Consider the following 72,089-nt stretch of genomic DNA (forward strand, 5'->3'; position numbering starts at 1 on the left):
CTTTTGATAGATACCCATTTTGATGTCTTTTTAAGGCTTACTGGGAAGGATGACATACTACATAATGTTAAAGCCAGTCATGTTGGTGATAAGGCATTAATATTTGTAAATAGTTACTTATGAATAATATAGGTAGGTGATCTGCACCAGCAATGTTATAAATTGATTATAATGAGTTAATTTTAATAACATTCTCCACTTTTGCTGAAGTAAGGAGTAAATAAATTTGCTATTGTAAAAATAAATACAAATGATTTACAAAAAGTTCTTTTGTTGCATTATTTCGTTTAGATAAGTTGTTTTTGTGCTTCTCATGTCTATAAAGCATTATTTGTGACTCACTTCAGAGACAGTGAGTATGTCAGGATAAAACATGCAATATAGTGCATTATTCCACTCCTAATCTTGGAAAACCCTATCATTTCTTAGTAAAAAACATAATCATTGAATATTGTTTACAACCCGAAGAAGACTCAACTGGCTCAGAAGAGTTTTACATTGCTTCGCCCTCGGAGGAATCATACACATTGCAAAGATCTGTGTGTGAGAAATTTGTCACCCATCGAAAAGCAAGTCAAGGACTACTATTCAAAAATAAAATTTCTTTGAAATTACATAATATTTCTTGGTACTGTTACATTGTGTTGAAGGGGTTTTATGGCTTTTTCGTCACTATTAGTATAGATAATTTCCGCACCAGCAAAAAGGAAGATGGTGGGAAATTTGAAAGATTATAAGTCTCCTCTTACAAGCACACAAGAAAAAGTAAGATTATGGGGACTGGTTCCCACAATGGACAGAAGTAGATGCTGTAAGCATTATGAGTCGGGCTTGAATCACATAAGTCCCATATACATACTGGTATAAGAACCCACCAGGACCCGTACATTCTGATAGTTACATGAAGCATATTAATTTCATGTAGACGCAGGGTCTGAATAAAATTAAATGGTCTCATTCTAGAACATGAAAAAAAGCCACAATGTGGAAAGAACAAATGTGACTTAATTCTCTCAATCTTGTGTTATGTCATTATGAACCAGATGCTGAAACCTGACACTTGAGTTTTCTTGAAAATTAAAAAGAAACATTTATTCTCTCAATTACAGCATTTTGATTTAACTCATAGACATATATATCAAATTCTGAGTTTGAGTTCAATTTCATCAAACCTACGCCAACATAAAACCAAATTGAGACTATGGGCCACAAATTATATAGGGGAAAGCAGACACATAGAGCAGAGTTGACTGAACATCAGTCTGATATAGCACCCCCATCCCATCATTTCCCCCGTCTTAAGGGATATTCCACTATGAGTTTAGTCATGTCCTAACAGAAGAATTTGATGGCTTAATTATTGTTTGGACCACAATCACAATGCAAGGTATAGTTTTTTTCACCTAATGACATCGGAAAAAATATGGTGGACAATTGCAGAACTTATGAGAATGAGAATCTTTATTATCCCTCAACATTTTCTCAGTGCCTAAAGCATAACCCAAAATATGTTTAAACTAATCTAAAATAAATATGAATTTTGATAAGGCACAATCTGATGATTTCTCCAGTCTCCGTGTGATCACAAGATCATTAACTCCCAATTTGTTCGCTTTGGACAGGAATGGGGATTCCTGTTATCATTAAAAGCTTGATGGATTAGCTATGGAATGCCTAGTGACAACAATGCCGCAAGAAAGGGCGTAATATATGATATATATGAGAACATCAACAGTAATTCCCAATCAGACTGAGTCAGGTGATTTATTTAAAGAAGTATGAGTCACTTCTTAACTTGAGTGTCCTATTTGTACTAGCACTCTTACTCTTATAAGATTCATCACTGTCTGAAGCAACGTCTTCATCAATAACCAAGTCATATTAGATACTCAGTTGTAAACACAGTATATGAAGACCGCAATGATATATATCTTTTAAATGAAAGAAGACTAACAAAATATTTAATTCAACCATTATTTTTCACTTTAATTCTCCAGTACTAATTAATTAGCGAGACAATCGATAGTCAAAATATGTGAGATTATTTGTTAATGAGAAAGAGAGAAAGAGAGAGAGAGAGAGAGAGAGAGAGAGAGAGAGAGAGAGAGAGAGAGAGAGAGAGAGAGAGAGAGAGAGAATTATTCACACATAGAAAGAAGGCAACATGTTAGACAAAAATATATGTTATCTATTAATACTCCATTATTTTATTGATAGAATACATCACAGTGGTGCATGGTTTCCTCAAACAATTGAAACCTGCATTAGATATTCCAGATATTGATGAATTCATCTTTCTGTATGGAAGAATCCAGGGATATAGAATTGGTCATCAGGAAATCATTGGGAGATCTCCATGATTATGAGTGTTATATGTTTAACCAAATATTAAAATCATAATAAATTATTTATAGTTTTCCTTTACAACATTTAAATTAGATGACTTTTCTGAACATATTTTTTTCAACAGAAAAAAAAAAAATTAAAAGACTCGCTATTGATTATTCATCTGTGTTACACAAACTGTTTAAAATAGACAATGGAAAAAAACTGCAAGAATAATTTTTAAGCAAATGAAGGGAATAACATGAATAAATACAAATTGGTATTAAAGACATCAGCAGTCAGCTCAGAATCCAATTGTTTCAATCAATGCTTATTACCAAAACTTTTAAAAAGACAGCTTTCACACAGATTTACATCATAATTCATAAATACATAAATTGTATAGATCAGACGCTCCAAGTTTGACAACCAAGCTCTCTTCTCATCAACTTTATTAAACTTCATACACTTCAATTTCTTGGGGGAGAGGGGTATTTTGTTTTGTTTTGTTTTTTGGGGTTTTTTAGGGTTTTTTTATTTTGTTTGTTTTTATATTTTTTAAATATATATGTCTTAGAAAAATTGTCAAAAAAAAAAAAAATTCAGCTGATTCTTTTCTTCTTTTTTTTTTTTTTCTTTTAAAGAGTTAACATTCGTTTCTATCGCAATATGGTCACAGAAAAAGTATGTATTGATGTTTTCTTCTGACGGGGAATATAATAGTTGCACAGTCTTAGAACGTCGATTGAGGATATTGCCATAACAATGGGGGAAATTCTAGAATTCTCCATTTTATATCTATTTTCAAGATAAAAGCTTAGAATGAATTATCTGTCTAGAAAAAAATAGAAAAAAAAAATCTGTCTTTGACAGAATGTATTTTTTTAGTTGTGTCAAACACGGATTTCATTAATCAGTTGCAAAATTATAGAATATGTCACATAATAATATAATTTTCCTTACACGTACAAAATATGTTTATGAAATGTAAACACAATTTAGACATTGACCAACAGTAAATAAATAGACAAGCTTCAGTCAAAATGAAAATCTCACTTCTACAAAAAACAAATATAGTGTACACAAAGAGAGAAAGTTATATGTGTAAAATCATTTCAAACAACTGCAATGAAAACAATCTACGATGAACAAAAAATCTGAAGAAACATTGGAGATTGCACTGTTCATGGGACAACGTCCTGAATCAATGACATCTTGCGGTAGGATGACAAGTTCCATTCCATGACCTTTCCAGCTACCCATTAACTGCTGGGGAAGCACATCCTAATACCATTCTCCGAGTAAGGTATTGAGTGTAATGCCTCCAATTCAATTTTTCAGCCACTAGCAGATTGATTAATTCAAGAAATTTGCTTCACAATCAGATAAATGAGGGTATATACAAGTTCTTTCACAAATGCACAAACCCACACACACATATACACATCAAGAGAAATACAAACACAAAACATATGGATTCTGCCACATCATGCACACCCTAAAACGCACAAACATGCATTTTCTCCCAAAATTACACGACTAAAACAATACCAAAAAAAGGGTATAATTATAATTTTATTTTCAAACAGAAAAAAAGCACCAATCACTACTAACCTAAGTAATCATGGCTCAATGTTTCATCACCATATAAAAAAGAAATCACTGGTTCATTTACAACAAAAGTAAAGTATTTTATTGAATAAATCCATATTTCACCCAATGCCCTGTAACGAAAGTTCCACTTCTTCTTTGGTCACCACAACAGCTGCTGAAATGGTAAATTGCATCCTTATTTGTCTGTAAACTCATTCACTGCAGCGGAGAAAAAGGTGTTGGGATCAATATCCTTGACTTCATGTGTCGAATCAGTGGCACTGATTTAAAAATAAAAAATATATAGAGATAAAGTCCAATTCAAATAAGAGGATGATTATATACAACTCCTATGAGGAAGATATGATACAAACTCATGCAATAAATCTGTTTTTATTTGTTTATTGATTTAGTTCTCAATCCAAGAAGTTGTTAGAGGCGGGACTAAGGAGACACACTATTATTGAAAACACTTTTATTTTTGAGAGGAGGATGGCCTTGTGCATAGAGTGTCCATTTTACAACCAGTCAGATCCCAAGTTCGATTCTCATTACCACAAATGATTTTATTCTCTACAGACATGCCTACCCTGACACACTGCTATGAGAAATCAAAAACATGAAAATGAGGAATTGGTCCAAAAATGAGGAATCAACATTACGATGTGATTGTTTGCTCCTGCTGCTACAACTTTTTTTTTTTCATATCAATAGCATTCACTTTCCTAAAATTCAAACCATGGGTGAAAATTCACAGCAATCAATTTGTAGACACAGACCATTGAAGTCAGTTTGCTTGAAAAAGATGCTATTTTAAATCAAGTCGCCACCGCCTTCAACTTAATGGCCTAACAAAGGGTAACATAGGACAATCAATATTTTGGAGGGATATTTTCAACAAACCCCAAAATTAAAGCAATTAAAGTCAAAATCTACTAGACACATTGACAGTCATCAATAAGTTTAATTCTTCAAAATGCAAATGCCACACAAACTAACTTCCCTAAAATGTACATTGTAAACTAACATCCTCTCATTTCCACCGGTATTATAATTCAATTCTGACATTCCAAGTATAAATATTATAACTGGAAAAATGCATCGTTAAGTACACAAAGATGTAACTGTATGACAAAGACAACACTAATATTCACCACGACCTTGTGTTACGAACTAAAACACATGATTATTCGAGACTTGAAAATCTGTAACATACTATGACACATTTTTCGAAAACAAATAGAATAAATTCACTAAAGCAGGTCAAATCCAAGTACATAATTTTGATTTGATATTTTAATCCAAGCTAAATTTTTATTTAATTTCTTTTTATGATATTTTTTTTTACTACGTTATTTAGGTGTGTAGATGATTTTAATGCTATCAAAAAGTTCGAGTCATTCTCATTTTATTGACTCTCTTTATACTTAGATTAACCTTAAAATTGAGAATCAATGTCCGACTGACAAAGCTTTGGATCTAAAAAATAATATTCCATATACTGAAAAACAATCTCTAAGACTGAAACCCAATGAGAAAAATTTAACATGAACATTCTTCCATCATAAAATATGCTCACATTTCACATGCAAAATGGTATGCAAAAAATACTAAATTATCTCGTAATAAACTTCAAAAGTGTCCATTTAAAAACCATCTGAAGGTAAATTTATCAACACAATAATAAAATGGTAGGTGGGATGAAACTTCAGAACATTGGACAAAAGATAATACTTTTAAGGTTCTTCACATACACACACACACACACACACACACACACACACACACATAAAAAAGAATGAACTAGAAATAAGTACTAAATTAGCAAAAGGCTCGTTCCCGTGTTCTCACATTAAAACACATAAGTATAACACGAAATGAAATAAAAATAATATCCCCTATGCTCCTCACCACAACTAGTAGCAGAAATGTGGAAAATTGTATTGCGTTTGCAGGATTCCAGGAACGAGCGCTGTGTTGCAAGATGATTCCCCAAAATGCGGTGTGATAGGCATGCCCGCCTCTATTGTCTTCAGGGACTACTCTACTCTTTTCATTTCTCATTGTCATTGATAATAAATTCCTTGGCACTGTGCAACATTTGACTCAGACATGAAATGAATTGCTCATTGCTATTACTACAAAAGAAATAAAGAATAAAAATTAGAAAACATTACCTGTATAATGCACACACTCATCCCATCCAGGTCTGCTCCAAGCAGCCTCTCTGATCTCCTTGCGGGTTTGAAGGTCTTTATAACCTGCAAATAAACTCTCAGAATTAAAGCTGCAAGAGTAATAATGATAAAATCAAAATTAAATAATTATGTATATCTTAAGCTTGTATGTAATAATAATTAAATGGTTGAATAACAATAATAATAATAATAATAAATATAATAACCATAATAATAATAATAATAATAATAATAATAATAATAATAATAATAATAATAATAATAATAATAATAATAATAATAATAATAATAATAATAATAATAATAATAATACAGTACAACCCCTGGATAACGACATCGCCTGGGGCTGGAAAATTATGTCGTTATCCTGGGGTGTCGTTATTCCAGGGTTTTCAAGATAGCAGAATAGCGTGTGGTGAGACTTGTTAATCATAAAAGTGCGATGTGCTGACCAATGCCTGAGAGATGATACGTATCAACGACGTTAGAATGTGTACAAGTACCAGTTATGCTTTCACTCTTTAATATGTATATTGTTATTGTTTTGTTGGTAAACAGTGCTTAAACGCCATTTAACAAAACTTAAAATAAATTTTTAAATATCAAGTGCCAATATAATAAAACCACACAAGATTGTTGGGTATCAAGCATCTGTATCAACTTCCCATTATTGTTATAACGATGTCGCTAACCAGGGGTTTTACTCAAATGTCTGTCGCTATTTTTGATTTTTTGCTACTAATAACATAAATATCGCAAGGATTGTCGTTATTCAGGGGTGTCGTTATCCAGAGGTTGCACTGTAATAATAATAATAATAATAATAATAATAATAATAATAATAATAATAATAATAATAATAATAATAATAATAATAATAATAATAATAATAATAATAATAATAATAAAAATGATGATATAATAATAATAAAATAAAAATCATCATCATCATATCATAATAATAATAATAATAATAATAATAATAATAATAATAATAATAATAATAATAATTAATAAAGTACTCTTTTATGACGCAAATGCTGAAATCTCAAAGTCCTTTTCAATATCTCTTGACAAACCACAAACATACTCGCATCATGCAGCAATTGCACACATTAAATATACATTTTTAACAAAATAGAATAAAGGGTGGTTTTCGAGAACCTAAAACTAAAACTAAAACAAATCAAGCAAAACACCATCTATAATTTAAAAATTCTGGTAAAGATAAGTTTGAAAGAACACTTGTTCAGTAACTATCCTAAATCGAAATTTGATAATGTCATCAATCTAAATTAATATGATAAAAGTTTATGCCACATAGATTTTTGCTGTCAAATCTGAAGTATGGTCTACATTGTAAGGGGTAAAGAAAATTGAAACAAATGAGAACTTCAGAGGATATTTTACCTAGGAACAATGAGTGGATAAGGAAATGCACTTCCACCCATAGTACCCCAATTCCAACTCCACTACCAGCATTTCATTTTTATTTTTTTTTTAATATTTAGCAATAAATATAACTCCCATTGCAGTACTGCACTGGGACAGACAAGAGTGTAATTTAATCTTCTGTTGTATTACACCCTACAGAAAATTTTCCCACAAAGATGAATAAAATAAAGAGATTTTTCTTTTAAATATGATTTTCATCCTTTTGGATTGAATTTGTTCTTGTCATCAGAGAGAATAATTGAATTAATTAAGCAGCAGTAAAGTAAATTCTTTTGCCTAGTTTTGAAGACTTTGTTGATTCAAGAGTACTTGAACAATTGTTGTAAAGCGCTTTGAGCATGTTTAGTGGATATTGCACTCTATAAATACTCTAGTTATATCAATTTTATACAAGAGCTTGCATAATTATAAGGATTGAAAGAATAGTGGACTCATATTAAAACCACATGAGAGAGAACATTTCAGGCCATAGCCTAAAGCAAAAAACCTATAAATGGTGAGAATGTTTTCCTCTCAAATTATACTTTCTCCCATTAATTATCTGGGTATAACTGCAGACCCAAATGTTTTCATCAAGGGAGTAGTCAAAGTGATGCGACTTGGACTTCAATTTAGCCTCAATCGTAACATGGAGAGACGAAAGCAGGAGTGATATGGCTTCTTCTAATCTAAGGTGGAACTAAAACAAAATTTCTTTAAACACTGGTATAATGTTTCAAATGACTAGATTCATTTTTTTTAAAGATTTGTGAAAATATTCATCCTAGATTAGGAAATAAAGTTTTTCTACATAAATCAATGAATATTTCATAGGATCTATTTACAACAGCAAAAAATCGTATGTTTGTTGGGTTTTTGTAGGCTCCAAATAGTTTTCTTAGTATAATTTACAGCTACAGCAAATGCAGCCCTCAATGATGTAAAAAAATGTTGATATTTTCTATGACTATCGCTCATTGCTACTGCCCTTACAATGGGCAATTTTTTAAAAACAGATTTTAAAACACACCAATTTCTAATTATTGTTTTCAATGTCTGGAAATATTTGTAAATGTTTGTTTCTTGATATTCAAGAAAGCCCAATGAATTTTAGGAGTAGTATTAAAACTGATTTTAAAGAAATGTTTCTATTAATAAGCTTCAAGCTCCATAGCCACTTCGTTTCATAACTGATAGATTTGTATCACATATGACTGCTATTTCATTTTAAGCATTCTATAAACCAGTTCCAAAGTACGTGTGGTGAATTCTCCAAATAGTTAGTATATATGCTTTGTAATAAAGTATATAAGACAAACTCATCGACCAAAACCATGCAAAAGGGGAAAAGGTTGAATATCGACAATTCTTAATTTAAAATAATCAATAGAACAATTAAGCACAAACAGTTAATTCATAATCTCAACAACAACAAAAATATATTAACAAAGATCTTCCACAGTTTTCATGCCAAAGTTGTCTCACAAAATACAAGCATTTTAATTAAGGGAGGAAATTGAACAATGCGTCAACATTTAATTCTGTTAGCAAAGAATTCTGTGGGACACAACAAAAATGAATCATTCTTCCAATTGACAACTACTCAGTTATGTAAATTAGCTTAAATGTCTGTTTCTTTATATATAATTATCAGTACAATAAAGAAATATCAAAATAACCGACCTTGAAAGTTGTAAATTCACAAATCTCACAAAATATTTTTTTAAAAACTATTTGGCATCATTACAAAAGAATTATGGTGGAATTTTCGCTATTAATTCTGCAAATGTAGAGAAATCTTTTGCAAACTTGTCAAAATTTATTGAAATTTTCTTTCCATATAATGCCATGTGCTTTAATGAGTAGATAAATACATTTAATTAGTTTCTTTTACAGTAGTAGAAAAATGGATTACATTAATTTCATAAAGACAAAGAGTTTGTTTTGTTTTATATAGTTTTCCTTCCTTTTTTTGTTTGTTTGTGTGTTTGTTGTTTTGTTGTGTTTTTTTTTTTTGCTTTGTTTTTATTTTATTCTATTTTTTTTTTTTTTTTTGGGGGGGGGGGGGGGGGGGGGGGAAGGAAATCAAAAATGTTAAAATGCTTTAAATGGTTTGGAAAGACAAATAAGGTTATTTTATTACCAATTTGATTTTCAATCACCTTAAATATATTTAAAAAGGGCTTTTAATGTATCTTTATTTATTTTGGACCCAGGGTTCGTGAAATTTCTGAATCTTACAGACATTCTTGACTTTTTTCCCAGTCAATAATACAAAGCCATTGATTTAGTCAATCATCGAAATAATTCAGGAGAGACATGAACAAAGAAAAAGGGCTTGTTGTGGTATGAAATGGATGAGCATAATTCAACATGTAAAGATAAAAAGTAACTTTCACTCAGCTTCATTACACAGTACCCTAAGATCAACAAAGACACTCTCCAAAAATTATGACATAATCAAATTACGTCAGATTCACCCTTTTCATATCCTACCCTCCCTTCCCAACCCCAATGCCCCCCCCCCCCCCCCATTTGAAAATAAATGAATGGGGAAAAATTGAGTAACGAACATAGGGAAAAATCTTGTTTTAAAGAACAAAAACCAGAAAGCAGGGAAGATCCTTGGGTAAATCTATAAACTTATTTGCTTTGCTTACAGTGCTTCCTCCCTCCTCAACAAACCCTTGCCCCATCCCACTTTCTAATTAATATATTAGAGATTCCTGGGTTTTTTTTTTGTTGGTTTGTTTAAATTAATAATAATAATAATAATAATAATAATAATAATAAATAAATAATAATAACAATAATAATAATAATAATAATAATAATAATAATAATAATAATAATAATAATAATAATAATAATAATAATAATAATAATAATAATTTAGATCTTTATTGTCCATAATTTTATTTTTTATTTATTTTTTTTTTTTCCTTAATTAAAAATTTCTAAAAAACAAGCTTTTTCACAAAACTGTATCCTAATTCAAACATAAAGAAAGTCTGGTCTCATTCAAAGGACTACCTCCAACATGAAACATTAACGACAGGAAACAGAGTATTGCTACTTAAAAGAGAATAAAGACAATGACAGGAAACAGAGTATTGCTACTTAGAATGAAAAAAAAAAAAAAAGGATATAGCTGATTTTTAAAGAATTCTTCTACTTGTATAATTGATTGGCACAAAAAGACTTAATTGTCAATGGTTATCTTTTTGTTTAAAGATGGATTTCACCTCTTTTTAACTTTTCAAAACTCCACCTCCTCTGAGACCTAATTTCTAGCATTATTTTTTTATTGGTACCATACCCTGAGTACCAAGAACCAAATTTTTATTTCAGGACTGTTCTTTTTGTAGGCGACAACGATCACCATCCATGATCTACAAATAATGTAAAATATACTGTCCCATCAATGAAAAATAAAGGGCCATAATTGATGGGATAAACTGATGGTTGGAACATGTTTAAAAATTGCAACAGCTTTCTATTCATATTTTCACAACCATATCAGAGATCTAATCAGCAATGCATTTGAGCTGAATAGCTGTGCTTTGATCTTGATGTGAAAATACATACCCCATAAATGTTCCACTAAGTTTTGCTCGCCTATCTGACTGAAGAGACCTGCCACAGGCTCATTGCTGGGTTTTCTAAAGTGAATGCCTTTTGCCCTTTAAAATAAGAGAAGAGGTATTGATAAATAACAGTGGTGCAATAATGCACAAGAGCCAAAGTTCAACCACACGGCAAAACAAATTGCAGTATGCCAGCTCCTCCCTCAGTTAAAACCTTGGAACTAAATAAAACAGGCAAAGCAATTAGCAAAAAACAAAGATGTATTATAAAAAAAGGCGACAAAATATACAAAAAAGGCTCATCAAATTCCCAAAATGCATGATCAGACAAAAATACAATTACAAAATAGAAAATCCAATGCTGTTTGAAATTTTCCCTTTCATGTATTTACACAGCATTTTTGGGTTTAAAAGGGTGCCTTCATCACGTTAACTGCAATTTATATATTTTTTAAAACTATATTCAAAATACAACATGGATGAACCCTTTCATTGCAAAACTGAATATCTTTGATGTCATAAATTATTATATCATTTATCTGATTAAACTTGGAGACCTAACTGTTTTTACCAAGAGAGTATTCAATTTATATTATTAATTATTATTATTATTATTGCTATTATTATTATTATTATTATTATTATTATTATTATATATTATATTTATTATTATTATTATTATTATTATTATTATTATTATTATTTATTATTATTATCATCATTAAACGTATACCATTTTATCAGCAGAATAATACACAAAATATACTGGACCTCCGGTTAAATGATCTAAGATCCAACTTGGAAAATGAAGATTTATATTTCATTTTAATTAAAAATAAATGTGCAATGACATCCTCCACTAAATAAAATTTATATTGACAGAATTATATTAAAGTCATCAGAACTTTTTAAAATGCGAAAGAGTGAGGATTGTTATGGGGGGAAAAAAAATCAGCAATTGCTAAAAAAATTTCCCAGTATCGATAATCCGGGATTATCAGTTCAATTCCAGGATGCCAGGATTTTGGCTTGAATCCAGTACAACCCCGGAAAATCCAGGATGTCTGTCAGGTCTGCGTCATGTAATGAAAAACTTGATATAGCCTAGAAAAATTAGATTCAGAATATATGGGTTTACCTATATTACACCAAACATGCAGATTGAAGGAACATAAAAATAGCTTCTTTCAGAGAGCCGTCTGAAAACGAATAAAATTTACAAAGAAATATCAGCAATCTATGCATGGGATACATCCACTGTATCAAATCTGATGTATCAATGACGAAAGAGAGATGTATTTCTGGTTTAGAAAACAGCATTTCATCCTTTAAAATCAAAGATGTTCATTTCACTCTTTAAATATCCGATTTATAATTTGTATGCTATAAGCCCAAATCATTTTAGCAAAATAGATAAAAGGTAAAATTAACAGGCATTGGATTTCCTAACCTTGGCATGGTTTCAAACTCATAAAAATCTATTAAATAAACAAGAATGTCATTCTTTTGTCCAAATTAAGCTCAATTCAAACAGTATTATTTTGTTTGAAGTGGAATGTTTTCTTTAGGCCTTCTCTGGAGAATGAAAATGCATTATGATTGAACATGTAAGTTATTGCATTGTAAGAACTATAAAGAATATAAGATTTCTACTACTGTGATATTTGATTAAACGCTTGAGACATGCAATTTGGTTACAGTTACAGGAAGTATTACACCCCCACTTGTTAGATTCCTGTGAATATATTTGGTTTGTTACAGCATGCTAAAGATTATGGAACATTTTAAGATTGTGGAAAACAAAAAATCAATAAATTATTAGTGTCATTGTTATTGTGCAGATGGGTATAGGAAGAAAAAAAAAACATGTATATAAAAAATTGTTAGATCACAATGATATCGCTGAATTACAAAGAAAACTATCTGCAGATGTAACCACTGTACTAAAAGCACTAAATTTGACAAATCAATTGGTAGATAAAGCAAACATTTCAATTAAACGAAAATTTTTTTAAAAAAATAATTGGCCTTTATAGTTTTCTTAAATACAGTCAACTCTGCTTAATCACACACCCTCGGGAGCTCAGGTTAATATGTTGATTATACGGAGTGTGCGATTAAGCGGACAGGCTAAAAATAGCATCTAAGCATCAGCTTTCATGTGAAATTCATGTAGGACCTTCTGCTCTGAGTTTTATACTGGTATGGGACCGTCGTGCTCAAGACATTTCCTCATTAGAAGTTTTTGTTTTGTTTTGTTTCTTTCCTTTATTTTGTTTGTTTCTGGTTGTTTTTTGTTGTTGTTGTTTTTTGGTTTTATTTTTCTTCTTTCATTTTTTTCTTTTCTTTTTTAGTTTAATCGACAACATGTGATATTGTTTGTAAGAATAGTAATCACGAAGAGTTGATTGCTTTCTATTCTCTGCATTCGGTTTACAAACCCTTGTCTTCAATCTCGCCAATCTTGGTAGATCATCTGTTAATTCTTCTTCTTGGATGAAGAGGCCTAGTTTGTCCACTATGTCAAGTTTTTCAGTGTTTGTCAGGGGTGATGTGTCACATTCTGATGACTCATCATCATCTTCATTTTCCAGGCGTTGTCTTTTGTATGGCTGAACGGAGTTCAATAGCTCCTAAGATGTCAATTTATCGCTGATGGGTATATTGTTGTCCAATTAAGATGGAACCAAGGTGGAGTGTATAAGCAGGGTGTGCGATTAACTGATGTGCGATTAAGCGGATGAACTGTATTTATTTAATTGTAATGACTTTCAACTACTTTTAATTTGAACAAAAAATTCAGAATGTTACAAATTAATAAACTTTTAAAAAGTTTTTTCAGAAATGAAGAAATATGTTGTCTTTGATGTAAGGTACACTGAATTTGATTTTATAGATTACATCACAGAATAAAACATGCCAACAGTCACACGTGAAATACAAAACATAAAAAATAATTCCGCTTTTAATATACACATTTATAAACAGGATGAAAAGATATCAAACATCACCTTTGGTGTCTGTTCATTTTAAAAGTTATCATTTTCTTGTATCACAAATAAAAAAACAAAACAAAAACCAACAAAAAAACAAAAAAAATTCAGGGTGTATCAAAAATCTAATGCTTAAAAGGCAAAAATAAAAACACAACTGTAAAATTTAACCTGTGCTTGTCTTCCATCTATAGATAAGAGGAGTTCTGTTTTATGGCATGAAAGACATGGCAAGTGGTGAGCGGGAATAGAAACGTCACTCTCCTCCTAAGAACTTACCCCATAAATGCTTCACATTGTAGACATTACCGATTTGGGCAAAAAAACCAGCCACAGCCTCATCGCTAGTATCACGATTTCTTATACCCTTGGCCCTGTATTTGAAAGCAGACTTTAAAAAATTAGTTTAAGGAGTCAACAAATAAAACAAATACGTAATAAAATCACCTCTTGGGCAAAAAATAAAAACAGGGTTGTAAAAGACCCCACAATAGGATTCAATAGTCGTAACGTCACTTCCTTCCTAATGACGCAAGGTAACTTAGCAACACTGGCTCTAAACTATCGGAACAATGGCGGATGCTGTATGAAATATTTCTCTGGCGAGCATAAAAGCGTATCCAGAGGAAAAAAAAAAACCATAAATTTGATCATGTTTTGACTTTTACACATTCTGATCACAAGGCATATGAAAAGTTCTTACCAGCATGAAGAATAAAAAGTAATGATTTTCTTTGTTAGAACCAATATGGCCGCCGTTTCCGGGCGGCGTGACATCAGACTACTGAATCCAATTAAACAAGAGTAGAGAGATCTGACAGTTGGGAATGACAATGAGAGATTTTTAAAAATAAGCTTTTCCTTCTGCATTTTCCTCCAAAATACAATATTAAAATCAAGAGAGATAAGGCTATTGTAGCACAACAGGGATTGTGTTTAACACTCAGTGAACATAACAAATGTAACAACAACTCTTCAGAATGTAGAAAACCATTGTTATTGTATATCTTGAGTATCGCTTCTCCTCAAATGAGAGAATTGAGTATAACGGCATTCCCTCAAGAAAAAATAATAACTAATATTTTTATCCCATATAATAAAAGAAAGTAACCTACCAGCAATTTCCCCATTCGTACATAGTCCCAGGCTGAAAGGAAAAACAAAGGAATATAATATATCATAACCAAAAATAAAAAAAGCAAAAACGTTTATATAAAAAATAACAATTTAAAAATTTTGGTTTTTATACAGTGTGGTATCTATTAAATGTGCTCAAAGTGCTTCAAAAGAGGTTCCAAGCCAACTTAACATTCCACATGTTCGATAAGACATAACATCTCACACTATTTATTTTCAACAGAGATAATGCTGTTACCAGCTAAGAATTGATTTTACACCAAACTACTGTGAGAGAATGGGAGTAAAGAGCTGGTTACAAGGAATCAACTTTACAAATAAACAGGCAAAATGATTTTTTTTTTTCAAAAAGGAGAGAGTTAACAAGTTATAAAATTAATGAGAAAACCCGGCACTTAGGTTGAACATTCATTCAGATGTGGTCATTCTATTCAAGACTATTGTATTTAGAAAAGGACAAGGAAAAACAAAAATGTTATATTAAACAACTTGGAATTTCACTTTACACATTTAGGCCATATCAGCCCCAGTAAAAAGAAGAAAATGGAATATTCAAAATATTCAAGATTTACAATCAAAGCACCCCAAAAAAAAAGTAAGACAAAGGTGAATTGGTTCAAATAGGGAACAGACGTAGATTATTTCAAGAGCATACCACCAAGGTACTTAGTTTGAGATCACCCTGAAGTCTCATCTGGACACCAGCACATGATCCTACTAAGAGGAACACACTCAAATGTTTCCAGAATGCATAAATAACAATACACATAAATATCATCTCTCAAAACTATAACTATACATTTGACTGTGTCCCTCCCAGTCAAGGACTGTGACAAAACTAAGTAATTATTCCATTCCAAGACAAAGACAGAAAGCAACTCTAAAAACAGAGATAAGGGTATAGAAGACACAGCGAAACCTCCTGCCCACCATGGGAGGTCAAAGGACAACGCCCAGAGATTGCTTCATTATTCCATTTTTTAAAAATAATTCAGCTATAATTTTGTAATGAATTATTTGTTCCCATTGAATATTGGGCATCAAAATGTTATATTGATAGAGCAAATTTCTAAAAATATACATATATCTTTAATAAAACGGAGAAATATTGTTACCTTCAGAGTGTAGCTCCTCAATTCATATATGTGATGCCCTTCTCTTGGCACAATTTTAGGCCAGAAACTGAAAGCTAATAGGATTTGGTTCCTTCTGGACCTCAACATTTGATTCCTATGTTTGCGAAATTCTTTAAAGTCCTGGATTGTGACAGAGAACAAAGTACAGGGTAAATTACACTCACTGAATGAATTCATAATAATAATGTTGAGAGATTTATTGCATTACAGAGAATTTATTTCCCTAAAGGAAAAATAAAATAAAATACAATTTTTAGTCCATATAAAAGTACATTATTTTTTTCAAGTCACACACTAGGAAGAATTTGTATGTATATTTTTACCTTCCTTTAAAATCTGAGATCGATTTACTCACAGAAGTCTATATTTTATTAGCAAAAACAAAAAACAAAAACAGGTTGGATTCTTTAATCAATACTTTTCGAAAATTATTTCCGTCCAAATATATAATCTTGGAATGTATGATTTTTTTTTTATGTCTATAGATTTGTAGATGAATGAATGTATGACCAGAAGTGATTTGCCTTGTTATTACAAACCGTTGTGATTTTAAATTATAATTGCCATAAAGAATCAACAAAGTATATCTCATTTTATCTATCATATTAAAATACAAAATGATATCATTAGTTGATTTTGTAATCTGTTGAAAATCAGAACTATTGACAATTGAACTAAACTTGCTGATCATCATTTTGCCACTTATATGGCATTTACTATAATTATTTTATGCATGCAAACTCACAGCATCTGTTCTGTACAAAATATTGGATTCGTTCAAATTTGGATATCCTCCCTTGTATTGCCAGATGTGAACTGTAATGGGGGGAAAAATCATATGATGATGAATATCCGTTTAGAGTTGCTAACCACCCCCCCCCCCCACCCCCCCGCAAAAAAAAACATCATAAATAAAGTTAAATTAATAACTAGATGAATTAAATTAAAATACAATAAAATAAAATAGACAATCAGGAACCCCATCATATTCAAGACATTCTTCTTCCTTATAGACCACATAATCATATTTATCATTATTATGAGGGTGAGTCAAAAAGTAATGGGACAAATCTCCTACTGAGTTCATTTCTTTTTCATGTGATGTCATATTTGGCTCAAGTATTCTTTAAACCAAAAGTTAAAAATTTTAATTCTGTCAAATTTTGACAGTTATGACAGTTCAAAATGGCTGCCCCCATGTCCGTCAGCAACCGAAAGCTGTCATTGAATTTCTTGTTTTCTAAAAAAAAAATCTTGAGCAACATTTTTAAATGCATTGGTAAAGTCTGTAAAACTTAGGCATTTTGTAGAGGAGTGTTTTAGGTGGATTGAATTAGAGTCCATTAAGAGGTGTAATCCGTGTTGATTTCCTACCACAGGGAGCCACTGTCAACTCTGAATGGTACAAATAGGCCTTGAACTTGAAGCAACAACAATTCGTCGAGTTAAGACCGCTTTGGGGATGGATGGAGTACTGTTTCTTCATGAAAATGCCCTTCCACACACAAGTGCCAGGAAAAGGGAGGTAATCGCAAAATTTGATGGACAATGCTGTCTCACCCTCCTTATTAATTCACCAGAATTGACACATTGAACTTTTTGGTCCACTCAAGAAGGCAATGAGGGGATATCGCTTTGAAGATGATGATGAAGCCAAGGCAGTTGTGAAAAATTGGCTCAAAGTTCAGTCAACTCAGTTTTACGAGGACAGGATACATGACCAGAGATGGTGTTGAGAAGTAGCATTCTACTCAGCTAATGCCAAGCTTTAATTTGAGCTACAATGCATGGTATTGATTCACTTTGTTTTAAAGTAATAAGTAGAGTCCCAATACTTTTTAACTCGCCTTCATATGATGATGATGATGATGATAATGATTATTATTATTATTATTATTATTAATTATTATTATTATTATTATTATTATTATTATTATTATTATTATTATTATTATTATTATTATATTATTATTATTATTATTATATTATTATTATTATCATTATTATTGTTAATGTTATACATTTTAAGCCATCAAACTTTTGACAGTCGGTTTTAAAATATTCAAATTGATACTTCTCCTTTTTTATTTGTCATGATTTACAAGAGAACCAACAGGAAAGAAAGACTCAGAAAATAAGAAGTAATTACTCTTCTAATAGAAAGGATGAAAGTTTTCAGATTTTCAAAAAGGGATTCATTAAAATATACCTTCCCATAAGAATTTGACAAAAAAGAGCTGCACAGATATTAAACATACCAGCTTCATCTTGATCCCCAATTTCCACTGTGAAACTTCCAACTAACTCTGCCCCACTTCCTTTCTCTTTCAGAAGAGTTTGAAATGTAGAGCTGCAGATAAAAATGTTAGAAATAGAAAGAAAAAAGAAATTGTGGTACCATCTTTGACAAACACTAATAACAATCTTTTAATAGGCAGAACATGATAAAGTGGGAACTTTCCACGGATAATCAATGCACGTGAGGGCACCCAATACAGACGAAGGAACACATTCTCTTGGAATGTAACTTAGGACCGACGTGCACTGACACTGTCTTAAGAACCTGCAGCTCAGAGGCTATGAAATGGATCCAGCACTGGTGTGAAATCATATGGTATGATGAATAGGATTTAAAATCAATTGTCTCATATGAAAGGAAGAATTAAACAAGCCAAAGCTTACTGATAAATAAAATGCTAACTTTGAGTTGAGCGCCAAAATATTTTATTTAATATTCCAAGTACTTAAAAGTAGCCTACAATACAGAGCAACTGATATTTTTTTAATCTTAAAAAAAATAAGAGGAATTGAATTTTGACTGATAAAGTGATAAGATGTTTTAAGATGATGGTATCAATTGACTTAATATTCAAAAAGAGTGAAGACAAGCATTATAATTATAAAATGTGACTGAATAGAACAACAAAATTATATAAAAGATGCTATCCAGTGGTCTCATCCTAAGAGCAATGTTCGCAGATGAAAAGAAAAGTGCTTTATTATTTTTATGGGGAGATGGGTCACAAATTGATAAAACGAAAGTCAGCAAGACAATGTGCAAAAGGAGGTCAGCATTCCCATAATCTTTGAAGTATATATAAAGAATCACTTCATATGTCAGCCTGTGGTTTTATATTGACCACTCTATATCTGTTAGTTGTGTGAACAATGGCATTGCTATAGATAAACCTTTTCCTGTCCCTGTTCATGTCATGATCAGTATCTAAAAACAACGTCATGTAATACTGCAGACTTTGAGAAACAACCAAAAAAAAAGAATTTGTGAGTTGGGGGTTGAGAATCTTTTAAATCATTGTACTTGACAAAATGGAAACATGCCCTACAGTGATGTGAAGCAAGAGAGATTGAACTCTGAGAGGCTAGATGTATACACACTACCATATAATCCCAATTAAGCACAATGTGAGCTTAGAAAATAGAGTTTTTAAAAAAAGTAGTCCTTCAGAGCCATTAAGCCCATGATGCCAGAGTTTATCCCAGGTTCTACCCTTCAGTTGGGAAGCAAGTCTATCGCAAAGTATTTTCTTCTATATCTATCAGATCCAACTAAGCAATCAAGATCCCCAATTGAGTTAAAAGTGGGCGCTTATCTGTTACAGATACATTGAAGAAAGTATAAATTTGAGCTGAAGCTAGCCTATGACTCTGACCCTGTCAATAACCCATATTGTAAATTTAAAAATTTGTTAACTACAGGTTCAACATGGGGTTAAAGAAAAAGACTTGACAAATAACACTAATATTATGTCACCAAGAGTGTAGTGGTAAGTATTTTAATACAATCGTTAATCACTACTGGCATGCAGATCCATACGACACATGATAAGTAATTGTCAGTTTGATCGGGAAGGTTGAGGAAGTGCATGACATTTTAATTTGCATATGAAATAAAGTATGTGACGTTTATAGGATTAAGGTCTTGGAAAGGGTGGGGGGGGGGGGGGGGGGGGGGGGGGGGAGGAGAGAGAGAGAGAGGGGGGGAGTTCCCTTAAAAAGGTGAACTTAATAAGGATTATACAGTAAATGTTTCATTACAACAATTCAATACCATGCTCTTATGATGACTGTAGAGACAAGTGGACAACAAGCATGCAATTATAGCTTGCACACTAGTTTCAAATTTGAATACTTACAATTGGTTTAAATACTCTTCCATGCATTCAGGTTTGACAGCATGAACTGAAATAGAGAATTTCACATTCGCATTAAATTAAAATGTTTACATTTCATACCTGGTTAAAAACAAGGAAATGACTATTCGGACCCGAGTCTGAATTGCTTCCTGTGGCAATTCGGACCCCGAGTCTGAATTGCTTCCCGTGGCAATTCGGACCCGAGTCTGAATTGCTTCCCGTGGCAACTCGGACTCGAGTCTAAACTAAATAGAACTCCGTGGCTAACCAGGGACAAGTCTGAATAGTCTCCGACGGCTCTTCGATTCGGAATGCAATGCGCCCGAATGATGAACTTATCATTAGTGAAACTCTCAGTTAGCATTCTGTTTGCAGTTATAGAAACTGTATAGGTCCTCCTAAACACACACACACACTCATGAGTATCTCTAAGTCATTAAAAACAGAATAATCACATACACACACACACACACACACACTCACTCCCACAACCCAAGAGCCGGCGGCTTTTTCTCTTTGATCTCGTATCACCATGTTCTCCCTGCGTCCAGCCCCCCCTCCCAATCCCACTACCAGTTGATCATTTTCTCTCCGTATTCAACCAGTGCTTATTTTATTAGGCACTTAGTCCAGTATTATCTAATAATATTAGTATTAGACAGTACTCTGCCCCTACCCCAGTGGCAGGGCTCTATTACATGGTTTGCTGCCAAGAATCGCCTCTATTTTTATCTTTAGAAATAAAACAGCATATATTTTTAATTAAAAAAGAATTAAGATACTGCCTTTTGTCAAAGCTGCCTTTTAAATACAACGCTCAATGCCCAAAGTCATACTATTCTCCTTTCCCCGCACTTTTTCGTGGCCACAAATGGCAAAATATATAATGTAGATATGTCATGCATGTATCTTTTGCAACACGCTCATGGCAAATCAAATCCAATCATTACACAAAGACACTCTTTTATCAATGCGAGGGCAAATTGATTGTTAACGTTAACAATAGCAACTACAATTGTAATCTCCCAAAGACCACGAATATTTAGATCTATGTTTTGTTTGTTTGTTTTTGTTTTTTTTAAGGCGCTTGCAACAATTTAGGTCATATCAGCGCCAGTAAAAAAAGGAGAAATTGGATAGTAAAAAGTTCTAGAATAGAATTACAATTAAAAAGTACCCAAGAAAAAGTAAGACAAAGGGGAATAATAGATCACCGCTTTTGAAGGTATCATCTTTGGGAGTTCTAAAACGTGACTTGCTCGCTCACTCGCCCTCCTACCGACTGACAGCTGACAACTGTGAACGAGCAACTTCCCTCCCTTTCGACCCAGCTTCCACTTCCAACACTTCCTGTGATTGAGCAGGCGCATGATGGCAGGAGTCCGAATTGCCATGGGAAGCAATTCAGACTCGGGTCCGAATTGCCACTTCGTAAAAACAAATCATATAGGATGACATGAGATTTTGGTATACACACAACCCTTGTGTCAAGGGTCATGATCATGATACAAAGTTGAATATATTTTTAAAAGATTTTAACAATCCTAGTCCATGCCATTGCCATTAAGCACTTAAAGTTTTAAATCTCGTAAAATGTTAGCAATGAATATTAAGTTTTAACATGTTGAAATTGCAACTTACACTGTATTTCATATACTGTCTCTTTGCTGGCAAGCGCCATGGAGTGGGAAACATCTGTAGGTTGTGCCATCTTTCTAAGTCTGCCAAACCAACTTTTTCCATCCTCAGAATCTCCCAACTGAATTGGTGTTGTGCTTAGAAAACGGGACCTGGTGAGGGGTACCAATGTACTGACAAATATCAACAACAAAAAATACGGATAACAACTTCACTTCCACCCAAAAAAAAATTTTTTCTTCTAAATTCTAAAACTTCGAAAAGTGATTTTTCCCTTTCACGGTTTTATGTTTATGTAGACTAGATAGAATAGATAGCCTAGATATCTAAATTTATATATATATATAATATATTTAATATACGCAACAATTTTGAAAATTACTCTTTATAAGTTTAAGTGAAATGCAACAATAATAATTGAATTGGGTATCTTAGAGTAGGTACTTTGGTAAACGTCCATTTGGCCCTCCAGCAGGGAGCCGATAAATGGGCTAGTGGCTGTGACCCGATTTTTTGGACTTTTGAGTGATGGGTCTCAGAAAAAGTTCCATAGATTTTTTGTTTATGGATGGATTTTAATGATTGATGTCTTATTTTCTTCAGGAGAAATTACTCTATCGTTTGGTGTAGTTTATTTTAAAATCAATGACAATTTAGTATAACTTTTGATTATGGATAAAATAGGGTATAATTTAGCTTTGGATAATTAAAAGATTAGAACTTGGTAAATCAAAATTTCATGCTGGCTCGTTTATTTAACATCTTAACATTTAACTTTTATATAAAATTAAACTCAGGGAAAGTTGTATACCGCATCCATGAAATTCGTTCCAGCAAAATCCTTACTCAAATATTAGCGGCCATTTTAGACCAGTTTTGAAATCCAAATGGTGGTTACTACCGGAAATGCAACACTTTTCAGGTCACAAAGTCCGTCAGTAAATAACAAAGGCAAATAGAAGACCATTTTTCAGCCTTTAAACTAACATAACTTTTCTTCTGCTTATCTGATTTTCACAATTTTGGTATCATTAGAATCGTGTTGAAAAGCACTTTAAAATGATATAGGTTTCATTGAGCTCAATCCAATTTGAATTTTTTACCAAAGTACCTACTTAGAGTTTAGGTCTAGTGTAGGGAGTTTGTTTTGTTTTTGTTTTGTTTTTTGTTGGGGTTTTTTTGTTGTTTGGTTGTTGGTTTGTTTTTGTTTGTCTTTGTTTTTTTGCTAGTTTTTTTATGCTTTTAGTTTCTTTTAACGAAATAATACTTCAGTTAGTGTGGGGGACAGTTCATAATGAATACAAGTACAAGTATTATTTATTGTCGTCGACGAATGCATTTAGTTAGCAAGGTCAAGGTAGGGTCAAACATCGTAAACAATACAGTAGATTTCTGCAGGTTTAGAGAGCTTTTAGATCTTTGAGAGAAAAATGCAAGAGTGGTGATAACATGATTAAATAAAAAAGCAAAAGTTCACCTCAATAACACATGATTCTGTGATGGTTTGGTGAAAGTAAATAATGTCGGTTTTGCAAACCGACGACAAACAGACTTAGCGACGGCAGACATCTTTTCCTGAGCTCTTTTTGATTTGGCGATTTGGTGATGGTGGTATTGCCAAACATTTTTTTGCAAAAGATGCCAAACTAGTCAGAGCACTGAAGTTATAAAAGAAAAACGTTAATTTTTTTTTTTTATTCAATACCTTATTCTCTATCTACATTAGTTGAAACGCCTCTTAAAATCCAAATCAACTATATCTATTTTCTCAAACTGCCTTAAGTCAAGCCAAAATAAATGTCAATTCTACGGAAATATTTCCAACGGTAGAACTCGGTAATCACTTGTTATAAATACATTTCTACTATATTAACTCATCGTTTCTTGATGAAGCTTAAATAGGACTAAACACAATTTAAAATTTGAGGACTATATGAAAAAGCGCAAAACTCACCAGTCTTCAGATCCCATTCTCCTACAGAACCCAAAGAGACGTTGTGTAAGTTACGGGCTTCATTTTTCCATCAAGATTCAACACTACAATTCATATTTTTTAAATATTAATTTTGACATCGTTTCATGGTAATATTTTGTATTTTGACAGAAGGAAACCTGAAATTCCATTTTCATCTGCGCAGAGAGAAAAAATCGTCTTTGTTTTTGGTGTTTAAAATGCTAAACTGACAGCTCTATAACCTCTGACCCCACGTCACTTTGTAAAGGAACTGTGTATTCCCTATATCAGTGTACTTAGTACACTGTAATTTTCCCGACGCCATCTCTTGGTCAATCTAACCTAATTTAAAGATGATAAATTTTCTTTAATTAAAAAACATATATATTACTTTAGTTCTTGATTATCATAGTTATTGAAATAAATCCTCTAAATTATTGAGACAACATTTATTGCACTCGTAGTACATATCAGTATGGGTTTCGGAGAAGAAGGGAAAAAAATCCGAACAACTTTATAGTTATAGGGTCTTAAATGGGTCTTGAATTATTTTCGGTGAGCCTTAAAGAGAGAGAGAGATAGAGATAGAGAGAGGGAGAGAGAGAGAGAGAGAGAGAGAGAGAGAGAGAGAGAGAGAGAGAGAGAGAGAGAGAGAGAGAGAGAGAGAGAGAGAGAGAGAGGACATAAAGTGCAGAATTGCTTTGAATTAAAAGAAAAAAATTGGGGTCCTTTACTTTTTATAATCATACACTTTTTATATTAGGCAATATCGGCGTCAGCAAAAATGTGAAGGATAGAATCTACATTATTTATATTGTATTTAAAGGTTTTATGGCGCTTGTAACACATTTAGGCCATGTCAGAGCCAGTTGAAAGGAAGAAAATTGGATACCAGTAAAAAATGTTTCATTTTACAAATATCAGCACACAATAAAAAAAATAAAGCAAAGGGGAATGGTTCAAAAAGGGAACAGATATATACTCCATTAGCGCACTATGAGTGTCGAATATACTCAAATGCTTATAAACCATAATGTAATCAAAACAAACAAAAAATCCAACACTACGCAACAGAGAGGTGAATTACAAAGAAAAAAATATAATTTCCAAAAACTATAACTATATATTTGACTGCTTCCTTATCAGGCAAGGACTCCGGCCAAGGCCAGGGGAAAAACAAGTAAGCTCATTCCAAGACAAAGAGCAACTTGGAAAACAGATAAAGGGGGGATAGTACACAAAACAAGTGATCTCCGAGTTCACGATGGGAGGCCAATTAACTCCACCCAGCATGGGATCTAAGACTAAGAAACCAAAAAAAAATTATTTTTTTTTGTTTGTTTGTTTTTAAGGGGGAAAATTTTGCTGGTGAAAAGGTTTACGTAGATCCAGGAGTGATATATTCTTTTGTTTGGTCTGGAAAAATTTGACTGACATTTGATACACTCAAATGGTTGCAAATGCATATTACAATATATTAAAGCCTAACAGTGATATGGAGAGAATTATAGATTCATTGTTCCCTTCAAGATCTCTCTCTCTCTCTCTCTCTCTCTTCTCTCTCTCTCTCTCTCTCTCTCTCTCTCTCTCTCTCTCTCTCTCTCTCTCTTCTCTCTCTCTCTCTGTCTCTCTCTTATTCAAGATCGGGTTTGTTTGGGGTTTTTTTTCTTTCTTCGGAACCCATATTGTTACGTACTACGAACGCATAAAGCAATAAATTTTGATTCAATAGTTTATTTAGACTTAGAGGATTAATTTCAATAACTATCATAACCAGGTGCTAAATTATTTTTTTTAATTTTAACATAAAGAACATTTTCATCTTTAAATTTTATCAAATTTAACATGAACAATTTCACCAAGGACAACGTCGACCTTGTCTAAACCTCGCCTGAACTTGGCATTATCAAAGAAACATGTCAGAGATTAAAATTCATGTGGTGTGTGTTGCATGCATAGGTGATGATTGGAATAATCGAGCAGGAGGGAAAGCGCAAATCAGTGAGGGAGAGCGGTCGAGCAAATCACACAGTTGTTGACGAAAAACATTAAGTGCTAAATAATTTTTTATTTTAAAAAAACTTTTAAAGGAAGTTTTATTCGCGGGATGTCAAATTCTTTGAAAAGTATATGGCGTTACAAAGCAAATTGGCTATGGAGAGCGACCGCCAGTGGGAGAGAGACTCTTATATCCAAAGTCTTCAGTATGTCCTAAAATTAATAATAAAGGTACAAGTAAGCAAATAAAAATTGTAAAAAAAGTGAATCAAATTTCTCTAGGAATGTTGTCAAAATGTGGATTTTGAGAATTAATAATTTTGACTAAGGAAGTACACACACACAAACACACACACACAAGCACACACACACACACACACACACACACATGAAAATTTCTCTAAACACCCGGCAACCTCGCCTTCTCGGTCAAGCCGTTTAGCTTTATATCTAATCTCTTCCGGTGTAGAGAAGACACATGTTTGTATCTTCCGGTGTAGGGAAAACATAGATGTGTATTCGGTATACTGGAGTAGGGAATACACAGTTCCTCTGTAAAAAACGGAGCGCATCTTGAAACAGTCTATTATGAACGGGAAAACAATATATAAATAAATAGGAATCCAAATAAATAAATTATGTGCATCTTTATAAGACTAGTAGTATGACTCTGCCCTCGGACCAGCAATCCCTGTTTCCAGCCATGCTTTGGGCAATGCACAGCATAAGAGAAGACTCTTTACTTCCATTCTCTCACCGCACTCAGACCTAGTCAGAACCATCTTACGTCATGTCTCGTACTTATTTAGTTCTACCTTTGGCTTGGAACCCCCTAAAAGTGCTATGAGCACAATCGTTGGTTACTACGTGACGTGAATATAATGATTATAATGATGAGATGATGATGATGATAATATCATCATCATCATCATCATCATCATCATCATCATCATCATCATCATCATCCCACAAGGCTCTGTTGTTGGTTTTTGTTGTTATTTATTTATTTTTGTAATTTAAAGTCATCTATAGAAGGAATAATGATTTTCAATTTGGAAGATGCATTCTGAAACAGTGCTGTAAATATAAAATAAATAGAAATCAATGTGAACTCAAACTTAATAATCGCAGTCACCCTCGCAGTTGTTACCCATTCCTTTAATTCTTGTTTCATTCATGTGAGCTACTCGTTCGGAAAGTATCAAAGTCAGGCAATAATGCATATTATTGTCAGTGACAGGGTGGGTTGTATTATAAACAAGGTTTATTCCTTGTGTAAAATACACACACGCGCGCGCGCGCACACACGCACAGACACACACACACACACACCTATATATATATATATATATATATATATATATATATATATATATATTCAACCTTGACACAAGTGTGAATGAGTTTACTCGACAGACACTATAAGAGCACTCATACAAATGCACTCATACAAAATACACAATACAATAAAGCACTGAAAAGGCAACTTGTACTGTATTAAATTGAAATGTGGGTCTATATGTCCTTATGGGCACAAATTATTATACATGTATTCTGTAGAGCATTGCTCATGGTTAAAACATGGACACGCTCTAATATAATTAATTATTCACCTATTTCATTTTCTCCGGTTGTTTCTACGAGATCAAGGAATTCGTTTAATTCTATGTACGAGATACAATTCGATAAAAGTATTTACTTCTCTTTTTTATTATTTTTTTTTTGGAGGGGGGGGGGGGTGCAGAAATGGCCTTTTCAACGAAAATTCCCGTCAGATATTAAATTAACATAAGGGATCGACGTGCATATATTTGCAGGTCTGATAACCGGGCGGAGAGGATTGTATTTAAATTTGGATTATCAGACCTGCAAATAAGAACACGTCGGGTGAGATGACTAACCACGGGAAGAACAACAAGATATGAAGTGAGTAGAAAAGTGCCAGAAGACAATAGAGAATAAAAATTTTTCGCGGCGGTGGTGGGGTTTGAACCTGCGACCTTATTGGTACGACAACTCCGCCTGGCAGGTGAGAGCGTGGCTCTACCGTGTGAGCTATCCACGAACACAAAAATATTCGTTTCAAACCCAAGTCATTTCTAGACCCCTCTCTCACCCACTTCTGGGACCGCCGATTCGTTCGCCCACCACCATCGCGAAGTATTTTGACCAGCAGTTAAGCTTAATAGCCAATATTCTCAACACAAACATATAACATAGAAACGATTGAGACATTGAGTATGCTCCGGTGTATGGGGTGAATTTTTAATTCAGAAAAGTGAGTGGAGCAGGCACTTATGTTGGTAACAACAAGATATGAAGTGAGTAGAAAAGTGCCAGAAGACAATAGAGAATAAAAATTTTTCGCGGCGGTGGTGGGGTTTGAACCTGCGACCTTATTGGAAGCACCACGGGAAGTTCCACGGGAAGCAACAATACACAGAGGACCAGTCAAAAAGAATTCTATTAATTACTTCCCTTGTTAGCCTTGAACAAAGTTCTCTTATCATGACCTCTTTTTAAAGGCATCTCATTGGACAAAAATGTGTGATGAGCATGCGCTCATGTCGTGATCATTTATTTTTAGAGGAAGTTATGAGAGTTGTCCTATTTATCAACAAAATCGTCATGGCTGACAAGGCGATTGATTCGCCCTCGATATTGACTTTTTTGAGTGTGAAATCGAGATAGCCCTATGTTGATGGATTCATTTTGTCATGGCAGTTGACACTATTAATAACAAGGATTCTAATGTTACAAACATGGCTGTTAAAGTAGAAATGCCGTTCAAAGATGATGATAAATCGGGCACTATTCACAGTGGTCATTTTATGGTTAGCAGAGTGCATGATGATGTAAACAATGACGACGACGACGAAGATGTTTTACCTTTCGTAAATACTGACCAGAAAGGTTTTAACTTCACAAATGCAAACCGAGAAACTCAAAAGACGTACAATTTTGGAAATGCAGGAATAGACTCATCTTTGACTAAATTGTTCGAGTGTATGACCCTTGCCTACAGGTAAGAATAAAACGAGTCGACCAATTTCAAGGCCAGATGACATTCCTAATCTGTGCCAATGTCAATGAATGTGATAGTAATGTAACAGAAGCAGTGCACTTACAAAGCCTTATGCCGTAATGTTTTTTTAATCGAGTCTTTTTAATTTGCCGATATAATTGGACTTTAACTGAGGAGATATAACAATTTGATTATGATTCTGACCTCAAGCACTCGTCAGTTCAGTAATTAAAAAAAAATAATAATAAAACTCAAGACTAGGACTAGGACTATGATTGCACTGCTGTACTTGGGATCATCAGGTCAACCAGTTTGGAGTGAAAGTTTGGCCAGATAAAGCTATTGAACCTGGTCCGTGGGGAAAAAAAGGAAATGTGATAAGATGAGACAAAACAGATGTTGCAACACAAAATGCACACTTGTAGTGGCAGTGGAGCAATAAATCCACTAATTCACTAATGGACAAGTTTCACCCAAATCTAATCAAATCATACCCTTTACTTTAAGCACAGATAAGCCTTTGTAATGGCCTTATCAGCAACTGTCCAAAGACGTCCTCTTGCAGAAGATGTCACTTCAAAGTCCCACCTGAAGACATACTTGGGACTCCACTTCTGCAATGTCCTCAACTGCAGGCCACTTGTTAGTCGAGGCACGAACAAAACAGTCGATGAGGAACCTCACATAGCCCGTCGATCACTGATATTGGTGACAACTTGACCAACATAGAACTTTTGGTCATAAAAAACAGCTACCCATTAACCTTGACTCGTGAATCTAAACTCATCATATACGTCATCATCATCCACATAAGAATCAGAATGATCACACACATTTTCCTTACTATCATTTATTTTCCTTTTCTTTGAATATGGTTAGAAGTTGACGTATCCAACTGAAAATCTAACTCAGATGAAAGAAACTTTTTCAGTTGGCACTCCAGCTCACCAACCCCTCATCCAAGCTTTATGAAACAAAGCTTTCCAATTCAATAACCTGCTTTAAGTAACTGAGTTAGAATATAGTCAGGGTTCCCATGCAACCTGAAAAACTGGATTTTGCTTTTCAAGGCCTTGTCTGTTATGTGCGCGGAGAGCTGTATTGTATGGGATTATAAAATAATTTGTATTATTACTATTATTATTAACCCTTCCCATCATTGTCTAAGCGTCATATCTGGTTCAAGCCCCACCCACCTGTCCTTAGCACTGCTTGCTGCCTTTCAAAGAGTCTGTCAATATTGTCAAGTGTTATCAATGTAGAATGTTTATTTGTCATATAAAGAAAGTGCTAAAATTAGAATAGGAAAATTTGAGTAACAGATCTTCAGAGAATTTTTCTTGTTTTCAGTAAATAGTACAATTCTGAAATGACAGTTTTCTCTATTCATTTAATTTATAGGAATATTTTAAAAAAACAACAAATGTTCTGCTTTTTATGAATCGCATCTATTCTTTTCAATTTCCTTTAAAGAAAAAATTATTCTGCTGTGCTTTCCAGTGGGACTATATCATCTCCAAGATGGAAGCAGTTCCGTGGTCTTCATGTCACACAGAAAGAAAGGATACGTTTGAACAATCTCATATGGAGAGAATGGCACATGCAATGTAAGGAATATGAGTCTGTGTCAGAAGCTAGATCTCAAAAGCTAGTCTCTTTTTTTATACTTAAGAGTACTGCCCTAGATTCTTCTGTATCTTTGTATCTGGTTCGGTCCCACAGCTGTGCTTTCATCAGTTGTGATATCGTGGTCCAAGCCATTATATAAATTGAATTCAAAATGTTCAACAATACTTATATTCTATGCTTCTCTTCCTCCCTACTTAAGACAAACACTACTACTTCAATAAAATGTCAATTTAAAATATTTTTTTTAAAGTCAATGAAACGGATGGTATAGTATATTAAGTATATGGTCTAGGCTATAAATAAGACCTGGAAAAAAAATTTACATCAGTTCATCTACACATTTTAACTGCTATTTAAATCAGGGTGTCCAGCAAGGTCGTACGAAAGTCATGAATTTGACCTCTTGGTCTCAAATGGTCATAAATTTGCATCTATGGTCATAAAAAAATTGGGCAAGTCCATTGTCACTGACGTGGCATTCACAGACATTAAAAGGACCAGTGATGCCAACCTTACTTAAAAATGTTTTTACACTTTTTCATTCATTGTACACATTTTGCTGAGGATTGTACGCATAATCAAATTTCTATTATTTAAGCATTTTTAGCATTCATACACTTTTACTACTACTACTACTACTACTACTACTACTAACTACTACTACTACTACTACTACTACTACTACTACTACTACTACTACTACTACTACTACTACTACTACTACTACTACTACTACTACTACTACAATTACTACCACTAATACCACCTATCAGGTCTACTACTGCTACTACTTCAACTACTACTACTACTACTAGTTATTACAACTACTACTACTACTACTACTACTACTACTACTTCTACTTCTACAGCTTTATTAACACAACTAAAACTACCAATACTTCTTTTACTATTACTTTTTCATGTTGCATCTGGCATATCATTTGAATAGACGTTTTCTAAATATATTTAATCCCTCCCTCCACTCTCTGTCTCATAATCACACACTCACTCACACACACACACACACACAACACACACGAGCACATAATAACACATAAAAAATTATATTAAAGTTATTGGAAATGGGTTTTTATAGAAAGATGATGCTTAGCTAAATGTGTAAATATGAGCATAAACCATTGATTTCGGAACAAAATATTTTAATTTCCAAGGTCGTAAATTGTGTTTCAAGGTCATAAATTTTACTCTAAAGTTTTGCTGGACACCCTAAAAGATCTTTGAATAATGCTGCCAGATGTCCGCTAATTAGCAGATTTTAGCTATTATGATAGTGCCAGAAGTTTGTCATGAAGAGGAGTTATGAGTAAGTTGGTTTTTGTTTTTGTTTTTTTTAATTCTTTGTTTTACTTTCCATTGCTGTGTTGGTTGTTATGACTACTTACACACATTATTACAACTTTGGAGGCAGTTATGTCATATCTTTTAATACTAAAAATATCTTCGTTTTTCACAATTTTCGGGAAGTCTTCCTCCTTTTTTTGAAATTTCCCACGAAGGCTATGCTGGATTGTCGTTAATGAAAAGAAAGTGACCAAAAGTGCATAAGGTCAGCAGCACAAGCTTAAAATAACTTGTTAAAGAATCAACACCCATTTGCATTATTTTTTTTCTCTCTAATTTGTAATCAATTTATTGAGCCAAGCCTGTGATATTCAAAATTTTCAATCATCCTTCGAATATAAAAGAACATTAAACTATGATGGCTCTCCATTAAGGAATTTATTCAAAATAATGAGGAAAAAATATGGAGGGTCCTATTTGCTATAGCCACAATACATTATTATTAGCAGAGGAGAAGGCTGTCATTTGATTTGAAGATCATGTTGATTCTGCCATGTTATTTACATGTCCTGTCCTTTTCTGTACTCATTTTAGGGATCTCAAATAAAATAATAAATATAAAAATTTTGAATTTTATGGTTAGCTGTTAGATAATAATCCCCCCCCCCCCCCCCCAAAAAAAAAAAAGAATTGATTTTAAGCACACAGGGTGTTTCGTTTGTTTGTTTTTTTGTTTGCTTTTATTTATAATTTTAGTTTTAGAAAATATTTGTTGGCAATCGCCTCAAAATTGTATTAAGTCCCCTTGAATTAGATGTAAATTTTCGTCAAAAATATGAAAATTGGTTAATTTTATATGGTTTTTTTTTTTTTTTTTTTTTTTTTGTAGGCATTTCAAAAAGCCAGACAAAGCTTTTGATCTTTTTAATTTAAAAACTTCTCTTTTGGGTTTTTGTTTGACCCTGACATAATAGCAAATTAAGATGGTGGATCACATTTTTCATTGTTTCAGATATCTATCACTGGCCCCCAATGGTTTGTCAGTTTGCCACACCCCTGTCAGATGACATTCATTCAAAGCCTGAGGTAGGACCGAAAAATTGTTTTTTATTGTGCATCTTACAAGTTTTTAAATCAGTTAGCCCTTCCTTTGCAATAATAATGATGATTAGTAATGATAATAATATTAATATTAATTGTTATTATTAATAATATTAAATTCTGATAAGAAGAAGAAGATTATTCCTTCGGAATGTTAATAATAATGATTGGGTACACAAAAATGCACACATTTTTTTCACATTTCTAAAGACATCAAATTAACCAGAGGCAAATTTAAATGTGTGGGTCTTCAAGTTCATTTTAAGACTCTCATAGATGCTAAATCTCTGAGGTTAGGTGGCCAACAGTTCCATATTATGAATTGTGAAAAAATCTGTTCTGCCTTGCTTTTAGCTTGAGTTTTAGGACCTTTTATTTACAGAAGTTCTTTAAAGTTCTCAATTATCCAGCAGGCTTAATAGACAGATACAAGATTTTGAAGGTATTGTGTTGTTTTCATTTTAAAACTTTTATATTTCTCAACCAATGTGATTTTACAAATTTTGACATGGATATCAAATACAATCCCTTTCAATTACCTTTGTTCAAAGAGAAGAGGTGGCAATTCTTGTTGAGTATAAACCATTATGAAGTATCAAAATTCTGCCTTTCAGGCTGTTGTTTTGGAAGGAAAATACTGGAAAAGGCGTTTAGACACTGTGACGTCAGAATATAAAAAATGTCGGAGATATTTCAAAGAGCGCATCAGCCAGCAACGACAGTTGGGACAATGGAGATCATTGCCAGAGCATGAGTTGCTGGAAAAGGTGAAGGAAGTGACTTTTCTACCCAATAGGTAAGGGGATGGTGACTCATTTTACTTTGCAAGTATCTAAGCAGTATGTGGTTATTTCCTTGTAAAACTGGAGTTTGCTAGAACAACTCCACATAACTAGAAATGGGCTAAACTTTTTTACTATGAGACAGTACAATTGTGTTAGGGAATTTATTAATCAATTTTCAAAATGATATTATTGCTCCCATGCTTAAAATCTGAATTTTATTGCTTGTTTTAGTTTTTTATCCAGGGTTTCATAACCTAACAATTAGGCCATAATCCATGTAACAATGTGTCTTGTTTGTTAAGTTGCCACAATATCACCATTTATAAAATGGAATGGAGTATAAAAGAAATAGATTAAAATTCTTCTAGTTTACCATGTCTGACTTTCCTTATATTCATTTCAGTTCAATCAACCAGCAGTCCAGTACAGATTTAAACCTGATGCAAGGCGGCGATATGACAGAGGATATGGACTTCAACAGTGAATTGTTTGCTACTCTTAATCAACCATTTGCTTTTCCAAATCCACGAGAGCTAAGTATGTTAATATTCCTGAATTTTGTACTCTTCAATGTTGGGAGCAATTATAGAATAGATTGGTACATTGTGACTCAAGTTTCATTGGTCCTTTTTTCTTTCTTAGTTGTTTGTTAGGATTGTGATTTATCAAATGCATCTTTTTCAAAATATCAGAATTTTTACACTTAAAATGACTTTGCAAAGAAAATTAATCCAAAATACCTGGTGATTGCGTTCATTTTATGTTGTTTTTTTTAAACCCTCTACGAATATAAATTTTTGTTTTACATGATTTCAAAGTTAAAGACTGATTGTACCAATTGAAACAGATCTGCCGAATGTCTTAATGGATTGTTTTGCTTTTCTGTATGTTTTTAAAAAATTCTCGATGTGTAGAACAAAACAGGAAAATAGGGATAAAAATTGAAAGATAGGTGTCACAAATCAGCTTATGGTTTCTCTGGTACTGTCTAAAATGGACATTGTAACATACTTCTCTTTGGCCTGCCGGAAGAGAGTCTCAGAAAGCTACAGTCTGTGCAAAATTCAGCTGCGAGAATTGTATTGATGAGAAGAAAAACTGACCACGCTACTCCCCTTTTGGCAACTTTGTACTGGCTTTCTGTCAAAATATGGACTGAATATAAAATTTCGACCACTATTTTTAAATGCTTAAATGGCCTTGCCCCCCTCCATCTTTCAGTAAAAAGTCAAATGCTCGTCTCTTCAGGAGCTCCAGCAACACTACATTGTTAATTTTACCTAAGAAAAATTCCAAAACTTTCAGTGATCACTCTTTCGAATTTTTTGGCCCAAAAGTCTGGAATGCTCTGCACAGGCATATCAGAGAAAAGCAAACAATGGAAACATTCTTAAATCATTCTTATTCGAAAAATACTTTTACTGTTATGTCACGCTAATTATGCTGTGTTTTATAATTTTATTATTATTATTCAATGAATTGTATTTTTATTGTAAAGCGCTTTGAGATTCAATTGCATAGAAAGTGCTATACTAAATATACATCATCATCATTATCATTATATTGATGGTGAAACAATTGAGAAAGTGTCACCTTTTAAATGGCCATGACTTATTTCGGAGGAAACAGTAAGTTGAGATCAAATAAAGAGTTTGTGTAGAGGGAGAATTGGAGAGGAAAGTAATGTACAAGCAGAGGATTAGAAGGAAAGGAATTACAGGCAAAGGGATTTTGCTCCCAAAAAAAAAAGAAAAAAGTATTTTTAAAATTTTGATTTAATTAGATTACATCAACTAATTTTATGGTGAAAGAAAAAAAACAATTCCAATGTTTTGTTAATCTGTCTAAATTACTATTTCTCCTCTAGACCAGTTGGGATACTCTGAATGGATCCAGCCAGGCCTTGTACAGTTACAACCAAATCTGGAGGAGTTTATGGATATTGACACAATGCAAGGTAACTAAGCTTTTAAAAAATCTTTCCAGGGCTAGGTCTTAACAAATAAAACATGTGACTAATATTGAATCTTATCTCACTTCATCTTACCCTCCTATTCAATCATCTCTCCTCTCATACAATTATCACTGGTTCACTATGTCAGTCTTGTCATATGTTATGCATTTTGAAATAGAGATTGGAAATTAAAGTTAAGGGGTGTTATAAATTGTAATTGAAGTAAAGAGTCTAAATCATGAAATTTGAATTAGTTTTATTTTGAAGATATGAAAGGAATCTTGTAATTTGCTTATGGTAGATTTATAATTGAAAAGTTGGTTGAGCCCATTTTAAAAAAAAAGAAGAATTGTATCAAATTTTTGTTTTTGGAAACAGATTTGTATCTTGAAAATACAAGGCATTAGTTCGTTTATATTTGTTGTGTTAATTTATTTTTTTGTGTGTTTTTTATGTCTCAATTATTTAAAAAACAAAACAAAAAAACTTGAGGTTTTATATAGCGCAATATCCACTAAGCGTTTTCAAAGCGCTTTACAAAGGGTCTCTGACCAACAGCCACACGTAACATGTAGAATGACACATGATGCCTGTTAGGCGATAATACAATTTGCACTTTTGTTCATACATTATTTTTCTTTCTTACAGAACTACTGACAAGTACCAAAATTCCGTCTTCCAGTGTCTTTACTGATCCATCTCATCTTGAAATGCAGGTAAATGATTTATTGCTTCAGGGGAGGGGGAAGATTGTGATGGCCTAAATTTGTCCATGTTGTTTTACTATTCTTACTCATGTCTGCTGTCCCATCCATTTGTCTTTTTGTCCAAGTTTTTGAGTGAGAAGTAATGAAAATTTGGCAGAACTTATTCTGGTAATGATTATTCAACAATTGTGTTTAGATAATAATAATGATGATGGTGGTGTGGTGGTGGTGAAGATCCGATGATGATTATTATTTTAGTAAAATTTACGGAGACAAATCCCTGTTTTCCCATCATTTTTTATGGTTTTGCAGAATTTCAAAAAATGATATTTTCTTTTGATGTTATGATGGTTGCCATTGTTTTAAGACTTCATGTCTTTATGCTCTGTCAAACGTGATTACAAAGCCTCAAGTTTTTGAAGTGCCATGATTTTAAAGAAAAATGAATGAGGTACGTCTATGACTCCCAGAGTTCAATAATTATAAGCACGGTCATTGATTGGAAAGCGTATGATTCTAAAATAATTATATGGAAAGGTTTGTTAGTAGATTGTTTGACTTGGGGAGGGGGGGGGACAACAAAATGAAACAAAACAAACCAATGAAGTAATAAAGAAAAGTAAAATACCCAAAATACAAGAAACAGCCGCTGTATACTAAAACATAGCTGCCAATTGTCCTGAAATAATCGAGACTGACCCAATTTGGCAATCTGGAGAAAACATTGGACTTATTATATATGGAAATTACCCTTGCATGCCCTAGGATTATGCTTTTTTGACTAGCAAATTACAACAAGGAACAGAAAAAAAGCTCAAATTCTAGATTATATTCCAAACATACTGCTGTTTTGGATCATGATGGTTTTTGCACATGGATGTCTCAATTAAGCTCTTTGAAAAGTTGGTCGCTATGCTAACATGTTTTAAAGAAAATATGAGCGTGTGTGATTCTCTTCGCTAGAAAATATTTTATGTTAAAATAAAATGGTAAACCATTTTCACTCATCTATTGTGTTGGAAGGTCTGAATTGAAATAGGCCATTACCTCAAAATTTAGAAAAGTATATGTCTTTTAATTTAAAACAGTAGTCTCAATTTTGTCTCGACTTGGCTGACTCTTTCAAGATATAGGAATATATCAATTTTATAGATTCACTAGCGAATACTCGACCTGTTAAACAGATTTTAGTTTCTCGTCACTAGTATCTTTGCTGCATCACAACGACACCCGGCACTGGCTTTGTTTGTTAAATATGCAATATAAAATTCACTCCCTGTGTTTACGAACATCAGGTATTCCTTTTTTCTCTGGACAAATATACATCCTAGTTTCCTCTGTCGCGTGTTCAATGTCTGCTACGATCAGCTAGACACGATAATATGCAAATTACAAAAGGCCTCATATGATGATTTTTGTTGAACTTGTGTATGTTTTATGTATAAAAGAGTCCATTCTAAACAGATTTTAAAGTCCATAAACTCAAAAATGTTAACGATCAGGTTACTGTGTTGAAATTAGCCTTTGCAATTGCATTATATCAAAGATACAAAAAAATAAATGGGACAAATCTTCAGAGAATTTTAGTATGATAGATAATCATCTCACCATCATCAGCATTCTCATTTTTGTTTTTTCTTTTCACTGCTGAAATAATATAGGTTTGTGGTCAGATTGATTATTCAAATTAATTTGATTTAATTTCAAAATTCATTTTTGTTTCAGACTGCTACCAGCTCTGATCTGACCTTAGTGGACTATTTGACAAACAACGAGAATATCAGTAGTGTTATCAGTGGAACCAGAAATAACACTAATACCAGTTCAATAGTTGAAACTGCTAGTATGATGGAAGCTGCAGACACAGTAATCCCGAGCCCTGAACTAATGACAAAGGACTCTTCACTCATAATTCAACAACAGCAGCAACAGCAACAGCAGCAAACCCAGCAGATTATTTTGGATGCCTCGTTATTACAGCAGCAGCAACTTATCAACTCTCCACCCAGTAACATTGCCCTTCAACCTTCAAATGTTAATAATTGTAGAGACCCTGTTTCAATTTTGCTAAATAACTCTGGACAGCTAAGTGGAAATGTGACAATTCTTCCTCAGGGTTTGACCATATCATCTTCCCAACCACAGCAGCAACAGTTTCTGTTAACAACGCAAACTTTTACCCCATCTCAAAATGTTACTATGTCAAATATCTCAGATTTGTACAATGGAAATGTTGTGTCTGTTTCAACTGGCAGTATTATGGACACAGTGGATTTGACCTCATCATTACCGCAACAATCATCATCATCATCCATATCATCATTGCCAATGTTTCACAACAATAGTAATGTAAATAACAATAAAGTCTGTCTCCCAGTAAAAAGCCCAACTGTACTGCAGCAGACAAACCGCCCACAGCAACATTTGCAGCCCCTTCAACCTAAACTAGGGGTTTCTTCACAACAACCTCAAAATGCTTCCTGTCTCACAACCCTTCTACAGTTTCAACCAAAACCATCAAATTCTAATCAGAATTCTCCTCTTGCTCAAGCCCTTGCTAACAATAGTAATTTGTTGAGTCTACAGAATCAGCAAATTTCGTCTCCTGTTGTGGGTCGATCCACAGCTCCCCGGAAATCCAAAGGAAGGCAAAGTAGTAATAATAGTAAGCAAGGAGCCAACAACTGTTTTGTGCTTTCCAATGCCAGTGGAATGATCACAGACTTAGCTGCTCTTGCACAGTCCAATAGTAATACCATGAGTACAGTAAATAGCAAAAAGAAAGATGGTTCATTTGCTGTCCCGAGTGTAGTGAGTATCACACTTTTTCTTCTTCTGTCTTATTTTTTAAAGATTTAATGATTCAGAAAAGTCATATCTAATCAAATGCGAACAGTTTGACCGTGTAATTAAAAATTAAAAAAAAAAAAATTCACATCTTTTTAATTCCATAAGATGAATTCTGGTTAAAAGATATGTAGTTGATCGATAAAAACATAATGGTTTGATTTACACAAATGTATAATATTGTAATCTCTTGATTAGACTTTTAAATGATTCATGAAAATCAACATAGAAACGATGACTAGTCACTCAGGGCGCTGACTCATGATACCTTTTTGTATTGCTATATACTTTATTTTGTTTTTTATTATTTGGGAGGGGGGGGGGTGTTCTCTTATAAATTATTTTTATGCTTTGCCATTGGGAATCATTCATGTTTGATTGTCAAAAGATAATTAACCATTGCCAGGACTATTTTCAGATGTTAGACCATTATTTACATTGTGAGAACTCTTTCCCATCACTATCATACACATTTTTTTCATGTTTCACTTTACTTATTTTAATTTGGTTCGGATCATATCGTTCTCTTAGATACTGAACATATTTTTAAAAATGTCCTTTTTAATTGTAATTATGGATAGTAGTTGAAAGGATGCTCATAATATATGGTAGGTTTAATTTTCCTGGCTATAGGCAGTGTTGCAGGTGACGGGTACTGTATGAATTGGAAACTGTTGGGGGAATAAATGAGCACATTGAGCATTGTAAATCCATTGCAATGCGCTTTATTTATATTCATATTTATTTTTAAAAACTTAATGATCTACTCAGTTGCCAAGAAAGCCTCGTACCATTGCCCCAGCTCCAGTTACCCCAACTTCTCCACCGACACCACCACCACAACAACAGTCGACATCTGAGTCATACCTTGCCCAGTTACTGAAAAAAGGTGTGTGAGGCAAACTGGTTAAAATCCAGATTGTTTGATTTGACAATAGTTAATTAATGGGATTTTGCTAAAAGTTATCTTTAGATATTGCAGACCTCCCAACTGCCATATTTAATAAGCTTAAGATCAATAAGCGTTTTCAAGTCAGAAAATAATGTCTCTTTTTTCCCTCTTTCATTTAATGTTGTTATTGTTGACAAAGAAGACTTTTCAGCTTTCTCCTTATCTATCTTATTAATATTGTTAAAATATCGAGTATGATTTTATAAGTTGAAAAGAATGCAGGCAAAATTTTGTTTTATAAGGTTATTTCTAATTATAAGGAAATCTTGATACAACAAATTTATCCTTTTTCTATAATTGATTATTTTTGAAAACGAAAATATGGTTTTATTGTTTGCAGTTTGCAAGTCTCTTAGAAAAGAAATAGTGTCTCTCTCTCTTTCTCTCTCTCTCTCTCTCTCTCTCTCTCTCTCTCTCTCTCTCTCTCTCTCTCTCTCTCTCTCTCTCTCTCTCTCTCCCCCCCCTCTCCCCCCCCTCTCTCTCTCTCTCTCTCTCTCTCTCTCTCTCTCTCTCTCTCTCTCTCTCTCTCTCTCTCTCTCTCTTTCTCACACACACACATACACATTTTTTGGTTGTTTCCAAACCTTCTCTGGTGGACGAGCTGCAAAGGGAAAGGGAAAAAAAATTTGATCAAGAGAAAATCTATGTAAAAAGTTGGCCTGGTATTGTGTCAGATTTAAACTGTTGCCAAATTGTCAAGTTGTAAGGTTTTTAAAAAATTGAAGTTCTGTTCTTTTATGTTTTATTTTATTTTATTTTATTTTCATTAAATTGTACTGAATTGGTTTTCCTTACATATGAACTCATTCTACTTTGTTCTTTTTTCTTTTTGTAAATTCAAGTTTTATATTTAAACTACCCCGACAATTCCATTTAGAGGTACTGTGTCATGTTTTATCCAATTTTCATCTCTTGTAATTCTTCTCATCCTGCATGTTAATGTTATCGTAGTAATTTAAGAAAAGAGCTGTATTTATTATTGTCAGTTTATGAAGGGCCCTCTTTTTATCCAGGTACATACCCAGGTGCCCTTATCAATGTAAAGAAGGAGCCGCAGATCATCTCAGAGACTCCTGCCTCCCCTGCGTCTGCTGGAAAACACACCGTTCCAGCAGCTGCCCAACCTGTCTCTGCCCTGTCCAGCCAGCTTCCACTTTTAACACAACAACTCCAGACATCAGTTCCGGTCATAAATCTTCAGTCCTCCACTCGTGGCCAAATTCAAAGTACTGCCATTCCCACTGCAACTGTCCCTGTCACCAATATTAGCGGAGTCCATCAAAATGTTATTGATATCAGCAATGTAAGTTTGGTTGGATGTGCTGATATCAGAAATCAAGTAAATTGGGTTGCGCTGAATAAGTAATAGGCTCATTGGTACTTTTGATTCAATTTCTTTATGTAAATTGGGGCTCTATTTAGATTTCAAGATAAACATTCGTTTCTTTTTATTTTATTGATAACTTTGTTTGGAAGAGATTTTGGCTCATAATTTATTAGATGTTGAAATTGTAAAATTCACATGAATGTTTATAATATCATTTGTGCGTTTCTTAAAGTTATTATTATTTTAGTTGTTGTTGTTGTTTTAGTGGTTCTGTATGGGTTTGTTTTTTGTTTGTTTTTAGTTATATTTTATTTACATTTACATTAATGTAGAATTGTTTTGATAAATGTTCCTTGCAGAATGATAATATTAATTACCGGACTTTATTCATAGGTGCTTCATCCAAAATGGCTGATTAATTTTTTAATCAAACTTTTTACAAGCAAATAAGTTGATATGTTTTATGATGAAGAATGTTCTTCTGTGAGTTGTATTTTATCCAATATTATTATTAGACCTTTGCTTCTTAATGTGAATAGACATTTTTTCCCCCCCTTTTTTTAGATGTCCCATAAAGAATTAACAAGCATTTTGAATGCCATCAGCCCTCAACAGATTAAAACACAATCCAGTCCTACTCCACCATCAACTCCTATTAATTCAGATGTTAAGCGTAAGTGTGCTTTTACCTATCTTTTTTATTTCTCTTTCTTTAAAAAAAAATTATATCCTTTAATTCTTATTAATAAAATATGGAATGATAATAATAAAATGATGATGATAATGAATACAATAAAACAAGTTTGCCAATTTCCAGTATATTTACGGAATTCAGTAGGTTATAGATTCTCTGTATATTTTCCAATCACCTGCTAAATGGGGGAAAAAATTGATCTTTTATATAGCACAATATCTACTAAACATGCTCAAAGCACTTTACAAAGGGTTTCTGACCAACATCAAGCAACATAAAAAACAAGACACAACGCCTGTTGGCGACAATACAATTTTTTCAGACAGAGACAACGCTGTTAAAGACCAGGAACCTGTTTTACACCTGAGTACTGTGAGAGAATGTGAGTAAAGAGTCTTTTCCAAGGACTCAACTATGCGCTGAGCGAGGCTAGAACCCAGGACCTTCCCATCCGAAAGCGAGTGTCATACTACAAGACCACATAGCCGCACATAGCATGGAAAACAAAAAGTAAGCACATAATGTCATTTCACTGGAGATCAACACTCAGAAATGGATCGGTCAATGTACGTAAAAGTTCAGTAAATTTTTTGCCCCTCGAAGTGGCAACCTTGATAAAACAATTATGATAGTAATGATGATGATAATAATAATAATGATAATAATAATAATAATAATAGTAATAATAATAATAATAATTTGATAATGATAAGGAACACTTTGTTCATTTTAAAGCCATATCGCATATATAATTTTTTTTTTTTTTGGTTTGATTTATATATTAAGATCAAAAAGTTCACACATTGTTTGTCACTCTCCAAAAAAAATTTGCAAATTAAGAGGGATCTCTATGTTTTGAAATATGTACATAATGATATTTTCTCCTCATCAGTTGTATCACCCATCAGTGTGTTGGCATCCCCACCATCATCATCCTTGCCCACCAGTCCCCCTATCTCAATAAAACGCTCACCATCTCCTGCCATGGACACTGGTCTAATGTCTGAACCTTCGTCCCCTTACCCCAACATACCTATGTCCCCATGCTCAGTAAGTACATGAGATAGCTGTCATAAATAGAAATGTAAAATGAATAAATTAAAAATGAATATAGATATATTTATATGATAACCCAAATAAATAAATCATGTGCCTTGGTGGTTCAGCAGTATAACATGTCATCTTGTCACAAAAGTCAAGCAATATTGAGTGTGGTCAGTTTCCCAATTCTGGGTGGGGATCCTGACCTCCCATAGCGGGCAGGGAGGTACATACTGTGTCTTCTATCCCCTTATATCTGTTTTCCAACATGCTTTCTGTCTTTGTCTTGGAATGAGATTACTTGGATTTATCCTGGCTCTGGCCCGAGTCCTATCTGGGAGGGAAACAGTCAAATGCATAGTTATTGTTTTGGGAGATGATATTTTTTTCCTTGTAAATCATCTCTCTGTTATGTATTAATATTTTTATTTTGAATGTATAATGTAAGCATTTGAGTGTATTCCTCTTTGTTGGATTTTGTGCTTGTATCTGGATGAGACTTGTAGGTGATTTCAAACTAAGTACATTGGTGGTATGCTCTTGGAATCTACATCTGATCCCTATTTGTTCTCAGTTCCCCTTTGTCTTACTTTTTCTTGGGTGCTTTAATTGTAATTCTAGAACTTTTTACTATCCCATTTTCTTCCTTTTTACTGGCGCTGATATAACCTAAATGTGTTGCAAGCGCCGTAAAACCCTTAAAAACAAAACAAAACAAAGTTTCCCAATTGGGTGTCCCATCGTTGTGTCTTTGGACAAGGCTCTTTACACACATTACTCAAGTTGATTCCAGTGTGAAAGAGTACCAAGGTTAAGGCTGTGTAAGAGTGTTAGTATAAAAAGGATGCCTATCTGGCAACTTGTACTGAACATTATGGAAATATTGTTCCGTATGTCCTGCTCGGGGAATAAATTAAACATTGTGAAGTGCCTTCAGCATGGCAAATTAATGGAAATTAAAAAAAAATATTATGTCCTTCTGTCATGACATCATAAGATATCGTCGCCTGGGCATTCCATGAAGGAATATAGATAATTCATCAAACAAGATGTCTGATGTTAAAAATAATCACCCTTGTTTTCCAAGTAAGCAAATAGGGGGTTAATAGGAAAAATGGGAAAAAAATAGAAAATGCCTGAAGTGGGGCTCGAACCGGGACCTTCTGGGTCACAGTGCAATGCCTTAACCACTGGGCCACTTCAGCCCCCTATTAATGGAAATGCACTGAATAAATGTTCATATTTCTATAAATATAAATAGTAGTAGTCCTTTAGAGCTATGAGACATGTGCAGTTGTAATTAATCCTGTTTTGAGTCTTTCGTTAAATTCAAAATTGAATCAACATCTTTGACAAGTGGCCATTCAATCAGACACTTAAATGCTTGACTATTTCCCTTTATAAATCTGGGAAATTATAGTAGGCACTTGGAAGAAGTAGCTCTCGCGAGTTGAAAACAGGCCAGGATTTCTGTTTCCGTTTTTGAGGGGAAAAAATTTAGGAGTGATTTTTAAATGCTCATTCTTCTTTCTCAGTGGAATGAAATGGCATGTATTATATATCATTGGAAAGGGCATAAAATTCTGCATACAATGATGCTAATATTATTATCTTCCTATATCATGATTTTGAGAAATCTTTGCGTAAAGACAGTATATGTGTTTAAACGCTTATAACTTTTAAACCAGAGATGGTCCTTCTTAATAAAAAAAAAGTCCGTCTGAGATACATATTAAAGTAGCTTCTCTAAAAATTTCAGAGCAAAATATGTTTGCACTCAAAAGTTAGAGCTCCCCAAAAAACAGTAATTGGCCTCGATTGTTTACAGAAGCTGCCATTTTCTTATACTGATTCACTTCCTGTCGTCTGCTGGGTTTGAGAGATAACTTCGTCAATCCACATCAAAACTTTACATCTTTATATCTTACAAAATATTCCATTTATGGAAGTTATTTTTGTTTTAAATTATTCAATTAATTGGCGTTTTCATGTCTATGCATTCATTTTATAATTTACAATTCTCTTCCTTTTTTTTTCCGATTGATTTTTCACTGTTGATTTTGACGTTTTTCATCCTTTGACGTACGTCTGTCCAATTCAGGAGAACGGGGGAGCGGAAGTTTTTAAAATCACCTATTTTCGACCATTTTAAACACTAATACACCACCTCAAACATTTATCAGTCCATATCTCTGCTTTTATGAGGTCTGTTTTCATTTTGAAAAGTTCAAAGTGAACAACTAAATGACGCCGATTCAGTGGTGTATTTGGTCTATCTACATGTGAATAAATAATTAATTGTCGAATTTTCCAAAATTCCAATAGGTCATTCATTTGCATGTCGTGATCTATTTTTCCTTGATTTCAGCTGTTTCAGCTCTAAACTATATCTTTATCTCTCAATAAATAATTATTTTTCTGTTTGCAATGTATTACAGAGATGTTGAATTACCACATGTAAAAATTTCAAAGTTGTATCTGAAGCCGTTTCTGAATTATACTTGATTATCCATTGGGTTGCTGTGTTTTGGTCACATATTTTCCTATTAAGCTTCTATAGAGATTTTTCACCACATAAAAGGTCATAACTTTTTAACTAGTTGAGATAGAGCGATAATTTTTTCACTTTTGTAAATGTTTCACTCCCCTTTATTTTTCTACGCTAAATTAATACCGATATCACTATTTTGAAAAATTCTTGCAAGTGCCTAAATATAGACTCAATCTTTTTTTTCTTTTTTTTTCAACCAAGATTTTGTAATCATTGGTACAAAAGAAAAGAGGTACACGAATGTTTGGTGTCCGTTTAAAAAAAATAATATATATTTATGTGATAATGTGAATCTTGTGATAAGGTAAGACATCTCAGAAATTTCAGTAGTGTGGCTTAATGGTAAAGGTAAGACACCAGACATTTCAGTAATGTGGGCCTATTGGTCAATGTAAGACAAATTATAAATTTTATTATTGTGGGCTTGGAGCAGTGTAATTTTATACACCAGAAGTTGCAGATAAAAGGACAATCTGTGTATTTAATCTTTTGGAAGTGTTTTTTATTTCTGATTTTACGAGGGGTGAGTCTATGGGAGGGGGGGGGGGGGGAAACGATTTTAGTGATTATTGGATTTGTTTCTAAAGAACAACACACCACATCTGATGTAAACGTTTTAAAGTTTTGATTTACGTAAACAGGAAAAAAAAAAATTACAGGAGATTTTATTTTTTAAGATTGATTTACTATTATTTAAAAAATTTCTTCTTCTCATTTTTATACTTTGCAGGCAGATGACAATTCACAACCTGGTGATTCACCGTTTCTAAGGGAGAACAAAAAAGCAGCCCATTTGTCAGCAGAGCAGAAAAGAAGATTCAACTTGAAGGTATCAACAATTCATTATTTTTTATTTATGTTGGTCCATCAACTTCACTTTCATTGTCATCATTTTAACAAAAGCAATGATATTTTAATGATTTAATAATCCCAATAGTCTTTGATTGAAATTGGTAATAGATCTGACCTAGCCTTGTAAAGCGCTTTGAGCACGTTTAGTGTATATTGCTCTATATAAATGCTCATTTTTTTATTAATTTATGGATTTGTTGTTTTTGTGGGGCTTTTTTTTCTAATGGAATTATTTGTCTGAGTGCATTATTCAAACCCATTTATTACAAAAGTTTTATTGACAAAGTCAAGTTAATCTTATTGTCTTATTTATTCTGAACACAATGTGGAGAGTTGTGCATTGTTATTTCAGGAAACAATGTTGGTATTTTGTTGTTTTATATTCTTTTAAATATTTCTGTGTTTAGTCCCTTTCAGTATTTTCATTATCTTTCATTAATATGGGCTTTTAAAAATAAAATGCATGTGTATTTATTTCGATTTAGGAGTTCTCTCACAATTTGTCTTATCAATCATATCTTACATAGTTATTTAGATATGTTATACAGTCCACTCCAGATAATCGCAACACCTTGGGATCAGCGAAAATGTTGCAATCAACCAAAGTTGCAATTAACTGAAGTTGAGTTTCCTGTCCACTATTGCAACATTTTACACATATATGGTAAACCATTGTTCTTAGTCTGTCACAGACTGAGCAATTTGATTGAAACAAAAACCACATGTCAGTCCTGTATAGATTTTGACAAGCAAAAGCATATTTGATGCAAGCCGACATCTTATTCAGATTGGATTAACTTTCACTCTTTTGTTCTTGACATTTGTAAGAGTCAAAGAGATTAGCTGTGATGAGAGACAATAAGCTCTTACCCATCTCATCAAACCCATTGGTCATAATTCGCAATTTGTCAATCCCAAAATAAAGGATATCGCTCAGTATCTCCTTACAACTGTCATTGTTATTGTTACCTGTTGTCTATACTATGCCCAACCACCTCGCCTCCTATCTAATGGTCACAAATGACATCACAAAGCCCAGCCCTCTTTTGTCTCTGTAGGGTGGAAACGCACTACTTTAGCATTAAACCCTGCCCTGTCTCGATTCTTCAACATGTCATGATTTCACCCATGATGAAATTTGATCATGAGATTTTGTTTGATTGCTTTCTTGAATTGTCCACTTTTTGAGGTCGAAATTTGTTGCGATTAACCGAAGTTTGTTGCAATTACCAGTGACTTTTATATAGAATTAATTCTATTTCTTGGGATATGTTGTGATTAACTGAGTTGCAATTATCCGGAATGGACTGTAGGTAAATATCAATACATTGATATAAAATGATCTCAACCCATCTTCCCCACCCCTAGTTATTTCAGTGGTGAATAGGTGAATCATGTACTGAGCAATATACATCAACATTTAATTTGAACAAGTTTTTTTATCATTTGTTGATCCTATTGAGATTGTATTCATACTTGTGACTAAATAGTTCACTTCTTTCACCCAACAGATGGGCTTTGACCTCTTACAACAACTTGTGCCTACTTTGTCCCAAAATCCTAAAGTCAGTAAGGCTACTATGCTGCAAAAAAGTAAGATAAGCTCTCTTATAGTTTTATGTCTGCATTTTTTATGTTTTGTTTTTTTAAAGTAACAATTTGCTTATTTATTCATTTATGTTTTTTTGTTTGGTTTGTTTTGTTTAAGTTAAGTTGTAATTTGTTTTATAGATATTATAATATTTTAATGCCAAAACAAATACAGTGTATCATGGAAATCTCAAGCAAATTGGGAATCGGGCCTATTTGTTCGAGATTTACATATTTTCGAGATTTCTGTGTTGCGTATTTTACAAAGATTATATATATATATGTCTTTATATATATGAATCTGGTACCTCATCGCGATCACTCATCACCCTCATGCCTATCCTCTCACAGGGCTGCCAAGTGTCCTGCATCATCATGCGGGACAGTCCCGCATTTGGGACTGCTGTCCTGCATCACCGCCTCATGTTCTGCATTTCAGCTCAGTTGTTGATGGTTATTAGTATTAGGAGAATATGACTGTTATATCATACTCTATGGTCAATCAATACAAAGTTGTGTGTCTGATTAGTCACTTCAAATGTAGTTGATCTCAGATAATGCTATATTTTAGGGAGGTCAAGGACTGAGGTATTATTATATGATGCCTCCAATACTAGGGTCAATGACCAAGATTTTATAAACTATATCCAGTTGGTAGTATTATTGTGTACTGTCGGCTGCTGTCCCTATTTAATTTTGGCAGTGTATATTTGTCTGTGTGTGCCTATTCTTCCGTCCCTCATTTGTCCCTCATTCTACCCCAAAATTTTGACTTTTTGAACTTGGCAGCCCTACTCTCACACCATCTTCCCCACCCCTAATCACATTTTTAAAAATTTATATATATAACAGTTACAGCCTCAGGCCATCACTGCCTCGCTTGTCTCCACTGGCACTGTTACACATTGGTATTAGTCTCAAAATGGTTTACACATCCCCCGCCACACACACACACACACACACACACACACACACACACAACACAGATTTTCGTGTTGCCAATTCTATGAAAATAGAGGGATTAAAAAGGGGAATTGAGACGTGTATGAAATTTCATTGTTTTTGAGATTTTCATGCTGCACTGCATATTCAAAAAAAAAAGATATAAGATGAGTAAATCCTATTCTTTACTCTATAATATATAGATTAGGTCTTAATGGTTTATGTCAAATGTTGAATAAAAATATGTAAAAATTATTGTCTTTTATTTTTAAGGATTAAGTTATTAATTGGTTTAATGTTCTTGGATGATTACTAACATAATTAAAACAAATTTAAATTGTTATTTTTTATCTACATAGCTGCTGAATACTGCAAGAAATTGAAGCTGGAAAGATCAGAGATGCGTAAGGAGGCAACTGTTTTGAAACAGGAGATTGAGTCTTTAAATTGTGCCATAAGCAATGTCCAGTCGCAGCTTCCTGAGACTGGAGTTCCGGTGACTCGGCAAAGAAGGGATCAAATGAAAGAAATGTTTGATGAGTATGTTCGTACCAGAACTATCGATAACTGGAAGTTTTGGATTGTATCCTTTATCTATTCAACATTAAAGAGTTATTATTCTTAGGATTTGAACAACTCTATTTAAAATTTACTTAGTTTCTCTCTCTCCCCCCCCCCCCCCCCCCCCCCCCCCTTCCTCTTTATTCCTATCTGGCAAATTTTCTTTTGTTGTTTTTTTTTTTAAATGCACGAAAATGCCATCTCACCTTTGTTAAGATTGATGCAGTAATCGAATCGTTGGAAATGAAGACCTTTACAAGGGATAGGGTAAGGGCTTGATGGGTTTTATTACTGCTAGGATCTTCAACTACATGTTTTCTTTAACCAGTGTTTTCAGTTTTCAGTGATAATGTCTTGTCTTTATGAGTCCTACTGTAACACAGTCTCTACTGCCAGTCTCGAGGAAATGTGTCGTACATCTCTCACATGGGTAGACCAGTCCTGCTCTTTGGTCAGCCTCAGACCCAGTAAGTCCAGAAAATCATTTTAGTTCTTTTTCATAAAAACGAAAATTCTCTATCTTTTATTTTTTTTTAATTGAGAAGTTTCTCTCTGTCTTAATGGTATTTTGGCCTAATTGCTGCTTTTCACCACCCTTATCTTAACTTATATGTCACTTTTTTATGGACACATTGTGTCTTAGTTATATTTGTATTTTGTTATATATTTTAAATCTGAAAATAAAAACATTTTTTTCGGTGACGAAATACATTTGTCTAAATCTTTTTATTATTGTGACTTTGTATTTGGATGTTTTTGAAACCATTAGATTTTCGAGGAATTAAAATTATTGTAATTATTGTAAATATTTGGTTTACCAAGCATTTGTGAAAGAGAAAAAGTCAATGAAAAGTAGGCTAGATCTTCAATTCAATTCTTTGGGTTTTCCTGTAACAAAACAGATGATGAATGACTAAATAAAATAGTGGGATGTGAGGATGACTTGTGACAGACCTGATTCTTTTATGTATTTTTCAGACGTCCTCAACGCTTTACGGAAACTGAGCACTACAACCAGCATCTTGACAGAGCCAGACAAAGTCAAAGAAGAAGCCATACAAACTGTGTCCAAACCTGCCAGTCCCAGGGGCCATTTAGGATTCTTGTCATAGTACTTTGTCCTCGGCTGCTCATTTTAAAGCAGTCTCCACTTCAGGATGGGAGAAATGAAAGAGGAGAGTTCTTGTAAATGTGTAATAAGTTTTGCTTGTGTGCGTAGGAGAAAAGTTGAAGAACATTGCTAAATGAATTGCTTCAATTAGAAATGTTATGTTATCAGTGGTTATTGATGATCCCATTTGACATGCATTGCAAGAAGATCACAACTGGTATTTGATTTTAAATGGCATCTTAATATCATAATTCACTTAGTTTATGAGATATGATTGTCCGGTTTTTTTTCATCCAAGCCCGTCATTGGCTTTGGATGATTAAATGAGAGAACTTGATGGAGCAAAGAATTATGAGAACTTTTTTGAAATCTTAATCAAACATATGCAGTCGTCTGCCACTTGTCCTCTGCTAACTTATCCATTTCTCCCCCTTTAGTTAAATTAATATGATGGATAGAGCGACTGGATCGGGTTTTAATTTTGAATTCTCAATGTTCAATAACCTGGGCCTGTAACGAATCTTCATTAAATTTCATTGTTACATTCAAGAAATAAATAACAATGTAGAATTGATTGGAAGCTAGAATCTAATAAAGTTCACCGATAATGTGGATTTTTCGGATTTCCCCTTCATCAGCAAAGCATGATGAATTAATAACTATAGCTGAATGTGATATCTCATTCGTCTGTAGTGCTTCATTCATTGTGTTTTGTTGATGAAGGGGAAACCTGAAACGTCCACATTATCAGTTTACATTAAATTTTACACTGTTCTTTATTTTTTTCGAGCTTCGAACAGCAACCTTTACATTGTTACATTCAAGAACAGTCGAGTAATGGCTTGTAACAGGTCTTTTTTTCATAGTTACATTCAAGAACAATCAAGAAATGGCTTATACAGGTCTTTATTTCATAGTCAATTTCAAGAACAATCAAGAAATGGCTTGTAACGACAGGAACAATCAAGTAATAGCTTGTAATAGGTCTTTATTTCATTGTTACATTCAAGTAATTTCTTCCTGGTTGGGAGGTCTTGACCTTTCTTTGTGAGCTGTGGAGGTCAACATGTTCTTGTTAATAACTGCCTTTTTTTATTGTGATTATTTGAGTATATCCTTTTTCGGTGAAGCTCCTTAAGATACCATAAAGTACCAAAAAAAACATTTCTGAACTTTTTATTTTAGTGAGTATTTTCTTTGGGGTTTTTTTTTATTCAAAATGCACGCCATAGGATTCCTTTTGATGCATTTTAAGCTTCATAGTCAAGGAATTTGACAACTGAAGCATTTTAGGGAAGAAATCTCTTTTTTATTATTTGATTTGAAGGGAAAGAAAATGGAAAATAATAAAGATTGATGAAATTGTTGAAAGGATAATGATCATGCTCCATCACCACTCTCACCTCAAATTAATACTGTTACTATTAATCATAATTGGAATAATTATTGAGACCCCATAGTTACACCAGAGACCATAATGTGTCTTTGGGTGTTTCTTGGTTGTCCTGATAGGTAAAATTTCATTAAGACTTTTGTACATTTATTTTACATCTATGCTAATTGAATTGTTTTGGTTTTAGAATCATTTTTGTTTTTTAATCATTTAAAATTGAAAGTTATTGTAGACGGGATTTAAAAGTTTCAGAAAATGCCACGAGTGGTATTACTGCAATGCAATATTAATGTCATTTGAATTATAATTTGTTTCATTTGTTAAATCCGGTGATGAGTGATGTAGCACTTTATTTTGAGCAGCAAAATATGCGATGTTCATAGTTCTTAAACAAAAAAGTCTTAAGATTATTAGAGAAGTAATTTGTCAACAAATCGACATTAAAGGAAGTGCATTATGTACTGCTTTATATCTGGTTTTTTTTCTTTTTTGACCAGCACAAATACTGTATTCAATACGTTTCAAGAAGTCTGAAGGGTTACCACCTTTGAATGATATTGATTCTTTCAAAAATAAAGTATTGACAGTAGAGTTTGCGTAAAATATTTTAAAATTCTTTTAAAATCATTTATTTATTTTTCAAAATACTTAAGTGTTGTGAATCCAATAAATATTACTGTACAGCATAATCAATTTGGTAAATGTTAAATTTAAGTCCCTGGTGGTCTCCTGTCTCTAAATGCAAATTTTCTTTGTTTAAAGAAGACATATTACTCCTGCTCACTGGGTGAGGATCCTGACCTCCCATAGTGGGCAGGGGGTACATGTTGTGTCTTCTATCCCCTTATATCTGTTTTCCAACATGCTTTCTGTCTTTGTCTTGGAATGAGATTACTTGGTTTTGTCCTGGCCCTGCCCGGAGTCCTAGCTGGGAGGGAAATAGTCAAATGCATAGTTATTGTTTTGGGAGATGATATTTTTTTCCTTGTAAATCATCTCTGTTATGTATTATTATATTTATTTTGAATTTATAATGTAAGCATTTGAGTGTATTTCTCTTTGTTGGATTTTGTGCTTGTGTCCGGATGACTTATAGGTGGTCTCAAACTAAGTACTTTGATAGTGTGCTCTTGGAGTCTACATCTGATCCCTATTTGTTCCCAGTTCCCCTATGTCTTACTTTTTCTTGTGTGCTATAGTTTGTAATTCTAGAACTTTTTACTATCCCATTTTCTTCCTTTTTACTGGCGCTGATATAACCTGAATGTGTTGCAAGCGCCGTAAAACCCTTAAAACATAAACACTCCTGCTCACCAAAGTTGAAAAAGTTCGTATAGAAACAATTACAAAACATTATGTCAGTTATTTTTCACTTTCTGTTGACAAATAAAAATATGCACATAAAGTGAAGTAAGACTTTGGTTATTGATGTGCTATCCAATTTATTTAAAAAGGGAAAGGCAAGGGAACTGTTATGGGACAAACCTTTGTTCTTCCACATGAGTATATGTTTTGAAACCAAATCTGGAGTTGTTTAAGAATCATGAAGTCACTCTTTGAGCACGATTTTAAAATTTAAGATATGACGAGATGTATCCATTATAGCCGTGGCACTGCCAATTTATTTCATTGTTTTTTGTTGTTTTTGTTGTTTTTTTTCAGTAACCAATCATCATTACCTCTTGTTAAACATATCATTATTTTAGGGAGTCTAGTCGTTATAAATGTTTGTTTATAAACACATGCTCATTTTAATTGATGATTATTCAGTGATCAATCAGACACTCCAGTTCTCTCATTTTGTTAAGGTTTTGTGCAAATTTTTTTATGGAAAGAAAAATACATTAGAAACTTGATTACCATTCAAAAAAATACAAAGAGACAATGTCATTTAATGCTTCAACGGCCGCATTATTTTAACATTTTTTTGTGGATTTTATTTTATTGAAGAAATGACTAGCATTAAGATTTAGGTCGTTGATTTGTTATTGTTTTTATTTACAAATTTGAATTTTGGTGCAAATTGTTGTTATGACTTTTCCATATGATCACGATTGATTGTAGTTTGCATTAATCTTTTTCAGTATGACAATCCACTTTGCCTTCACATTTTCCATGTCTTGCCTTGTAGAGAGAAAAAAAATTGTCATATTGCTATTCAAGCTAACATTTCAATTTTTCTCATGCAATCTTTACAAAGTCACTGTAATGTGATACAGTTTTTCTAAGCGCTACCCCCTATGCTCTTAGCATAACAAAAAACAGAAAGCCAAAACTGTTGTTATTGTATAATATTTTAGCCAACTTTCTCCTACTAACTTTTTTTTATTGATTAATCTTTATCATTATAGCCATAGATGGACATTCCTGTTCAAATGAAAATAGATGTATTTTCAGCTTGATGGAGTATTCGTTTTTTTTTGTTTTTTCTTGTATCAACTCTTTTTACTAGTATGATAAGACTCGACTGTTAGGGGGGGGGGGGGGGGGTATGAGTTGAGATTATTCCAGTTTTTTTTTCTGATTGACACAATTATCAAATGTTTCATGGTTTCTATTTTTACGGTTTTTAATACAAATATATGCTTCTAGTATAAAGTTACACCTCCTAGCATGTCTTATTATCTCATGACCAAACAACACTATTTTTGTCTCTTAAATTAGGGATGTTTTTATTTTCTTAATTTTATATTAAATCAGCCCCACATCCTCCTTCTGGTTTATCCATAGCACCAAGAACAAAACAGCATGCAAATAGAGCACATCTGAAAGAATGTTTTGATTAATTCTGATGCATCAGACTTTTTGAAAAGTCGGTAGTTTTGTTAGGTTTTCTTTTTTTTTTTTTCTTGATCAAGCTCTTTAATTAATTATTGATCCTGTGCTTATTTGCAAAATCATCATCAATGGTAGTGGAATGCAGGATTTGTTTTGGTCATGAGTATCTTCAAAGTTTGACAGGCAAAGATGTGGAGAGAAATAGGCTTCTTAATGTGTATTTGCATTGTATAATGAACTGTAGTATAGAAGTGCACAGTGTTCACCAATTTGAAACTTATAAAGTGAGAATTGTCAATTTAATGTATACTGCAACACAAGATGATCTGTTATTATTGTTGTTTAATTACAAGTGCCTTATAAGATTTGATTGCAGTTTGCATTTTCCATAATAGAGATTGTTTGATCATTTTGTCTTCTAATCACATAGGTAATTATAACTTTTTATATAATGGTCCTTGAGAGACAACATCCTTTATTTTTAATTCAACTCAAGTTTGTGTCATGTAAAAAGGGAAGTGGAAAATAAGTCACTAACCTAAAATTATTCGTTGAAGCTCCAGTAATATCTCTGTGAAGAATTTCGTTCTCTTTTTCAGCTACTAATCGAAATCGGCTATTTATGTGAGTGGGCATTTGTTAGAGGTTACTGGTAAGGTCTGTATCCTACTGGGCACTGGCAAGTATCACTAGCGCCACTAAGCTGCTTTAACTTAGCTATTCACGAGGAATTAATTTAAAGTAGAAGAAATAATTAATATTTAGACTGATTTTATATAAAATTGACTAAGAAATAAAACAAGATCAATCACAGGGTTTGTGTTTTCGAAGAACGAATATGTTTAGTTTTGTAAAGCTAACTCTACAAGATACACTTGACAAATCACATTAGGGTCCGATATGGGCTGCATCATCTGCCTCCTTCCATGATAAAGTTCTCTTTGCAAAATCCCTTCTGACAGTCTCTCCGAGGTAATCTTGGTCTTCCACATTTTTTCCTCTCTTTCCTCCTGGCTTCCATTTCATAACGAGTTTTGGAAATTTTTCATCTTTTATCCCAGCAATGTTACAAAATCATCAAAGTATTCTCTCCCGATTTACATGTCAGTCATTGCATTCATTCCAGATCTTTTCATCATCACAATTTCAGTTTGTACTTTGTCTGGGAGTGATATTCCAAATATAGGTCTCAATACTTAATGTTACAATGCATAGAGATTATGGCCTCTGTGCACATCTTTAATGGTTCTATCAACATTTTATTTGAAATGAAATGAAATGATGATTCTTAAGACATTGGAATATAAATGTGTTTTACCTTATTCCTGGCGCTTAAATGACCCATATGTGTTCCAAGTGCCATTAAAATAAAAACAAAACAAATAATTACTCAATCTGTTTTTATTGGATAACGGTTTATGTTTCTTTTTATCATCTTTCCAATCTCTGGTATAATTCCATATTGCAGTGAGCTTTTAGCTTCTTACCTAAATAGTCACTCCCATGCTTAAGCATCTCATGATAAAGACCGTCCATGTAGGTGCCTTATTTTAAAACATTTTTCCATAGCTTTATATAGATTTAGTACTGGTCCAGTTTCTATGTTTAGGTTTGTGTAACCAGCAGGTTCTGGTTAGTTCAGTATTGTTAAGAATTACTCTTGCCATCTTATTCCTTCTTGCTCTTCAGAATTTAATTTGTTTCCCACTTTGTTTCTGTCACTTGCAGGTCTTTAAACAGTTGTTAGTTACACTGTCCTTGTGTCGTGTATGTTTATTTGTTTTTGGCTTCATTGCCTTTACTATCAATCCATTCCTGTATTTCTTTCCTGGTTTTCATTTTAACATTTTTTTGTGTTATTGTTTTCATTCAGAATCCAATTCTTGATTTCCACCTTCTATCAAGTTTTGTTAAGAATATTGCCATTGCATCCCTCCATCGATCTTCAACATCACCGTTGTTTGAAATTGTTTTTGAGTTCATCCAAATACTGCTGCCATTATTTTTATTGTTCAAAAAAAATTGTTTGATCTTGAAATTTTCAATGTCAAATGATTGTGTTCTCTGTTTGTTTGTAAATTTATAAAACTTAATTTCAATTTTGCTGACCAATTGTGTGTCAGACCTAATGTCTGTTCGTGCCATTGGCAAGGTGTTATGTAGGTCAGATCAGGGGGGATGAGGAGGCTAAGTGGGTTAAGCATTACACTGTAGTCGAAGGTGGGGGGGGAGGGGGAGGGGGGAGATCCATGTTTTACGGTGATTCAAATGTTGAGTAGTAGAAAGTTGATTGCCAAAGAGTGTTAATGAATTCTGTATCTTCTAATCATAGCGGCATTGTACCTATACCTCTGGTCTATACATGCACGTGTCTCAATTAGTGTTCATAATTGTACCTGAATTTGTATTTTGAAATGTTTACTACAGCTGACTTCCTCTGATTTTCATCACTGTTTCATTATTAATGTTAGTGCCATAGGATAATGATATGTTTGTGTTAACAATGACATGATTGATAATTTTATATTAATATGCGAGGCTGTGCCTAAAGGTCGTTTTTTTGTGAAGTTCCCCATAAAAAATACTCTATTCATCATTCATTTAATCCTTTGCATTCCTTGTGGCTTCAACAGTACATCTCCACCGTATTCTGTTCTTTGTCTTCCTGACCTCCCATAGTGGGCAGGGAGGTACATACTGTGTCTTCTATCCCCTTATATCTGTTTTCCAACATGCTCTCTGTCTTTGTCTTGGAATGAGATTACTTGGTTTTCCCTTGGCCCTAGTCCTAGCTGGGAGGGAAACAGTCAAATGCATAGTTATTGTTTTGGGAGATGATATTTTTTTCCTTGTAAATCATCTCTCTGTTATGCGCTGTATATTGATTTGTAAACATTTGAGTGTATTCCTCTCAGTTGTAGGTGATCTCAAACTAAGAACTTTGATAGTGTGCTTTTGGAATCTACATCTGTTTCCTATTTGAACTAATTCCCCTTTATCTTCCCGTTTCTTGGGTGCTTTAATTGTAATTCTAGAACTTTTTACTATCCCATTTTCTTCCTTTTTACTGGCGTTGATATAACCTAAATGTGTTGCAAGCGCCGTAAAACCCTTAAAAAACAAATAAAAAACAAAAACTGTTCTTTGTCTTTCTCTTCATCTCCCTAGGACATTCTTGCCTACTTCACCTCTTCCTCACAAGACCTTCTCCATGTTTTCTTTTGCCTCCCAACCTTCCTTTTTCCCAGAGGGTTCCAGTTCACAGCGTGTCTCGTAATGTCTCTTGTTGGTTTTCTGAAAGTGTGACCAATCCATTTCCGTTTTCTTGTTCAGATTTGTTTGCTAATTTCCTTTTGTTCAGCTTTTAACAAGTCTTTTTTACTGATTTTCTCAGGCCATCTGATACAGAGTATGTGTTGAAGACATCTGTTTGTGAAGGTTTGAAGTTTTTTACAAAGAATGTTGGTTACTCTCCATGTTTCTGAGCTATACAGAAGGATTGCTTTTACGTTAGTGTTGTATATTCTGAATTTATTTTTGTGTGATAGATTTGTTGATTTCTATATGTAGGTTTGAGGGTGATAAATGCATGTCGTGATTTTCCTATTCTAGGCTCCATATCTTCATCTGTTCCTCCAGATGTTGAAACAGTGCTACCCAAATGTGTAAGTTGTCTATGTCCTTCAGATTGTTTCCATTTACTGAGATGGGTGTTGTGTTGTTGTTTAGTAATCTCATCACCTCTGTTTTCTTTGTGTTTATTCTTAAGCCAGTCTGTGCTGCTTCCTTGACAAGTCTGTGTGTTTTTTATTGTTAATGCTGATGGGATTGTGACAATAAACAAATATCGGCAAAGTCAAGCTCTTCTAAATACTGAGTCAGTTCCATTTTATTCGAGTCTTTTTTATCTCCCACAGTTCTGTGCATTATCCAGTCAATTACTGTTAAAAATATTGGCGTTAGAGGACATCCCTGCCTCACTCCAGTTTTAATGTCAAAAGAATCAGAAAGTTTTCCATTATGGATGACTTGATAGCTTGCTTGGTCATAAAGTTGTTTAATAAGATTTATATTAGTTTCTGGTATGCCGCAATGATGTATTTTCCAAATAACCTCTCTCTCAAAAATATTCCAATACTAAGTTATTTGGAACAACTAAGGAAACAATTTGCTTTCATCAGTTTCTTTGGGTTAAACAATGAAAAATAAACTGGATGAGAATTTTAGATGATCTCAAACTAAGTAGACTGATAGAGTGCTCTTGGAATCCACATCTGTTCCCTATATGAACCATTGCCATTTGTCTTACTTTCATGTGTGCTTACAAGTGTAAATTTATAACTTTTTTGACTCACATTTTCTTCCTTTTTACTGGCGCTGACATTACCTAAATATGTCACAAGTGCCATAAAATCCATAAAAACAAAAACACACACTGATGACATTTTTTCCTTAGTTTTTAAAAATAACTTAATATCAAAGTATTTTTGTGGCGAACGTCACAAATACGACCTTTTGGTACAGCCTTATTTATATTCTTTATTATTCAGTGCATAAAAGATAGGTAGATGATACAAAGAATTACTATGAAAAGGTAAATCCATTCATTCATAAGAGGCTCATAGTCTCTTGATTCATTTTGATATTCATTTCTGAGATTGTGCTTCCTGTTAAACGTTCATATGAGCAGATAAGGATCCAGCTGCTTGTTTAGTTTATGTTTGTATTTTCTTTATGTTTCTCTCCCCCAAAACCATCCGAGGGAATGAATATTGGATGAAAAATTGGACCACAATTAGCACTTTTCATGCATATACTGATCACAAATTCTAAGTGATTTTATTATATAATTATTACAAATCAACCGACCAGGTGAGTATCCACTATTTTGTTTTTGTCTAATTGTTCTTAAAATCAATTCCAGGCTTTTAAAATAAAAATTCGTATATTTTTGATCATGTTGCTATACTAATGAACAAGGTATATATTGGGATTCTTGACCTCCCATAGTGGGCAGGGAGGCACTTACTGTGTCTTCTATCCCCTTATATCTGTTATCCAACATGCTTTCTGTCTTTGTCTCGGAATGAGATTACTTGGTTTTGTCCTGGCACTGGCCGGAATCCTAGCTGGGAGGGAAACAGTCAAATGCAGTTATTGTTTTGGGAGATGATATTTTTTTCCTTGTAAATCATCTCTCTGTTATGTATTATTTTTATTTTGAATGTATAATGTAAGCATTTAAGTGTGTTCCTCTTTGTTGGATTTTGTGCTTGTGTCTGGATGAGACTTGTAGGTGATTTCAAACTAAGTACATTGGTGGTATGCTCTTGGAATCTACATCTGATCCCTATTTGTTCTCAATTCCCCTTTGTCTTACTTTTTCTTGGGTGCTTTAATTGTAATTCTAGAACTTTTTACTATCCCATTTTCTTCCTTTTACTGGCGCTAATATAACCTAAATGTGTTGCAAGCGCCGTAAAACCCTTAAAAACAAAAAACAAAAAACAGCTTTCTGTCTTTGTATTGGAATGAGATTACTTGTTGTCTTGTAAATCTCTGTTATGCACTGTGTTGTTTCGTTTTACAAATATGATTATTTAATCATTTGAGTGTGATCCTCTTAGTGGGGACCTGTGCTTCTGTCTGGACTAAACATTTAGGTAATCTCAAACTAAGTACACCGATAGTGTGTTCTTGGAATCTACATCTGTTCTCTATTTGAACTAATTCCCCCTGGGTGGGGATCCTGACCTCCCGTAGTGGTCAGGGAGGTACATCCTGTGTCTTCTATCCCCCCATACCCGTTTTCCAATTGTTTCCTGTCATTGTCTTGGAATGAGATTACTTAGTTTTGTCCTGATCCTTGCCGGAGTTCCTTGGCTGGGAGGGATATAGTCGAATGTATAGTTATAGTTTTGGGAGATGATATTTTTTTCCTTGTAAATCATCTCTATGTTATGCATTGTATTATGTTTAGTTTACATATTATATTATATGATTGGTAAACATTTGAGTGTATTCCTCTTAGTTGGGACCTGTGCTTGTGTCTGGATGAGACTTTTAGGTATCTCAAACTAAGTACTTTGACGGTGTGCTCTTGGAATCTACATCTGTTCCCTATTTGAACCAATTCCCCTTTGTCTTACCTTTTCTTTTGTGCTTTAATTGTAATTCTAGAACTTTTTACCATCCCATTTTCTTCCTTTTTACTGGCGCTGATATGACCTTAATGTGTTGCAAGCGCTGTAAAACCCTTAAAAACAAAGCAAAACAAACTAATTCCCCTTTGTCTTCCTTTTTCTTAGGTGCTTTAATCCTTTTTACTGGCACTGATATGACTAAATGTGTTGCAAGCGCCGTAAAACCCTTAAAAACAAACACAGGTATATATTTTCAGTGGATTGCAATGCAAAAACTGCAATAGATTTAATCTTTCTGTATCTCAGCAATTTTTTGAATTGCATGATAAAAGTGCTCAGATCAATGTTCTTATGGCTGTGTTTATGTGAAGAAAAATTGTATTAAGTTATTTATATATAATTTTTTTTTAAATTAGGATTTTAATTTGAAGGAGAAAAGAGAAAAGTAATTTCACATGATCGTAAAGGTATTCTTTTTTTTCTAAACTTAGTCCTGTGATGTTTTGCACGTGTTGGTGTTGAACGCTTGCTCTCTCCCCCACCCTCTCTCTCTCTCTCTCTCTCTGGCTAAATAACGCATGCTTTGCCATTTTATATAACTATATAGATTCTATGCCTTTAAACCTCTAAAAATGAAACAAATCTCTCTCCCACTCTCTCTCTCTCTCTCTCTGTCTCTCTCTCTCTAACAAGGTTGTGATTTCAAATTTAGTTTTCAATTTCCACTTCAATTATTAATGTGATATCAAATAAACATGACTGACCATATTTGATTTGTCACCAACTCTATTAATTGTATTATTTTTTTCAAGATTTACTTCCTACCCTTCCCTCTTCTCTCTCATTCTCTATCACACTCTCGCATAAAACTTTAAGCAAACTAGAACGACTTATTTGTGACAAAGCTATACTCTCATATCATTTATACATCTCGTTAAAATTTATTTTGCAGCGTTTACGTTTTATTTTTTTTGTTTTTAAAAAAGTTGATGTTACATGTAATTTAATCTGCTCAAAGAATAATATACATACTGGTTTCAGTTTTTGTAAAATTAAAAGTTGCATTTGCTTTTATGTTGTTCAAGAGTTGGAAACTATAATTCTTGTTTTGTTTTGAACGTCAATGTTCTTATTTTTATATTCACCTTTTTGTGATAGCCTGTTTAATTTTGTCAGTGATATGAGTGATTCTAGAAATTTAAATTTATTTTGATACCCATTGTGTATATTTTATTGACAATTGTGTGCAATATCCCTGAGTATGCTTGAAACTGACAAACTGTGAATTATTTAAGCCAGAAAAGACAGAGAATATTGGTGGTTTTATTTTTGAGAGTGTTTGTTTTTTTGTTTTTTAATTTTGCCTTTTTTTTTTTTAAAGGAGAGAACAAACATCATTTACTTATTTATTCAAGCATAATATTGTGTGGCGCATTTGGATTAAAATTGCTTGATAAGGTGGTATATCCTGGGTGGGGTTCCTGACCTCCCATTGTGGTCAGGGAGGCACTTGCTGTGTCTTATATCCCCCTATATCTGTTTTCCAACATGCTTTCTGTCTTTGTCTTGGAATGAGATTACTTGGTTTTGTCCTGGCCTTTGCCGGATACCCTGGCTAGGAGGGAAACAGTCAAATGTATAGTTAAGAGTTTTGGGAGATGATATTTTTTGTCTCGTAAATCACTCTGTTATGCACTGTATTGTTTGTTTTACAAATATGATTTGTAATTATTTGAGTGTGTTCCTCTTAGTGGGGACCTGTGCTTGTGTCAGGACGAGACATTTAGGTGATCTCAAACTAAGTTCACTGATAGTGTACTCTTGGAATCTACATTTGTTCCTATTTGAACTAATTCGCCTTTGCCTTCCTTTTTCTTGGCTACTTGATGACAAAAAAAGTGTTATGATCAAATTTGTCCAAGATGTATCCAGTATATCTATCCAAATATGTTTTATTTTCCTTAAAGCTATCTATCTTTATATTTATATTAATGGAAAAGTTTATAATCCCTTTACACAACGTGAAGTTATAGATGGTTTTGAAAATGAACCATTTTTGTGCACTTGGCTGGCAGGAAAAACATTTTATTCAATTATGCATTAGATCAGATTTTTTTTCTTCTTTTTCTAACCACCCTGCCAACCAAGCAGTTAATGTTTAGCTTGGTCCAATGTTAGATGGGTTGGACGTCTTTTCAAATGACTAGCAGTGACTGAGGGTAGCAAGCAATTAACCAGTAGATTTTTGACCTTCACACATGCTCGGACAAACATGGTTGTTGTTTATAAACAATAACGTGAATGAAATCGACCTCTCTCTGATCATTGCTATTGTTTTTATACTGCCAAATGGGCAATTAGTTATCACACGATTTTCTCAATTAGATTATAAACGTTTAAGTTTACACATAGTTTTCTGTGTTGGTTCTATTGATCAAGCAGTAGAATAGTGGGTATTTTACTGAGACACAGACCATCGATAATAAAGCCTGTTTAGTTCTCTCTGTTTACCAATCACTACCATTTTTTAAGTTATGAATGATGACTGTCCGAGAGGCGTGGTGGTTTTCTAGGTGTCTATTGTTGCCCGTCCTTTTCACATTAAAAAAAAGTGTATGCACTCTTTATCCAATTTTTCCAGTGGCTTGAGGGAACGTTTATTCTTCAATGATTAAATTACTAAAGAATTTTCCCTTTCGTAGTGTAAGAAGAGATGGTGTTACTGAGTAAACCACAAATATTTAAATCTATTTTAATGGGTACAATAATTCTTCAAACACAGGGTGACACTTTGAAAGATCAGAACTTATTTAGACGGCTTAAAGGACAAGTAGGCTATTCCATAATTTATTTTAAAATCTTATTTGTTCACTTTCTCTCACTTTTTAAATAAAATCCAAGGCAAGCGTCGTTCAAAGCTTAATGTCAGTGATTCATTCAAATCCTTATCTTAAAAAATGAATGATTTTTTAAATATTGGAGGTCAAACATATTTTTAAAAATACAGTCCAATTAACTTTTCCAAATCTTTTTGTAATACAGGATAGCCCTCTTGTTCTTAAAACAACCATTAATCCTCCTATAAATGTTTTGCTATTTTTTCATATGGGTTTACCTAAGACCATCAGCAAGCCTTCATAGCATTTCAAAGAGTAGGTTTAGAAAAGGATGTATGATCGATCACAATTTAACCCGTTTTTTTCATACTTATTATAGTGATTGTTCATTTCGAATAAAAGAACGGATTTTTACAAGACATCCTTCTTCAGTCAAAATAATACTTATTAAAATATAATTCTAATTATCATTAAAGTGAGTTTTATAATTTTTTATAATTTTTGCTGATTATCTTATGCTATTTTATGGAAGGAAAATTTGACCCTCCACGCCAATATGGTATTATAGGAAAGAACCATGCTAAGAAATTAAGGATCAATTCAAAATGATAAAAATTTAAAACAACATACTGTCCTTAATGCACATTTTAAAATCTCAGCTTATTGTTCACCTTGACGTAATACTAATACGGTTTTAAGACGATTGGTCACAAATGTTAAATTCTCTTGTCGAGAAAACGTCCTTGAAGTATTCTTTATTTATGTATTCTTGTTCATTCTCATCATTGTTGTTGGTTTATTATGCAGGAAAATAATCTTCTTTGTAAATGACTATCAGTTGTGCTTCAAATACTATCTTGTGACTAATGATGTTTATAATGTGTTGCTAATGCTAAAATATTCATGTAATTAAAGTCCCTCAGAGGACAATAAAATAATTTGAAATGTTTGCCAGTGTTTTTTTTTATTATATCCCTTGAGTAATTATTTGTTTTTGTAATTGAATGAAGTTGCTGATCAGGTGGTCCCGAAAGCTAATTTGATAGAGAACTCGCTTCACAAGGGAATGGGTTAGATCCCTGGTGAAGGTGTCCAGCAGTGGAGGTATTTTGACAACCCATGGTGGGTGGGAAGGTCTCTGTGACTGTGTCTTCTCCTGCATGTGTTGTTTACCTTTTTCAGGTTGCTTTCCATATATGTCCCAGGATTAGATGAAATGATCAAATGTACAGAGTATTAGTTCTGGGAGATGATTTTTTTTTCCCATTGTAAATCTTCTCTCTGTAGTGTACTACTATAGTTGTTTTTTTTTGTTTTTTTTTAAATTTTTTTTTTAAATATATTTTGTAAGCATGTAGGGTATTTCTCTCAGTAGTACATTGTAGTCAGTAATATGCAACAATTTCGTGAAACACTTTGATTACCACAACATGCTGACTGATTTCTAACATGGCTTTCGCAAACATCGTTCATGCGAGTCACAACTGATCAGGACTTGTGATGATTTTGCTAATACAATTAATAAAGGAGGCCAGACAGATGCCATTCTACTGGATTTCAGCAAAGCTTTTGTTAAAGTACACCACCAAAGCCTCTTGAACAAGCTTGATCACTATGGGATCTAAAAAATCCACAAAAATCATTTCTTTCGATGCGATCCCAAAGAGTCATGGTTGAGGACAAGATGTCATCATCACTCCCAGTCATGTCAGGGGTACTTCAAGGAACAGTTTTAGGTCCACTTCTTTTTTTGATTTACATCAATGACACGCTGAGTTCTCATGTGCCATAAAACCCTTAAAATTGAACTTAGCAAAGGCCCAGCAGTCTATAGGTATCTGGATCTGTTAGATTTGGTGGAAAATACTTTGCGGTAGACTAGCGTCCCGATCCAAAGGTGGCAGGCAATTGTTAGTTTAGCACTATAGAAACTGGGATGAACTCTGTGTCCATGGGCCTTATGGCCCTGGATAACTACTTGTTGGAGGTAGTGGGTGAAATACCCCTTAGGGTGTTGAACATTCCCTTTAGATAGCTGCGAGATGCCCACAAATTAACGGATTTTCGTGATTTTCTGCGCTATTTTCCAATATTCCGATTGACTGGCTCCTCATCCATTCAATATTGATGGTGATTCATGTCATCATACACATATTGTCTTTTAAAAACTACGACACGAGCGCCCTTCCCTGACATAACTGAAAGACTTTACTGATATTTTTATTCACTTCAAGTGGTCTGCTCATCAGAAAGAGTTTATGTGAAATATTCCATTTTGAATAAAAGTAGATGATATGTCATATCTTTTAATACTATGTAAATTTTCTCCTTTTCCCCAATTTTCGGTAAGTTTTCCTCTTTTTTAAAGTTTCCCACAGGCAGCTATGCTTGACTGATGCAGTCTTCAACAGTCCACAGCCTTGCTATCTCTCCTATCCCCCGAAATCATTTTTTCTTACTAAGTTGCTTTGATTTTTATTTTGCTCTAGTAGAATGGTATTGTTTGGATTCACGTGGGCCCTGTCTGAACTTTTCCTCGGAGAGGGAAACAACAGGGTGGATTTATCTTTTTATGAGAGACATTTTTTCTTCGTAAATTATCTCCCCATAATAATAATAATGATGATGATGATGACGATGATAATAATAATAATAATAACAATAATAATAATAATAATAATAATAATAATATAATAATAATAGAATAATAATAAAAATAATAATAACAAAAATAGAAAAATAATAATAATAATATGACTTATTAAAAAGAAAAATGATACCAATGAGTATTCAATCAATCTTCATATTTTATTTCAACATAATGCAAACGGCTTTAATTAACAAATCATACTTTAACATTGTAAAATGTTTTCAAAAATAAAATTCATTTAGTTAAGAGGCATTTATACATTACATTTTATTTTATTCAATAATCATTTAAGAATATGTTAAAACCTAGTTTCATTATTTACTTTATACATATTATCATCAACAAGTTTTTGTAAAAAAAAGAAATAAAGAAAGTATAAAAAATATGTAAAATTGTAATAACGATTATAAAAGTATAAGGACGGAATATTAACGGTATTGACATTTAAGGCTTTAAAAGTCATCTTCTTACCATAAGTATTTAATATAATATCAATTTTATAATAAACATTTTACAATGAAAGGTGTAAAGATCACAGTTCAGTCTTTCTCTGAGCAAGAGCTAACAATAAATAATTCTACTAAATTCCTATTTTGTACATTCGCATATATGAAATAAAACTATTACAAAATCACATTGAAAGAGCAACTTTAAAATAACAATATTCCACACGTAGTAAATATTGAAACGAAAAAAAAAACAAAGCAACAACAACAAATATATATTTAAATACGGCACCAAAATTGTCGTATTTAATGCTTCCTTAATATTTTTCAAAAGGTAAAAACAAATAAAAGAAACAGATTCTGATCTAAATCTTAAATTAATCATTTCTAAAACTTAAAAAACAACTTTTATCATTATATGATGAAACTAAGAGGAGGGAAAATGTGGGGGAGGGGGGGGGGGGGGTGAGTAATTTATTTGCTTGCGAGATATTCACATCATATGGCAATCCATTCAACTAATCAGTGTTGAGAATGAGACAGACGCCCTGTAAGACCCAGTGAGAGATGTGTTCGTGTGTTGCTAGATCAGCCTCAAATACCAGTCCCACCCCCATGGCATTACGTCGTTGAGAGGTCATGTATACAGGGGTACGGAATGTGTTCTAGGAAAGAGACAAAAAAGGAAAGTATTCAATAATATTTTGAGATAAAAAATGGATTGGTCTTTCAATGAGATGATGAAATATGAATTTAAAGGGTTTATATTTCAATGTGTTTATTTATCAGTTATCATTTTATTAGACAAAGAATTTAAATTGTAGCTCAGTCGAGTATCACTCATAAGTTATGCGCAAATATTTCATCAACCGTTTTACCATTACCGGAGTTCCATCTCCCTACAGCGGTTGAATGCCATGGAACGCCATTCTTCATGCTCAAGGGTCATTACCGAGCAGTTGATAATCTTTTTGACAGTTGTTGCCTCCAAATTTCCTATCCAGGACTTCCTTTGTTTGCCTCGTGCCTTTCTGCCAGCTACTTTTCCCTCCAGAACTGATTTTTTCTTTTAAATATATAATATAATCAGGTGATCTGTTAAATTGACAGCAGCAGCTTCTATTGGTCTCACACTACAATATCAGTGTTCAATCCAGTTGGCTAACTTGTTACCGCATTCCTGTATAATTGCAAACCCGCCTGGCAGCTATGCCACAATGCAACGTTCAACCAAATGCTCTGTGGTTTCAGGTTCTTTGCCACACTGTGTACAAGTGGGATATGTGGAAAATCCCCATTGATGAAGCATGGCCGCTGTTAGGTTCTAGACCTTATTCTGTTGGCACAGAAGCCTGGCAACTTCTCTCCCAGAAAATGCATCAAGCACACTGTAAACATATATAACTAACCTGTAATTTGAGTCTGTGGGCTTCAATGGGAATAATCTTGAGGATGGGAAGTTCTTGAATAAGCTGTTTAGGCTTCTGAGGAATCAATTGTTGTTCCTTCACCTCCCAACCTGCTCCCTCAAGGTACAAGCCATGAACAAAACAGCCTATTTAGAAAGGGAAGTAACGATCAAGATTGATTAAAATGTAGTACTTTATTTATTTTAAGTGAAAATTCGAGCATCATTTGATTTCCATTCTTTTTTGAAAAGAGAAAAAAACTCCAACGAAAAATGGTAACTTATTTGCATTATAATAATTTTATTTTTCAACTTTGCGATATGAGCCATAAGTGGTGAAAAGGCTTATGAATATCATAAGCCCACATTTGTGTATACTACTAAAACACAGCTTAAACCTTAAAATTGAATTTAGAATGACTATCTGACATTTGGAAATGATTTTCTTTTTTGATAAAAGAAAAAATATTCCAAACTATTAAGTTGGTTTGTTTTGTTTTTTCATTTTTCATCAAAACCTTTTAAATTATTTTTTAACTATATCGTGCGACCTTGAATAATTCATCAAATTCCCACCCACCGGATGTTGTCCTCTCAGTGACGTCTTCAGCTGCCACATACTGAGTGACAGACGTATACAGGGTAGATTTGTCCAGTGGCCAACCATTCTTTCTGCAAGTAGCCTGTACAAGGGCTGTCAAATATGATTCTGGGATATGAAGCCCAGACAACCACATGACGGATGGTTCTGCATCATTAACCTAATCATACATGAAAAAATGAGGAAAAGAAAGAATTTATAATGTCCATTCCATTGATAACTTACTTCAGTAAGTGATGATAAATTCTTGGATTTTTTAGTCTATAAAATGAATGTTGGGCAAAGTTTCAAGTTTTGTATAACAATCATATTTCCTACTGTTTCTATTGTGCAATGGTAGCACGTCTGATCTGTAATCAGAAGGTCTGAGGTTCGATCCCCAGTCGAGGTCGACTGATTTTTTGGATGTTTTTTTTTTTTCTTGTATTTTTCTTTTTTACTTTGCCTGGCATTTTTCATACACACTTGTTCAGTTCTTTATTGTTTCCAAGTTAATTACCATAGCATATATACTCAGTGTAATATCATGTTCCATGCGCCTAGAAATGAAAGTTGAGTTCTTCATAACGTGCATCAAGATTTCACAAGTAAAAGGGGATTTTATTTGCATGTTAAGGAAATAATTGGAAGGACGAGATTTTTCTCTTTTACTATTTAACTGATAATAATAAAACTCAAGTTGATGTACTACATGCTCTCTCTCTCTCTCTCTCTCTCTCTCTCTCTCTCTCTCTCTCTCTCTCTCTCTCTCTCTCTCTCTCTCTCTCTCTCTCTGTGTGTGTGTGTGTGTGTGTGTGTGTGTGAGCTTGCGCATGCCCGTGTGTAGGTGTATATGTGCGTGCGTGTGTGTTAAATCATTTAAGATCTTAAATATTTTTGTAAGAACAAAAATATTGGCATTGGTTTTACATTGTGAGTCTAGATAATGCAATATCATTAGCATAAAGAGTCTACCTACCCAGGTGTTGTACTGCTTGAATCTGTTTTCAAAGTGGATCATCCAGTTACCCAGAGACTTGAGAGTGTCAGGAGCAAGACGGCGCCAAATTGATGGGATCTGACCATTAAAAAGGGACCTGGCCACATCATCTAACTCACTGGACATTCCTACTTCTCCTGCAAGGGCCTGAAAAATATTTAATGTGTTGAGTTCACTTGTTTAAATCCTACTTTTCTCGTTACAAAATATATATTCAATGCCGCAATTGCTTAAGTTAATAAAAGGTCAATGAATAATATGCTTTTCTTTATAATGATTCAAATGCGATTAAATTGAATGAGGTAAGTTAAGCAATAAGGAGCATGAACAATCAACTCTGAGCCATAACTAATCCTTTCCTTTTTCAATGATATGAGAGATTTTGTTCATTTTATTCTCATCTCTTTCAACACCGCTGGAGATTTATGCCCTAAGATATTCTTTGGTTTTATAAAAGTGACTATTTCTTTTTAAATAAAAAAGAGAGTTATTGAATTCTGAATAAAATAACGATACACATAACCTACAGTGGTGCACTTTCCAGAGATTATGTTGGGTTTTTTTTAAAACTCTGAAAACAAAAACAAAAAACCCAAACACTCATTTGTTTTTGTTTTTTGTTTTTCTTAAAGAGTACATTGCAAGAGCATGATTTTACTACATATATTCCCGCGTCATCCCAGATTTTTTTTCTGACCTCCCCAATTTACCAACAGTGAATGGGCAGCTGGATCTAATATATATTTTTTTAAATGCCAAAAGCAGTTTACAATAAACTTGCGCTCTAATCAGAGAATAGCTAGAAATTATTGCTGTCCGTTTCACGCCTTAGCATTCCCAATCCAGAATGATACTCCAGAAGTTATGATATAGTTAACAACTTTTTTTCAAATTACCCTCTTCAATGTGGCCAGAGATTTACTCATTCTGTTGACAAGTTTGTTGAATCGTTCTAGCTCCTGCATGAGCACCACAGTTGTTGGGCCTATGTCAATACCGAGGTTCTTTCGGATCTTATCCAATTCAAACTCAGCTGGAAGCTTATTGAGCACATCTGTAGCAATTTGATCAATGAATTCTTCCCTGCTGATTCCAGATGAAGAATCACCTATATCAAGGAGGAAAAGTATTCATTAATTCGCTTGAAATGAATATCCCAGATATAAGTTTTATGAATCAAATTCTACCCAAAAAAGGAGAACACAGGATAGAATCTTTATGGAGTGATCTCTCAGTCCAAAATTCCTTGGTTAGATAGATATGAATAGATCAAAATAATTATTGATATGTCCTCAAGCTTTTAAAATTTTGATGAAAAAATATAATACTCAACTTAATTAATAAGAAAATGAATACAAGCAATTAATGATATTGCTCGAGTCTTGGTGAGAAAATTGCAAACCACTAGCAGTTTTTAGTTTTTAAGATTAACACTTGTCCTCAAAAGGCAAGCTGAATGAATGAACAAGTCATGTAAAAACGACCAGACTTTCGCCTTCCCTATTTGATTTTTAAAAAAATGATATCTGGTTTATTTTTTTGTTTTATTTCAGATTTTTTACTGACCTGTCTGAGGTTGTAGCTCTACCAGATGTGCCCACATGTCTCTGGCTGCTTGGGTGTAGTAACCAATTTCTGCATTGGGGTGGAGACCAAACACTTCTGGTGTGTTGGCTAATGGAAGACTCTCAACATAGTCTGTAAAAATTAAAAATAGGATGAATATTTGATTTAAG

General features: G+C 33.4%; 4 protein-coding genes across 8 annotated transcripts in view; 2 read left to right on the forward strand and 2 right to left on the reverse strand.

Annotated features, from left to right (window-relative positions):
- The window catches only part of LOC144968548 (dynein regulatory complex subunit 2-like), an 8,779-nt gene extending 8,515 nt beyond the window's left edge, over nucleotides 1-264 (forward strand). For all 3 annotated transcript variants that reach the window (XM_078907015.1, XM_078907016.1, XM_078907017.1), the window contains exon 10: nucleotides 1-264. This exon is cut by the window's left edge and continues 436 nt beyond it. The gene's annotated coding sequence lies outside the window, so the exon portion shown is untranslated.
- Nucleotides 265-1,960: 1,696 nt separating this feature from the next.
- LOC144968553 (protein NipSnap-like) lies at nucleotides 1,961-23,811 on the reverse strand. Of its 2 annotated transcripts, none has more exons than XM_078907029.1 (10): nucleotides 23,673-23,811; nucleotides 22,199-22,347; nucleotides 20,558-20,603; nucleotides 18,662-18,753; nucleotides 17,149-17,219; nucleotides 16,383-16,523; nucleotides 15,246-15,277; nucleotides 11,139-11,233; nucleotides 6,096-6,179; nucleotides 1,961-4,199 (listed from the first exon to the last, which is right to left on the reverse strand). In XM_078907029.1, exons 1-10 carry the CDS (start codon nucleotides 23,762-23,764, stop codon nucleotides 4,135-4,137), a joined length of 867 nt encoding a protein of 288 aa, XP_078763155.1. In that variant the 5' UTR covers nucleotides 23,765-23,811; the 3' UTR covers nucleotides 1,961-4,134. The 2 variants fall into 2 exon arrangements, with proteins under 2 accessions (XP_078763155.1, XP_078763154.1); XM_078907028.1 differs by lacking the exon at nucleotides 11,139-11,233 and adding an exon at nucleotides 14,410-14,504.
- A 4,939-nt stretch (nucleotides 23,812-28,750) lies between these two features.
- Nucleotides 28,751-57,873, forward strand: LOC144968552 (MLX-interacting protein-like). The gene is made up of 17 exons (XM_078907027.1): nucleotides 28,751-29,172; nucleotides 30,673-30,779; nucleotides 33,116-33,189; nucleotides 33,819-34,000; nucleotides 34,393-34,526; nucleotides 35,857-35,946; nucleotides 36,592-36,659; nucleotides 38,376-39,461; nucleotides 40,269-40,386; nucleotides 41,463-41,752; nucleotides 42,341-42,449; nucleotides 43,363-43,520; nucleotides 46,793-46,891; nucleotides 48,426-48,507; nucleotides 49,806-50,029; nucleotides 50,345-50,474; nucleotides 50,986-57,873. The coding sequence occupies exons 1-17, from the start codon at nucleotides 28,865-28,867 to the stop codon at nucleotides 51,117-51,119; spliced, it is 3,393 nt and encodes a 1,130-aa protein (XP_078763153.1). The 5' UTR covers nucleotides 28,751-28,864; the 3' UTR covers nucleotides 51,120-57,873.
- Nucleotides 57,874-67,056: 9,183 nt separating this feature from the next.
- LOC144968554 (dynein axonemal heavy chain 10-like) overlaps nucleotides 67,057-72,089 on the reverse strand; it is a 76,671-nt gene continuing 71,638 nt past the window's right edge. For both annotated transcript variants that reach the window (XM_078907031.1, XM_078907030.1), the window contains 6 exons: nucleotides 71,920-72,051; nucleotides 71,250-71,461; nucleotides 70,333-70,500; nucleotides 69,354-69,534; nucleotides 68,775-68,920; nucleotides 67,057-68,030 (listed from right to left, as the gene is read on the reverse strand). In XM_078907031.1, coding sequence (XP_078763157.1) covers nucleotides 67,884-68,030; nucleotides 68,775-68,920; nucleotides 69,354-69,534; nucleotides 70,333-70,500; nucleotides 71,250-71,461; nucleotides 71,920-72,051 — 986 coding nt within the window. In that variant the 3' untranslated portion in view covers nucleotides 67,057-67,883. The remainder of the gene's footprint in view (nucleotides 68,031-68,774; nucleotides 68,921-69,353; nucleotides 69,535-70,332; nucleotides 70,501-71,249; nucleotides 71,462-71,919; nucleotides 72,052-72,089) is intronic.

The sequence above is a fragment of the Berghia stephanieae genome, chromosome 3, assembly GCF_034508935.2.
Source record: "Berghia stephanieae isolate SIO BIC M18660-M18661 chromosome 3, UCSD_Bste_1.3, whole genome shotgun sequence".
In the NCBI taxonomy this organism is placed as follows: Eukaryota; Metazoa; Mollusca; class Gastropoda; order Nudibranchia; family Aeolidiidae; genus Berghia; species Berghia stephanieae.

Excerpts from the sequence above, each read along its gene's own strand:
- LOC144968553 (XM_078907029.1), bottom strand. The coding sequence starts at position 23,764 with ATGTCTGCCGTCGCTAAGTCTGTTTGTCGTCGGTTTGCAAAACCGACA. Across the intron at positions 16,524-17,148 it reads TTTTGTACAGAACAGATGCT|GACTTTAAAGAATTTCGCAA; the intron begins GTGAGTTTGCAT and ends GTCACAATCCAG. Across the intron at positions 11,234-15,245 it reads TACGAATGGGGAAATTGCTG|GGCAAAAGGCATTCACTTTA; the intron begins GTAGGTTACTTT and ends CTTATTTTAAAG.
- LOC144968552 (XM_078907027.1), top strand. The coding sequence starts at position 28,865 with ATGGCAGTTGACACTATTAATAACAAGGATTCTAATGTTACAAACATG. Across the intron at positions 36,660-38,375 it reads CATCTCATCTTGAAATGCAG|ACTGCTACCAGCTCTGATCT; the intron begins GTAAATGATTTA and ends TTTTTGTTTCAG. Across the intron at positions 46,892-48,425 it reads AAAGAAGATTCAACTTGAAG|ATGGGCTTTGACCTCTTACA; the intron begins GTATCAACAATT and ends TTCACCCAACAG.